The 61,038-nt window shown below is 40.0% G+C and overlaps 1 protein-coding gene, 1 long non-coding RNA gene and 1 pseudogene across 2 annotated transcripts in view; 2 read left to right on the forward strand and 1 right to left on the reverse strand.

Annotated features, from left to right (window-relative positions):
• Positions 1-12,600, forward strand: part of LOC138847108 (uncharacterized) — a 20,606-nt gene extending 8,006 nt beyond the window's left edge. Inside the window, exon 2 of the long non-coding RNA XR_016225739.1 lies at positions 12,165-12,600. This is a non-coding gene — a long non-coding RNA (uncharacterized LOC138847108). The remainder of the gene's footprint in view (positions 1-12,164) is intronic.
• ORYCUNV1R-PS1622 (vomeronasal 1 receptor oryCunV1R-ps1622 pseudogene) lies at positions 37,417-38,319 on the forward strand (annotated as a pseudogene).
• ORYCUNV1R1613 (vomeronasal 1 receptor oryCunV1R1613) lies at positions 44,526-45,434 on the reverse strand. Its single transcript, NM_001167300.1, is given in 1 exon segment — positions 44,526-45,434. A coding segment is annotated over 1 exon segment (909 nt).
• Between the last annotated feature and the right edge of the window lie 15,604 nt (positions 45,435-61,038).

Genomic DNA, 61,038 nt, shown 5'->3' on the forward strand with positions numbered 1-61,038 from the left:
TCAAAGTGAAGGTTCTCTCCTCCCTTCAGAGAAAGGTACCTCCTTCTTTGAAGACCTGTTCTTTCCACTGAGATCTCACTCACAGAGATCTTTTGCCAGAGTGTCTTGGCTTTCCATGCCTGAACTACTCTCATGGGCTTTTCAGCCAGATCTGAATGCCTTTAGGGTTGATTCTGAGGCCAGAGTGCTATTTAGGGCATCTGCCATTCTATGAGTCTGCTGAGTATCTCACTTCCCATGTTGGATCACTCTCCCCTTTATTTATTCTATCGGTTAGTGTTAGCAGGTACTAGACTTGCTTATGTGCTCCCTTTGACTCTTAGTCCTTTCATTATGATCAATTGCGAACTGAAATTGATCACTTGGACTAGTGAGATGGCATTGGTACATGCCACCTTGATGGGATTAAATTGGAGTCCCCTGGTATGTTTCTAACTCTACCATTTGGGGCAAGTCAGCTTGAGCATGTCCCAAATTATATATCTCTTCCCTCTCTTATTCCTACTCTTATGTTTAACAGGGATCACATTTCAGTTAAATTTCAACACTTAAGAATAACTGTGTATTAATTACAGAATTAAATCAGTCATATTAAGTAGAACAGACAAAAAAACTACTAAGAGGGATAATGTATTAAGTTGTTCATTAACAGTCAGGGCTATGCTGATCAAGTCACCGTTTCCCATAGTGTCCCTTTCACTTCAACAAGTTTCCTTTTTGGTGTTCAGTCAGTTGTCACCGATCAGGGAGAACATATGGTATTTGTCCCTTTGGGACTGGCTTATTTCACTCAGCATGATGTGTTCCAGATTCCTCCATTTTGTTGCAAATGACTGGATTTCGTTGTTTCTTACTGCAGTATAGTATTCTAAAGAGTACATATCCCATAATTTCTTTATCCAGTCTACCGTTGATGGGCATTTAGGTTGGTTCCAGGTCTTAGCTATTGTGAATTGAGCTGCAATAAACATTAGGGTGCAGACCGCTTTTTTGTTTGCCAATTTAAATTCCTTTGGGTAAATTCCAAGGAGTGGGATGGCTGGGTCGAACGGTAGGGTTATATTCAGGTTTCTGAGGAATCTCCAGACTGATTTCCATAGTGGCTTGACCAGTTTGCATTCCCACCAACAGTGGGTTAGTGTCCCTTTTTCCCCACATCCTCGCCAGCATCTGTTGTTGGTAGATTTCTGAATGTGAGCCATTCTAACCGGGGTGAGGTGGAACCTCATTGTGGTTTTGATTTGCATTTCTCTGATTGCTAATGACCTTGAACATTTTTTCATGTGCCTGTTGGCCATTTGGATTTCCTCTTTTGAAAAATGTCTATTGAGGTCCTTGGCCCATCTCTTAATTGGGTTGTTGGTTTTGTTTTTGTGGAGTTTCTTGATCTCTTTGTAGATTCTGGTTATTAACCCTTTATCTGTTGCATAGTTTGCAAATATTTTTTCCCATTCTGACGGTTGTCTCTTCACTCTCCTGACTATTTCTTTTGCAGTACAGAAACTTCTCAATTTGATGCAATCCCAATAGTTAATTTTGGCTTTGACTGCCTGTGCCTCCCGGGTCTTTTCCAGAAACTCTTTGCCTGTGCCAATATCTTGAAGGGTTTCTCCAATGTTCTCTAGTAACTTGATGGTGTCAGGTCGTAGATTTAGGTCTTTAATCCATGTTGAGTGGATTTTTGTGTAAGGTGTAAGGTAGGGGTCTTGCTTCTTGATTCTGCACGTGGAAATCCAATTTTCCCAGCACCATTTATTGAATAGACTGTCCTTGCTCAAGGAATTAGTTTTAGATCCTTGATCAAATATAAGTTGGCTGTAGATGTTTGGGTTGATTTCTGGTATTTCAATTCTGTTCCATTGGTCTATCCATCTGTTTCTGTACCAGTACCATGCTGTTTTGATTACAACTGCCCTGTAGTATGTCCTGAAATCTGGTATTGTGATGCCTCCGGCTTTGTTTTTGTTGTACAAGATTGCTTTAGCTATTCGAGGTCTCTTGTGCCTCCATATAAATTTCAGCACCAATTTTTCCAGATCTGAGAAGAAGGTCTTCGGTATCTTGATTGGTATTGCATTGAATCTATAAATTGCTTTTGGGAGAATGGACATTTTGATGATATTGATTCTTCCAATCCATGAGCATGGAAGATTTTTCCATTTCTTGGTATCCTCTTCTATTTCTTTCTTTAAGGTTTTGTAATTTTCATCGTAGAGATCTTTAACGTCCTTGGTTAAGTTTATTCCAAGGTATTTGATTGTTTTTGTAGCTATTGTGAATGGGATTGATCTTAGAAGTTCTTCCTCAGCCATGGCATTGTCTGTGTATACAAAGGCTGTTGATTTTTGTGCATTGATTTTATACCCTGCTACTTTGCCAAACTCTTCTATGAGTTCCAATAGTCTCTTGGTAGAGTTCTTTGGGTCCCCTAAATAAAGAATCATGTCATCTGCAAAGAGGGATAGTTTGAGTTCTTCCTTCCCAATTTGTATCCCTTTAATTTCTTTTTCTTGCCTAATAGCTCTGGCTAGAACCTCCAGAACTATATTGAATAGCAGTGGTGAGAGTGGACATCCCTGTCTGGTCCCAGATCTCAGTGGAAATGCTTCCAACTTTTCCCCATTCAATAGGATGTTGGCTGTGGGTTTTTCATAGATTGCTTTGATTGTATTGAGGAATGTTCCTTCCAAACCCAGTTTGCTTAGAGTTTTCATCATGAACGGGTGTTGTATTTTATCAAATGCTTTCTCGGCATCTATTGAGAGAATCATATGGTTTTTCTTCTGCAGTCTGTTAATGTGGTGTATCACATTGATTGTCTTGCGCACATTAAACCATCCCTGCATACCAGGGATAAATCCCACTTGGTCTGGGTGGATGATCTTTCTGATGTGTTGTTGCATTCTATTGGCGAGAATTTTATTGAGGATTTTTGCATCTATGTTCATCAGGGATATTGGTCTGTAATTCTCTTTCAGTGCTGCATCTTTTCCCGGCTTAGGAATTAAGGTGATGCTGGCTTCATAGAAAGAATTTGGGAGGATTCCCTCTTCTTCAATTGTTCTGAATAGTTTGAGAAGAATTGGAGTTAGTTCTTCTTTAAATGTCTGGTAGAATTCAGCAGTGAATCCATCTGGTCCTGGGCTTTTCTTTGTTGGGAGGGCCTTTATTACTGTTTCAATTTCTGTCTCAGTTATGGGTCTGTTTAGGTTTTCGATGTCTTCCTGGTTCAATTTAGGTAGGTTGCATGTGTCCAGGAATCTATCCATTTCTGATAGGTTTCCCTGTTTGCTGGCATACAAGTCCTTGTAGTAATTTCTGATGATTCTTTTTATTTCTGTGGTGTCTGTTGTTACATTTCCTTTTTCATCTCTGATTTTATTGATTTGGGTCTTTTCTCTTCTTTTTTTAGTTAGTTGGGCCAATAGGGTGTCAATTTTGTTTATTTTTTCAAAAAACCAGCTCCTCGTTTGGCTGATTTTTTGTAATGTTTTTCTTGATTCAATCCTGTTGATTTCTTCTCTGATTTTAATTATTTCTCTTCTCCTACTAGATTTGGGTCTGGTTTGCTGTAGGTTTTCTAGATCCTTGAGGTGAATAGAAAGCTCATCTATTTGGTGCCTTTCCAATTTCTTGATGTAGGCACCTATTGATATAAACTTTCCTCTTAACACTGCTTTTGCTGCGTCCCATAAGTTTTGGTATGTTGTGCTGTTATCCTCATTTACTTCCAGAAAGTTTTTGATTTCTCTTTTGATTTCTTCTATGACCCATTCTTCATTCAGGAGCATGTTGTTCAATCTCCATGTGTTTGCGTATGCTCTAGGGATTCCTGAGTTGTTCATTTCCAACTTCATTCCTTTATGGTCTGAGAAGCTGCATGGTATGATTCTAATTCTTTTGAATTTGCTGAGACTTGCTTTATGGCCTAGTATGTGGTCAATCCTAGAGAAGGTTCCATGTACTGCTGAGAAGAATGTATAATCTTTAGCTGTAGGATTGAAAGTTCTGTATATATCTGTTAGATCCATTTGGGCTATAGTGTCGTTTAAATCTACTGTATCCTTGTTGATCTTCTGTCCTATTGATCTGTCTATTTCTGAGAGTGGAGTATTGAAGTCCCCCAGTACTATTGTATTGGGGTCTAAGTCTCCCTTTAAGTCCGTTAACAACTCTTTTAGATAAACCGGTGCCCTGTAGTTAGGTGCATATACATTGATAATTGTTATATCTTCCTGTTGAATTGATCCCTTAATCATTATGTAGTGTCCCTCTTTGTCTCTCTTAATGGTTTTTGTGGTAAAGTTTATGGTGTCTGATATTAAGATGGCTACGCCTGCTCTTTTTTCATTTCTGTTGGCATGGTATATCTTTTTCCAGCCTTTCACTTTCAGTCTGTATGGATCTTTGTTGGAAAGATGTGTTTCTTGTAAGCAGCAAATAGATGGGTTTTGTTTTTTAACCCAATCAGCCAAACGGTGTCTTTTAACTGGACAGTTCAGGCCATTCACGTTCAATGTGATTAATGATAAGTGGTAACTTTGCCCTGCCATTTGCCAAAGATAAGTTCTAATATATGCTTTGAATTCCCTGTGATCTTTTGCTGTGAGCTTTCCTTCCTTGGTTTCCTTCCTTTACCTTCTTTCATATTGATGACCGTGTTTCTTTGTTTCTGTGTGTAACACATCTTTAAGCATCTTTTGCAGGGCTGGACGAGTGGCAACAAATTCTTTCAATTTCTGTTTGTTATGAAAAGTCTTTATTTCACCTTCATTCACAAATGATAGCTTTGCAGGATATAATATTCTGGGCTGGCAGTTGTTCTCTCTTAGTACCTGGGCTATATCTTGCCATTCCCTCCTAGCTTGTAGAGTTTCTGATGAGAAGTCAGCTGTGAGTCTGATTGGAGATCCTCTGAGAGTAATCTGACGTTTCTCTCTTGCACATTTTAGGATCTTTTCTTTATGTTTCACTGTGGAGAGTTTAATTACAACGTGCCGTGGTGAGGGTCTCTTTTGGTCGTGTTTATTAGGGGTTCTGTGAGCTTCCTGTACTAGGATTTCTCTGTCCTTCTCCAAACCTGGGAAATTTTCTGCTAATATCTCACTAAAAAGGCCTTCTAATCCTTTCTCCCTCTCCATGCCTTCAGGAACTCCTAGAACCCGAATGTTGGGTTTTTTAATAGTATCCTGAAGATTCCCGACAATATGTTTTAGATTCCTAATTTCCTCTTCTTTTCTTTGGTCTGACTGTATCCTTTCCTGTTCTCTGTCTTCTAAGTCCGATATTCTCTCTTCTGCTTCTCCCATTCTGTTTGTAAGGCTCTCTATTGTGTTTTTCATTTGATCTATTGAATTCTTCACTTCAGTCACTATCCCAGTTTCCTGTTGTACTAGTTGTTTCGTTTCATTTTGATTCCTCCTTAATATTTCATTTTCACGAGAGAGATTTTCTATCTTGTCCATTAAGGATTTCTGTAGTTCAAGAATTTGTTTTTGAGAACTTCTTAATGTTCTTATCAATTTTTGAGATCTGCTTCTTGCATTTCTTCTATGTCATCATCCTCATAATCTTGAATTGGGGTGTCTTTTTCATTTGAGGGCTTCATGGTGACTTCCTTGTTTTTATTACCTTGGTTTTTGCGTTTGTTATTTGGCATATTGGAGATATTTGGTTTCTTCACTGTGGTGCTTTTTCTTGTTATACTATGACTCTAGATTAAGTGGACTATCTGTTTTTGATGGAGCCTTAGGGCTTGAGATGGGTGTGGCCTGAGAGCTCTGTTTGGTGTGCCAAAGGTGACACTCCCAGGTTAGGCGTGGTAAACCTTTCTCTCTCTCTCTCTCTTTTTTTTTTTTTTTGATTCAACAGGGAAGTTATTCTGCACAGCTGAACAAAGTTGGAGGTAGTTAGCAGGCAAATGATATACCCACAGGAGCCAGAGATCAGAAGCTCTTTCCCAAGGACCACACAGGGAATCTGTTCGGCCCTTAGAGTGGGCTCAAATTCTCCTTCAGTTTCCCACTGGGTTGCCAAAGTTACGGAATTGTAGCGTCTCTGGAGAGTGCTCACGTGAATTCCGTGAGTTCTCTCCCCCACCGTCTCTTTTTTCACAGTCTCAGTTCAGTAGCACCATAAATTTACTAAGTCCTAATCTCCTGTTAATTCGCCCCACCCAGAGTCAGGTTTTACTGCTAGGCTCAGGGCCGGTGCAGACCTGAGGTCGCTCTGCTTATGACGTATGTCCAAGATGGCACCTGCTCTTTGTCTTGCTCGCCCTTGAGAGGTGAGCGGAGAGAGAGAAACCCGTGTCCATACCAGTCACCTTTTTTTTTTTCCCTCTCTCTCTCTTCCAGTTAGCTTGGTGAAGTCCCCCCCGCCCCGGGGGTCGTTCCCTCTAGTCTCCTCTCTCCGCTTGCCTGCCGGTGTCTCGGGTTATTGAGGTTCGGCTCACCTCGCGTTCCAGCGCTGGTGTGTTGAGTCTGCCGCTGATGTCCCGAACTGTGGGCTCCCACGCTCTCCACGCAGGTCTGCTCCCCTTCCAGCGCCGATGTGTGGACTCGGAGCCCTGGACTTCCCAAGTCTCCCCACTGTTGCACTCCCCTTCGAGCACTTGCGCGCAGCCCCTGCAGCTTGCGCAGCTCAGTCCCCCGGCTCGGCTTCCGCGGCTCCGTCCCGGGGCTCGGTCCTGCGGTTCGGCTTTCGCGCGTGGTGGGCGACCTTGTTCTCCCAGTAGGTCCTCCGATTCACGCCCACTGGATCCAGAAGAGTTTTGTCTGCAATATTTTCCTGGTTCTTTTTTCTGAGGCTACCGTAACTCCCCTTTTATTAAACTAAATTTTCCCGGACTATCGGTGCGCGCCCTCACTATTCCGCCATCTTGGCTCCGCCCTTGGCTAATTCTTACAATTAGTGGATACTTTAGACTAAAATGAGAAAAAAGGTTTAAGTTGCAAGAGGTGTATAAAAGTCATAAAAGTCTATAAAACAGAGAATTTTGGGATTTAAAAGTCTATCAATCTATTTTTCTTGATATAAAGTTAAAATCCTCTGTTAAAGCAATAAGATTTTAAAAATACATAGACTTATGTAGATATTTGAAAATAGTATTTTTGTATCCTATTGAGGTAATCTTCGTATTCTGTCCCATTGCTGGAATTATCAGACACTGTGTATGATATAAGAAATATATATGCATATACCCACACCTATATATGCCGTGGCTCACTAGGCTAATCCTCCGCCTTGCGGCGCCGGCACACCAGGTTCTAGTCCTGGTCGGGGCGCCGGATTCTGTCCCAGTTGCCCCTGTTCCAGGCCAGCTCTCTGCTGTGGCCTGGGAGTGCAGTGGAGGATGGCCCAGGTCCTTGGGCCCTGCACCCCATGGGAGACCAGGAGAAGTACCTGGCTCCTGCCATCGGATCAGCGTGGTGTGCCGGCCGCAGCGCGCTGGCCATGGCAGCCATCGGAGGGTGAACCAGCGGCAAAGGAAGACCTTTCTCTCTGTCTCTCTCTCTCACTGTCCACTCTGCCTGTCAAAAAAAAAGTATAAGAGGTGATTAAAATGTGTAAGCAAATAAAAAGGACTTTTAAAAATAACTAAACAAATTTGGGGTTAAAAAACAAGTAAAATTTATAAAAATGATAAATAAATTTTTTTTCAAAAACTCAAACAAAAGCTGAGTGTTAAAAAGTGTTATTGCTTGCCTAAATATATACTTATATTAAAGTATCTGAGTAATCAGCTTAAAACAATGATTAAATCTGATCTATATTATGTCATGATGTTAAAGAATCCTGTTTAAATCTGATATTTTAAGCTTTGAAATCCTTAACATTCAAAAACTCAAAAGTTTTTCTTTGGAATTTGATAGGTCAGTTGGCCCCTTGGAACTGTCAAAGGATATATTTCTTATCTTGTATGAACACCAACTAATCAAGCTTTTTAGAATATATTGAAAGTAATGTCAAGGTGTAAAATGGTACTAAACTTTTTTTTAAAGATTTATTTATTCATTTGTAAATCAGAGTTATACAGAGAGAGAATGAGAAGCAGAGAGAGAGAGAGAGAGAAGTCTTCCATCCGCTGTTTCACTCCCCAATTGACTGCAATGGCTGGAGCTATACCATTCTGAAGCCAGGAACCAGGAGTTTCCTTTGGGTCTTCCCTGAGGATGCAGGGGCCCAATAACTTGGGCCATATTCTTCTGCTTTCCAAGGCCATGGCAGAGAGCTGGACTGGTAATGGAGCAGCTGGAACTCAGACTGGTACCCATATGGGATACCCAGCACTGTAGGCAGCAGTTTTACCAGCTGTACCACAGTGCCAGCCACAAGGGTACTAAATTTTAAGTCATGCTAATAAAAATGTGCTGAAACAAATATCCACAGTTAGAAATGTCTAATGCTTTTATGTTGTTATCAGTCATAAAGATTATCTTAATAAAAAAGCTAAAAGGCTTAAAAGAGATAAATGTTTTACAAAATTCTGCAAGTTCCTTCTAAAATACTATATGTAGTAAATAGGTACCTTGTTGCAATTATATTCTCTTCATAAGAGGTTTCAAGCCTCCAAAACAAAACCAGACTGCTCATAAAAATTTAAATATTGTTGCTTCTGTATTTAAATATTTCCTCTTATAGGACCCAAATAACTTCTTTCCATGGCTTCTGTTATATTCAGTACTTTGGGACAGCTCTATAAACAGATAAAAACTAAAGTTTAACAATAAAATACAGGTGCCAATTAAAAGGTTATGGGTAGTTTAGGTACTTTTGGTACTATAGGTAGTTAGGTACTTTTGAAGCAAAAGATAATTCTAATCAATAAATGATAATTTTAAAAACAGTTAACTGGGGTTGGCACTGTGGTGCATTAGGCTAATCTTCTGCCTTTGTAGCCAGCATTCCATATGGGCACTGGTTTGAGTTCCGGCTGCTCTGCTTCCAATCCAGCTCTCTGCTACGGCCTGGGAAAGCAACAGAAGATAGCCCAAGTGCTTGGGCCCCTAACCTGTGTAGCAGTGCTAGAAAAATCTCCTGACTCCTGGCTTCAGAGAGGCATAGCTCCAGCTGTTGTGGCCAATTGGAGAGTAAACCAGTGGATGGAAGAATCTCTCTCTCTCTCTCTCTCTCTCTCTCTCCCTCCTTCTCTCTCGCTGTAACTTGGACTTTCAAATAAATAAATAAAGAAATTTTTGAAAATTTTAAAAAGTTAAAAAACTATTAATAAAACTGCTCTATTTCAGTATTATAATGTATATCATACATACATGTGTGCAGGTTGCATGTCTATGTAAAAAACTTATTAAAAACAGTTTGATTGGCTTGTGGAGCCAATATAAAGATAGGTGGTGAGCCAACTAATAGTTGTTTTACACTATGTTCTGTCATTAAAGAGACCCAAGGGGGCCAGTCCACCCCAAATATTACTAGGTTTCCATTTGGAAAGCCAAGAGATTGGGTAAACAGCCATCATGACAAAAGCCAGCCTCTAAAAAATTCTGTTAAGAGCTGCGTAAGTGGAACTGCCCTGGGGTGGAAGGGCTCTCATATTAGAACCACAAACCCTGTTGGCTCCAAGCGGGAAAAGTCCTTTACTCTGCCCAGCTTCCAAGATAACCACTGCTGCTGAGGGGAAGGCCTAGACTTAGTACAGACAGGACTGTGATCTTCCGCTTGGATATGCCACCTGTCCTGTACTAACCTCCTGTTCAAGCCAGCTCTTCTTCCAGGCAGGCTAGACAATGAGAGTCAACAAGGTGTCTTCTATAAAGACGTTCACACTTTCCTTAGATGTTTCTTCCAGTATCCCATGTGAAGAGTAGATAGGTCTAAGCTTCACCTATACCTGGCCAGGCCTACATGCCTCTCTCAGTGAGAAAACTTCTTGTGGTTTAAATAACACATTTCCTAGATATTCTAATAATGATCCCATCTTTTTGTTTTAGATCCTGTTGCATTTAATTTGTTTGTTAGATCTGTTTCTTCCAGACTCACAGAGCCACAAAAGGGAGGAAAAAGGCCTGTATTGTTAAAGGGCCATCAAACACTAAAACAAGGCCTTACAAATAAGAGACTGTTGCTTTGTCCACACCTACTACAGTCAAGGTGGTTAAGATCACTCCCTGAATCCACCACAGCAGAGAGAAGCTGGTGGCCTGAAACTGGAGTGCAGCTCAGCATCTGAACAAGTGAGCCAGCCCTGAATAGATCACCAGAGATGGTGACTACAGAGGATCTCCAGAGGACTTGCTTCAGTCACTCTGAATGCTGACAGATTTACACATGGCCAAAGCTTGAGGAATCAGCTACATGATACAATAATTGTGCTGATTCTTCCTATATTTTTTGCCTCTATATATTTAAAATTTTGTCTAAGCAACTATTGTATACAAATAGATAATGAGAACAATATCATTAAAAAATCCCTGGTCAAATAAAAAAGGTCATTCATGTTCTGATCCAGACCTACAAAATTTAAAACCCTAGAGACTTGTTTGGAAGATGGTTTTGAACTTTCAGGTGATGTAAATCTCTCATAGGTGCTGTGATTATAGTGTTGAGGGCTTGTCTGACTTTTCCTTGTCGTACGCCCTTGTTTAAGAAAACTGTCTCTAGCTTCATAAAGAACCTGGTCAAAAACAAACAAAACAAAAACAGCTAGACATGTCATAATTCTATAAAAACGTAAGTCCTTGGACCAGGGTGATGCTGTCTGACCCAAAAGGATTCTGAGCATCAAAGGGAGGAATGTGGCAGAAGCATTTGTCTGTTAATTAAGCTTGTTTCTAACTGACAGGATTAAAGTCGGTAGAAGTCTTCTCAAGATCAGAAGCAGAAAAAGCGAGGCATCTGTCCTGGGATTGAAATGTAGTTATCATCTCCTTAGCTATGAATGCTTCAACTTCAGTCCTTCTCTACTTATATGTAACCATCTCAGGTTCTGCTCAATAGTACAAAGCAATGATGCTAACACTTGCCAGACAGCTTACAATTCAATGTGTGTATAAAACAAAAATTTCAGTAACTATGTTGGCATGCATGCACAGTATTGTATCAATCCTGTGTGGGCCATGTAACATTCAAATATCCAATGAAATGTATGTAGGTAACCATATAAGGTATACAAAGAAGCTAAAACCATATATAAGGGAACAACCTTTCTTTGGTCAGGGCTTAGCATTTTGGATGAGAAATTCCATCTGGGCCTTATGCTGGTATAATGAAAGATTTCTTCCTGTAAAGAGGCCTTGGTGTCTAATCTCAGTACACTGATCCTGCTACAACACCACTGTCTGCATCCCAGTCTCTTAAGGATACCCACTGACAGCTCTATGTCAGATAATAAAGGGACGATTTCCCTGTGCCCCTGCTGTCACAGCCCCTGTTACTCATGTTTTGAACTCCTCAGTTCCTCAGCTTTGTCACCTTTGAAGCAAGGATCCTATTCATTTCTGAGGACAGTGTGAGAAAGAGGAAACTGAGCTCATGGGGGAAAGATCCTGCAGGTGTTTACACATCCTTGGCACTCAACCTTCTCACTACTCACATGAAAAGTTTTCTTGCATAAAGTCATGATAATCTTTCCACTGATGGACATTCAATAAATGTTGGTATAATATCTCACACTGAGAGACTGGAAATCTCTACTTTAAAAGATAAGGCAAAGTTCCTCTCTTTATCAACAATTTATATCCTAACACATAAAGTAAAATTAACTGCGAGAATGTGCGCAGCAATTAACTCAGAGATACATCTGTGATGTGCTGTTATTTTTTGTGAAATAAACACAAAATAAATAGCCACAAAACATGTATTCATCAGGAGCACCAATGTTTTACAGAAGACAAAAAGGGGATGGAACAAAATAAGAGCTCGTGAAAGCAACCACAGACATTCTGGTTTCCAGGAGAACAATTTAAAAGTGGAAGAGAAATCTGAGCCATCCTAAATATGCTGTGGCTGTTCTACACTTTGAGTCCAGCTCAAATGTTCACTTTTTTTTTTTTTTGCATGATTTCCCCACTCCATGTTGTCTCTCTATTTTACCTTCCTTAGAATTTCTGCTAATAAGTTTTGAGGTCCTCTCCATATGTCAGTGCTTTCTTTGTGCAAGACCACATGATCCTCCTAGGTGTGTACAATGTTTTTCTCATTCACAGGCAGAACCTGGTGCTGCAGATAGAAGCATGAGTGCCCTCTCTGGTGGTCCTGACCATGACAGACATGAAGGAGCTTTATGGGCATGGGAAATGTCAGGGAATTACGAAGGAAAAGCTGCACTCTAAGCTGCCCTGCAAGGGGAAATGGCCTAACCACAGACTGTTGTCACAACTATGTAACCCTTCTACTAGGACTACAGGGCCTAGGAGTGTGGCATTGCTATGACTACAAGACCCTGGGAGGGCGGCGCAGGGGTGGGGTTGCCCTTCAAAAACTGTATATAAGTGGACCCTCAGACGCTGTAAAGTATAGGTTGCTCAGCCTCTCTCCCCGGTCCATAGTGCCTTGTGCCCACAGGGATTCGTGCCTTGTGCCTGCAGGAGTTTGGCTGAGCAGTCTCTCCCTCTAGATGCCATAATAAAGGTGTGTACCTGAGTCTTCTCAGTCTCCTTTGTTGAACCCGTCATTGGCTTCTTGACAAGTTGCTGATGATCAGAAAGCTGATAGTTGGCTCCAGAACAGGGACAGACTGAAGCAGTGGAAGGAGATGTGCCCTTGAGAAGACTACAGAAGGGTGAGTAGCAGTGGTTGAAAAAGACCACAATGGGTGGGACGTCCCAGTCTAAAGAGTATAGGAAGGCACTAGAGTGTACAGGAAAGGTAAAAGTCTTTCCAGGACAAACGCAGAAAGGAAAAAGAGTAAAATGCTATATACCAGGTAATGTAACATGGGCTTGTAAACTGGCAGCAGCTTGTACAGAACGTGACTTCTCTAGTCTTAGGACAGTAGAAGACATAGAGAAGATGTTAAAGGACTTCCTTCTAAAGGGAGAAGGTAATCTTGGAAAGGATTGTAAGTGTGCAGCCGAGACCCTTAAGGTGCTTGTCTGCTGTGGGAAAGAGCTATGCCCCAGGAACACTGAGGAAGCCTGTGGTCTATATAACATGATTGCAGACTTTCAAGACAGACCCTTCATGGAATGAGCCTTTGCCCACTACGACTGAAGAAAGGATGAAAGAGCAGGCAGCCTACCCTGTAGTAGTGCAAGCTGTAAACATAGAATATGAACTACTGGGTCCTAGCGCAATTTCAGCTTGAGTAAAGCAGGTACAGGAACATGGCTTAACAGGAACCCCTGTCATTGATTATTTTGGGGTAGTCTCAGTAAATCTTACTGATAAGATAAATATGCTTCTAAATGTGATACCAGGGGCAGCATCAGGGAAGCAATTAATTCTGGAAAAGATAAGGGAAAAGGCAGTGCAGTGGGATGAACAACACCCACCCCCGCCAGCTGGCGCAGCAGGACCAGCACCATTAACATCTATCCAAATAAGAGGAATAGGCATGACACCACAGGAAGCAGCTGACCCTGTATTTAATAATGCCTGAGCCCTATATAGTCAGTGGATAATGGAGGCAATGCAAGAAACCCAGGGTAGTTAGCGGGGCTCCAAAAGCAGTCAGCATAAGGCAAGGACCGAAAGAACCTTATTCTAATTTTATTGACAGTGCTCAAATACTGGGGCCCCTGCCACCCACATTTGAGACCAGGATGGAATTCCATGCTCCTGGGTTTTACCTGGATCACCAGAGCTGTTGTGGTCATTTGGGGAGTACACCAGTGGATGAACAATTTCCCTCTGTCTCTTCACCTCTCACTGTAATTCTACCTTTCAAATAAATAAATAAATAATTTTTTTGACAGGCAGAGTGGACAGTGAGAGAGAGAGACAGAGAGAAAGGTCTTCCTTTGCCATTGGTTCACCCTCCAATGGCCGGCGTGGCCGGCGCACTGTGGCTGGCGCACCGCGCTGATCCAATGGCAGGAGCCAGGTACTTATCCTGGTCTCCCATGGGGTGCACTCCCTGGGCCCAACAGAGAGCTGGACTGGAAGAGGGGCAACCGGGACAGAATCCGGTGCCCCGACCGGGACTAGAACCCGGTGTGCCGGCGCCGCAAGTCGGAGGATTAGCCTAGTGAGCTGCGGCGCCGGCTCAAATAAATAAATAATTAAAAAATGAAAGTTGACCTCCCTGATAACAACCCATTATGATACCATCCCTGAGTCTAGCATCATTTCTCAAAGATATGCATGAGTATGGAAATCAAGTCCTACTGAGAAGTAAAAGTAGAAACTGGATTGTCCTAGGAGTGGAGAGCTGATGAGAGGCAAAGAAAGCAGCCCCAGTGTCTCCCAGCCTCTGCAAAACCAGCAGAGTTCAGGTAGGGATGTCCCCAGAACATGGTAGGTGTCCTAGAGAGGACCTGAGAGGATACATCTCCTGGAGGACTGGAATGGGAGAGATGTCCCATTCATTTGAATGAGGAGCACTTGCCACCTATTTCAGAGTCCCCAGCTCCAGCTAGGGAGCTGACCATGGCCAGAGGGCCACCCCTCTGCCAGATCACTTTATCAGCCTGGCTCTGTGCTCTTCCCCCTGGATGGTGTCCTTCAGGCCTTCTCCTACCTAGAACTGGAGACACAGGGGCCTGGGTCTCTCACATTTGTGGCAAGCGCCTAACCACCTGGGCCATCTTTTGATGCCTTCGCATGCCATTGTAGTGGAGCTGGATTAAAAGAGGCGCAGCTGGGACACAAACCAGTTCCCAAATTGAATGCATCTATGTGGAAAAGGCAACTAGCATTCTCTTCTGACATCTTGGTAGACAAAGTGTATCTCCCAGACTGAAGCAGCTGTTGTGCTGCATATACAACCACTCCAAATTGCCTTTATGAATATAGGCTTTTGGGACCCTCTGCCTGCAGCACGGACATCCCATATGGGTGCTGGTTCTAGTCCCAGTTGCTCCTCTTCCCATCCAGGTCTCTGCTATGGCCAGGGAAAGCAGTGGAAGATGGCCCAAGTCCTTGTGCCCCTGCACCCACACGGGAGACCCAGAGGAGGCTCCTGGCTCCTGGCTTTAGATCGGTGTAGCTCTGGCCATTGTGGCCATTTGGGGAGTGAACCAGCGGACAGAAGACCTTTCTCTCTGTCTCTCCCTCTCACTGTCTGTAACTCTACCTCTTAAATAAATAAATAAATAAATAAAGGCTTTTTTTCTTTTATTTGTTGGGAACACTACCCAGTCATTCTCACTGCTATGTTTGGGAGGGAACTTTTGCATGGACATCACAAGTAACTAATTGTATTGCTGTAATATTAATTAGTTATTTGAAAAGCTGTAGCAGATTTCTTTTTTTTTTTTTTTTGACAGGCAGAGTGGACAGTGAGAGAGAGAGAGAGACAGAGAGAAAGGTCTTCCTTCCGTTGGTTCACCCTCCAATGGCTGCTGCAGCCGGCGCACTGCGTCGATCTGAAGCCAGGAGCCTGGTGCTTCTCCTGGTTTCCCATGTGGGTGCAGGGCCCAAGGACCTGGGCCATCCTCCACTGCACTCCTGGGCCACAGCAGAGAGCTGGACTGGAAGAGGGGCAACCGGGACAGAATCCAGTGCCCCGACCAGGAGTAGAACCTGGTGTGCCAGCACTGCAGGCAGAGGATTAGCCTATTGAGCTGCAGCACCGGCCACAGATTTATTTTTTCAACATGCCCATATGGTTTTTATGTATGCTAAATATATTTGAGTGATTGACATGAGACTGAGAAAAGTGAAAAGATGATTGTCAAATGATTAGTTCTTACAGTGTATAAACTTTATAAAGTTATTAGGAAATAGGAGTAATAATTTGATATTAATGGTTGAAACAAAGTTCTTACATCAATGCTCTTGAGGTCTTGGTGGACTAATGTTAGTCCCTGATTGTGCATCAACATTAAATGGCCCTAAAATTATCCCCTCTATTTAGTGTAGTTTGAAAGAATTGCAAGCCCAGAAGGGAAAAAAATTACAATAAGAAAGTAGACATCAAACATCCAGGAGCAGAAGTCTGTGTATAAACAGAATGAAGATCCAGGAGTGATCTGGGTGTCTCACCCTCATCCCTGCCTGAGGGCTCAGTGTCAAATGCAAATATCTGTGTTAGATGTCCCTATAGGAAGATGAGACATTCATGGCACTCCTTGACAGTAAGATCACCATGCACTACGACCACAGATCTGTTGATAAATTTCTATCTGTGGCTATATCTTGACTGTGAAAGATGAAAATGAAATATTTTATGGGATTAGAGTGAAAATTTCAATGGTTGTTGAAATGTTTTAATGGAATTTATGGTAAGTTATTTCATTTCTCTTAGATAAATGTGTTATGGAAATGGATTTGAAGCCTAACAGCTTTACTACTTAGTTTGTTAAAGAGAGCATGTATTCAGCCTTTGACCAGTATTGAGTGGACATATTAAATGGGAACCTGTAGAATTTCCTCAGGGCAATGGCTGCTAATTTGTATTTTTGAAAGCTCTGTTTGATGTAGCCTGTTAAGCCACCACTTGGGATAGAACTCTCATCAGACTGCTTGTTCAAGACCCAGCTACTCCAATTTAGATGAAGCTTGCTGTTGGTGCACTCTAGAAAGCAGCAGAGGATGGTTCAAGTGCTTGGGCCCCTGACACACATGAGGGAGACCTGGATGGAGTTTCCAGCTCCTGCTTTTGGCTTGGCCTACACTGGTGCTATGGGCATTTGAGTAGGAAATAAGCTGGTAGAAGATTCCTCTCTCTCTCTCTTTCTTTCTCCCCCCACCCTCTCCTCCTCCCTCCCTCTCTGTCACATTGCCTTTAATGTAGCATAAAATTAACAGTTTTAGCTCTTCTGGTTCTTTCCCTCTTGCCAGGAGAAGGCTAGCTGTAGCCCTGTGTCCCCAGGGCGTGTGGCCTTCGGGCCACCTGCCCTAGGCTTCCTGGCCTAGATGCTCCTCCACGTGGCTGGTTCCTGATGCTCGGTATGAACCCAGATTTACCCCTTTCTCTCTCTTAGATAAAGCTCTCACTCTTCTATGCATCTTTCTCACTAAATAAAGGCTCAAAATGTAAAAAAATAATTAACAATTTCAGAAAGTTAGTCTGGGGCCAGCACCATGGCTCACTAGGCTAATCCTCCGCCTGTGGTGCCAGCACCCTGGATTCTAGTCCCGGTCGGGACACCGGATTCTGTCCTGGTTGCTCCTCTTCCAGTCCAGCTCTCTGCTGTGGCCCGGGAAGGCAGTGCAGGATGGCCCAAGTGCTTGGGCCCTGCACCCGCATGGGAGACCAGGAGGAAGCACCTGGCTCCTGGCTTCGGATCGGCACAGCACACTGGCTGTAGCAGCCATTTGGGGGGTGAACCAATGGAAGGAAGACCTTTCTCTCTGTCTCTCTCTCTCACTAACTCTGCCTGGAAAAAAAAAAGGAAGTTAGTCTGAATTGATGATACAATTGCTGAATTGGAATTTTTTCCACAGTGAATCTAGCTAAAGAAAATAAATATACAAAATGATAGAAATGCAAAAATAGCTATAGGCAAATGAAGACAAGAATTACAGCAAATAAACATACCTTGGCAGGCACCATGGTTCACTAGGCTAATCCTCTGCCTGTGGAGCTGGTACCCCGGGGTTCTAGTCCCGGTTGGGGTGCCGGATTCTGTCCCAGTTGCTCCTCTTCCAGTCCAGCTCTCTGCTGTGGCCTGGGAAGGCAGTGCAGGATGGCCCAGGTCCTTGAGTCCTGCACCTGCATGGGAGGCCAGGAGGAAGCACCTGGCTCCTGGCTTCAGATTGGCGCAGCGTGCTAGCCGTAACACGCCAGCCATAGCGGCCACTTGGGGGATGAACCAATGGAAAAAGGAAAACGTTTCTCTCTGTCTCTCTCTCTCACTGTCTAACTCTGCCTGTCAAAAAAAAATAATAATAAACATACCTCATTGTTTTGTAAGAATGTATTTGAAAAGAGAGCAAACAATGATTCACACATGTCTTGGTGAATATTTTCTGAGCAGTACATGTCACCATAAGCCACGTGGTGTAATTGAGCAGAGGATTAGTGCAAGCATTCTAATTTCCACCACACCATTAATTAAACTGCTCATCTCCACTCATCCTCACATTCACCTATCTTGTTTCAAAATAGCATTCTTTGGGCTAGTGATGATGTTAGCTAGCTATTGCCTTTATTTCAAAGTAGCAAATATTTAAGAGTTTGGTATTACATAGTTCTAGTGAGAGAACAGCAGCTGGTCCAGTGAATCTTTTCATTAGATGGTATGTAAGTATAGGTAATATTACTAATGCTAATTTAAATTATATGAAAATGAACATATGCATTTTAAATATAAAATGTAAAACTCAGCTTTATATCAATATAATTCCAACTATTTAAAAGAAAAACCAAATTGGCTCGTAAACTTCCATGATTTTCATACCTGTAGAATCAACTACCTGATGGTCGAAAATATTCCAAAAATATTGTGCCCATACTGAAAATATACATCTTGGTTTTCTTTTTAGTATTCCCTACAAAATATAGTACAAAATATTTACAAAGTGTTACATTGTACTAGCTATAAAAGTAGTTATTATTATAGTTAACATAAGGATTTTTGAAACATACTTTATAATAATGTTTCTGTACTGTATGAAGAACTGGAATACAGAAACTCATAGGTTCCAAATGCATAGAAAGGGTAAGGAAGTGTGTTACTGGTTGCCGAGGGGAGGGTGGTTACTGGAGAGAGTTTGGTGGATTCTATCCCCAGCTTATTATGGAAATAAACAGTCTGCAAAGAAGCGGAAGCTTTATTTTCTTATCTATATGCAAGCCAGAGTAGAAGTCAGAAATGAGCAGTGACAGAGTGTCCTGAGTGGAACACTGGTTTTCAGGAAGTGTATCTGGGTTTTAAGATACTGCTGATTTCTTATGAGATCCTGCTGTGGGGGCGCCTATTGGATGGGAGTATCACATAGTGTATGCTCATTGGCTCAGGGCCCATGGTGATAGTGGGGGTCTTTTGGTGACAGCCTGAATGGCAGTTGCTAAGAGATAGCTTCCTCTTTGGTAGACCCAACTCCCCTGCTGCTAGTTCTGAGTGGAATATTGTGACTAGCCCGAAGATGATGTCAAAACCACAGGCTCCTACACAGAATAAGATGTTAACAGTGGGGAGAGATGCAAACAGGTCTCAGAGCAAAATTCCCAGTCACGGCATGCAGCCTGATTACACAAGACATTCATAAAATCTGAGGGGCCCACAGATAAAACAGCCTCAGCTCCCTCCCCCCTTTTTTAATCCTACTGTAGGGACCCAGTGCACTAATCTTTTTCTGGCTACTTCCTGCTTACAAGGGATCATTGTCTTAGGAGCCCCTTGGGGTATGAAAGGTCAAGGATGGTGGTTGTGGCCATCCAGGTGGCTTTGGTAGAAGGTAACCTCCCTTTGCAGTTTCATCTGGAGTCTATTCTGTGACAGACACATTTTACAAGGCAGTTAGAAAAATGGGCCAAATATTAGCTTTAGGAGAACAGCCACCAGGGGACCCAACAGGTGGAACTGATTGGGGCCAGAACCAGTTTCTTAGCTCCTAGATACAGATGATGATGACATAACCAACACTATTATAGGTTATTGCTTTTTACTATTGTCTACACATACATTATAAGAGTAGGTTATTTTCCCAGGCAATATCATGCCTGGACTCATGAGAGGACTCTAAGCATAGGAGAAGGAGGAAGAAGCTAAGAAATATAATTAATATAATTAGCCCCAATGGGATAGAATGACATCATGAACTGGAACACCTGGGGGCTGAGCCCTCATTTGAGATACTTATCACTCAGATGTCTTCCTGAGGATGTGTTTTAAGTCCTCCAGGGGTTCACAGGTGTAGCTGGGTTCTGGAAGCTCTACTCTACTTGGATTGAAGTTTCAGTCTGAGGTCTTATACTTCTCACCAGCAGTCAGCCCCCTTTTGGACTTCTGGAATTGGTATGTTTTACGGATGCACACCCTCCAATGATAACCCCATTTACACTAGCCAGTTGGTAGTGGGCTTTAGTCCATCTTGGGCATCCAGCTTTAGGGAGTATTGTCTTTGGGGTAAATGTAGGCATCTTTAAGGTGGGTGACTATGGGTTTAGCTGAAAGAGTCCAACTCACTGTTTTACATCTGTTCACACTGCAGGATCACAGTCTACCTCAGTTAAAGGAAAACAGCCGTGAGCATTAGGGGTAAACACTTAGACAACATGTGCCTTAACCAGAATATCCCTCCCCAAAAGAGAGGATGGAGTCTCAGGGATTATCAGGAAGGAAGTCACACCAAGAACAAGCCAGAGGCTGCTTAAAGTACTGTTCAAGATCCTGGTCTGAAACACCCCAAATGGCTAACTTTTTTGTGGGCATAGGCCCAGGAGAAAAGGGCAAAGCTGAAATTTTAGCACTGATGTTGAGCAGAAACCTGACCCCTTGTGAGCTCACCATCAGGAAGGCCCAGGGCTCCTCAGTGTGAACACAAGTCATGAGAGCCTGGATAGGAGATCCTGGAGCCCATCACTGGGAAGTCTGATCCGGTGGCCATTGCTCCATTCAGAACTTGGGGCACAAGGCTTTCCAGTGTTCTCACTAACAGATCAGAGGTGGTCTTCTCCCAGGGCACTCTTTTTTTATAATTCTTTTTTTTTCATTTAGTAAATATAAATTTCCAAAGTACAGTTTATGGATTACAATGGCTTCCCCCCGCCAAAATTTCCCTCCCACTCGCACCCCTCTCATCTCCCGCTCCCTCTCCCATTCCATTCACATCAAGATTCATTTTCAATTATCTTTATATACAGAAGATTGATTTAGTATATATTAAGTAAAGATTTCATCAGTTTGCACCCACACAGAAACACAAAGTGTGAAATACTGTTTCAGTACTAGTTATAGCATTACTTCACATTGGACAACACATTAAGGACAGATCCCACATGAGAAGTAAGTACACAGTGACTCCTATTGTTGACTTAACAATTTGACACTCTTGTTTATGGCGTCAGTAATCTCCCTAGGCTCTAGTCATGAGTTGCCAAGGTTATGGAAGCCTTTTGAGTTTGCCAACTTCGATCTTATTCTGACAGGGTCATAGTCAAAGTGGAAGTTCTCTCCTCCCTTCAGAGAAAGGTACCTCCTTCTTTGATGACCCTGTTCTTTCCACTGGGATCTCACTCACAGAGATCTTTCATTTAGGCCTTCTTTTTTTTTCCAGAGTGTCTCGGCTTTCCATGCCTAAAGTACTCTCATGAGCTCTTCAGCCATATCCGAATGCCTTATGGGCTGATTCTGAGGCCAGAGTGCTATTTAGGACATCTGTCCCAGGGCACTCTTAAAGTGCTCCCTCTTCCCACAATTGAAGCAAGTTCTCAGCTTTTCGTTTTCGTTTTCTTTTTTTTTTCTTTTTTTTTTTTTTTTTTTTTTTTTTTTTTTTTTTTTTTTTGACAGGCAGAGTTAGTGAGAGAGAGACAGAAAGAAAGGTCTTCTTTCTGTTGGTTCACCCCCCAAGTGGCCGCTATGGCTGGTTCATGGTGGTCAGCGTGCTGCATCAATCCAAAGCCAGGAGCCAGGTGCTTCCTCCTGGCCTCCCATGCAGGTGCAGGGCCCAAGGACATGGGCCATCCTGCACTGCCTTCCCAGGCCACAGCAGAGAGCTGGACTGGAAGAGAAGCAACCGGGACAGAATCCGGTGCCCCGATCGGGACTAGAACCCGAGGTGCCGGCACCACAGGTGGAGGATTAGCCTAGTGAGCCATGGCGCCAGCTAGCTTTTCTTTTTCTCCTAAGATGGTGTCCCTCATTGCAGCCGGGATTTCCCCTATGGTGCTTGTTTTTCTGCTCTTCCCTCTCCAGGAGTCTGTTATACTAGATGGTATTAGCCACCTGAATTATTGGTCCAAGGTAGACATATCTGTGACTGCTATTAGCTCTTGGAGTTCTTTTCTTATAAATGAGGTGGACTGAGCTAGAATTTTGTTCCTGAGGACAGCCTCCCCTTCCACCATTCTTGGTTCTAAGTCAGTAAAGTGTATTATCGCCCCCTTGAGTCTTATTTGGAAGGTCATTGGCTGCTCAGATTTCCCTTGCTGTCCAGCCACTGGTTGTCCATAGTTTAAAGGTTTGTCTTTGGTCTTTTTTTATGCCCTTTTGCTCATTTTTCATATCCTCTGTGTCCCAATCAGGAATTTTAAGAGGAACTGCCTCAGCTCTGGCTATGCTCTGGGCAGCATAATCTACTTCCTGAGGCACAGTTAACAAACTCTCCTTCGTTTGCCTTCTCTCACTCTAGGGAAGTCTTAACATCCATTTATTCCAGTTGATACATTGATCTAGGTTGAACAAATGTTTGCTCATATTGCTCTGGCATCTGGGTCCACTCTTTAGGACTGAGAATTCATCAGAGTGATCAGGAGACAGAAGAGGGTGTCTGCTTAAGGAAGTCATCTCTCTCCCATGACAGCCCAGTAAAAAGAACCTGAACACAGCCAGGACTGGGAGACAAAAAACACACCAGCCCCTGAATGGTTCTCAACTGGTTTTTGAATTGTTTGCAATAGTGGATATTGCGAGGGTACACTCGCTGTCCCAATAACGGATCTGTACAAGTGTGTGGATTGTCATCCTTACTCTTGCCTCAGTTCATCTGCTCCTCTCCTCTCTGATTTCAGGGCTGGGACCTTGATAGAAGGATCTATATCGCCTATATTGCTGATACCCCAGCTCTCAAAACAGTCTAATTCCCAAAATGTTCTCTGTGACCGGGGACCCAAGACAGTGATTAGCACCAAAACTTCTAAGAGGAGGTCTAGAAGTCAGAGCCATTGTAGCTATCAGGCATTATGCAGGGCTGTAAATTCCAGGCAACTCCAAAGTGTGGATGACTGGTTGGGAAACATAATGTTTAAAAGAGTCCAAAGCCACTCAGGGATCTGCTTCTTTGCCCAGAAATGATCTACCCAATGGCAGGTGTATCACATGAGGCATGGGATGCAAGAAAGAAAAGAGTTTGCTGAAGACCAATTGTCTCAATGGATATTCAATTTTTTTTGATGGGCATGACAAATATCTAAAGACTTGTTAAGAAGGAATCCTAATTCTGGTGGGTGCAAAATCTCCTTTTGCTCATGACTACACACTATCTAGTTTTCTGAGTTTACCTCTGTGCACAATATTAGCCTAGGTCTAGGCTATGCCCCACTTGTGGAACAGCACAGCATGACAAGGGAGCTCTCCAAGAGAGCAGCCAAGTCCTTGTGTTGCAGCCTGGCCTCAGAAAGCCAATGCGAATTTGGGGTAGGGGTGCGTATCTCCAGGCTCTCAAACAACTTCTCTTCCTAGTTGCCCTTCCCCCTTTACAAACTCTTTGGAGTTTCTGCATAGCTAAGCTATGTCTGTGGGACTCTGTATTCTCAAAGAGCTGTGAGGGGCTGGATGATCAATGGACACTCTCACAGATCTGGTCCTGTTAGAGGGAAGGAATACAAATCTTAATTATGTCTTCTATTGAACGCCATGTTGGGCAACAAAGATGTCACCAGTCACAGAAGCGAGGATGGTTATTGGAGCGAGTTTCATGAATTCTTTTCCTTGGCTTAGTATAGTAATAAGAAGCCAGAAAACAATTTGCAAACACAAACTATATTTTTGTTTTGCAAAGATAAATCAAGTGTCTCGTCTGAGACAGAGACATAGTTCCTGCGCAGGACACTGGTTTTCAGGAAGTGCACCATAGTTTTAAGGTTTTGCTGATTTCTTATGAGGTCTTCATAATGTATGCTTATTGGCTCAAGGCCCATGGTGATGGTGATAGTGGTTTTTTTTTTTTTTTTGGTGACAGTCTGAGTGGGAGTTACTAGGAGCTAGCTTCCTCTTTGGTGGACCCAGCTCCCCTTTTGATAGTTCTGGGTGGAAGATTGTGACTACCTTGAAGATGTCATCAAAACCACAGGCTCATACCCAGAACAGGAAGGTAGAGTGGGGAGAGGTGCAAGCAGGTCTCAGCAAACCTCTGAGTCACAGCATACAGCCTGATAGCACAAGACATTCAACCAAAGCATGAGTGAACCACAGAAATTCAGCCTGCACCTCCAACATGAACAGCCTCAACACAGCCACTCAGTCACCAGAGATTCCTGTTAGCTTCTTCTTCTTGGTCTTGATATTGTTCCTGGTCTGCTAGGAGAGGTCCTCCAGCAACATCAAAGGGATATAGCTACAGGACAGTGTAGCAGACATGAGTCCAAGAAAAGCCTCAAATCAAGGCCCCCTCCCAAGGCCTACCCAGCATCTGGAGTCCTGGGGTCTCAGTGGTCTCTATGCAGCAGGATCTGCTGCTAACCATGGAGACAGAGATGCTACTCTCCACAGATGGACACCATGGTGATTCTCCCCTCACACTTCCATCATGGGCTTTGCCCAATTCCTACCCAACCTTCACCTCTGGTTCTCACTGAACCACTCCATGGATGAAAACACAAACCTAAATTACTCCTAATTTAAAAAAATTGTATTTCCTTGCTTCCACTTGTGGTACATGGATCCTTTGAAGAACTTTGACCTCCTGGGGCCAGTGGGACAGTCTACTGACTGGACTGTAGCAATTGGAATGCTGTAAGAGATTTGTGGGGAGGGGCAGGAGATTGAACATTGGATCTTTTCTCAAAAATAACCTTTTTTTATATTTTATTTTATTTTATGAACATAAATTTCCAAAGTATAGCTTATGGATTACAATAGCTCCCCCCATAACTTCCCTCCCACCCACAACGCTCCCCTCTCCCACTCCCTCTCCCCTTCCATTCCACACAGAAACACAAAGTGTAAAATACTGTTTGAGTACTAGTTATAGCATTAATTAAACACCTAAGAGTAATTGTGTTTTAATTACAGAGTTCAACCAATAGTTTTAAGTAGAACATAAAAAATACTAAAAGGGTAAAGTATTAAGTTCTTTTTTTCTTTTTCTTTTTTTGTTTGTTATATAGTTATTTTTTATTTAATAAATGTGAATTTACAAAGTGCAACTGGTGTATTGTTGTGGCTTCCCCCCCAACCTCCCTCCCTCCCGCGACCCTCCCCTCTCCCACTCCCTCTCCCATCCCGCCCTTCATCAAGTTTCATTTTCAATTACCTTCATATACTGAAGATCAATTTAGTATATACTAAGCAAGGATTTCAACAGGCTGCACTCACACAACCGCACAAGGTATAGGGTATTGTTCGATTAGTGTTGTTTTTAGGTTTCATAGTAAAACACATTAAGGACAGAGATCCTACGTGGGGAGCATGTACCCAGTGACTCCCATTGTTGATTTAACAATTGGCACTCTTATTTATTGAATAATTTCTTTACAGCAAAGGAAACAGTCAGGAAAGTGAAGAGGCAACCAACAGAATGGGAGATGTTATTCGCAAACTACACAACAGATAAAGGATTAACAACTAGAATCTATAAAATGATCAAAAACACCACAAAATCAAAACAAACAACCCAATAAAAAAATGGGCCAAGGACCTTAACAGACATTTTTCAAAAGAGGAAATCCAAATTTATTGATTTCCAAAGCATCCTTTTTTTATTTGACAGGTAGAGTTATAGACAGTGAGAGAGAGAGAGACAGAGAAAAAGGTCTTCCTTCCATTGGTTCACCCCCCAAATGGCCATTATGGCCTGCACGCTGTGCCAATCCAAAGCCAGGAGCCAGGTGCTTCCTCCTGGTCTCCCATGCAGGTGCAGGGCCCAGGCACTTGGGCCATCTTCACTGCCTTCCCGGGCCACAGCAGAGAGCTGGACTGGAAGAGGAGCAACCGGGACTAGTATCCGGTGCCCCAACGAGGACTAGAACCCAGGGTGCCAGCACCGCAGACAGAGGATTAGCCAACTGAGCCGAGGTGCCAGCCTCAAAATTTCATTTTAAACATTTAAACATCCTATTTAGTGAGTAGTATTTTCCTTTTTTATTTTTTAATTAGCAAATGAAAATTATAAATGTTCATAGTGTGCAATGTGATGTTAATGTATATGTACATTTTGAACATATGAAATAATGACATATTTTCATAAACTTCATTGTAGTTGAAGAACAAAAATTTTTAAATTTGATAAAGTGCACTTTAATGATCACTAACACTTATTCTGTGGCTTCTCCTAAGGTTTTTTGTTTATACAATTATTTGTAAGTGTCTGATCTGTATTGTGACTTCCTTTTGTCATGTGTGATAAGTGTTAAGCGTCTAATATCATTCTTTTGCGATTGGATATCTTCTTTTTTTCCACAATCATTTGTTGTAAAGACTTCTTAACACACTAAAATATTTCTTAGTTTGCCAAAATAAATTTACCATAAATGTATCTATTGAATATTAAATCCTATCCTATTTGTTCACATGAAATCAGTCAATGCCAATAATTCATGTTTTATAGGTGTTATTTTGTAATAAAATTTATATCACTGTATTTAAATCACAAGGTGTTATTATGTCCTTTAAGGTTAATTTTGGGCTTTTTATTTTCTTTGTATACCCATTAGAGTTTAGAAGAAGTAGTTCAAGTTCAAAACTAAATATGCAATTTGAAAGGGTTTTATTGAATTTTTGTGGGGTGTTGTACCCTTAACAATAGTAAATATTGCTCTCCTGAAATATCAGAGGGCTTTCAATTTATTTATTTATTGTTTGATTTCTTCTATCATGTTTAAAATAGCTTCAATCTAAATTCTTAAAAAGTTTTTGCGAAGTTTATTTATTATATTTTAATGCTTCTATGAATGTAATTGTTTCCTTATTTAAATTTCATATTGTTAGTTACTGGTATACAAAAGTAGAATTTAATTCCTTGTGTTCAATTGATATTTTATGATTCTGATGAATTATTACATTAATTGAGTTTTTAGTATATTCTTTAATATATGCCTTGTGAAATTACAACCACTTATTCTTTCTTGTCAGAAGAATTTTGTTTCATTTTCTTGAGTAATTTATCCAGTTCATATCTCAGTATACTACCTACTAGATTGGTAAAAGTGAAAATTATATTTGAGTTCCTTAACTTTTATATTAAGCCTTCAGTCATTCACTATTAAATATGATGTGGGGTGTAGATTTTCATGGAAGATTTCAGGAGATTGCACAAGTTTCCTTCCTTTTGTAGTTTCTTGGAGCATTATCACTAATAGCTATTGGGTTTTTCAGATGGTTTTCTTTGACTATTAAACTTATCATTTGCTCCTTAATTTAAGTAACTATGTGTTTTAACTCAATCGGTTCTATAATTTTCTTTCTTTCTTTCTTTCTTTCTTTCTTTCTTTCTTTCTTTCTTTCTTTCTTTCTTTTGACAGGCAGAGTTAGACAGGGAGAGAGAGAGAGAGAGAGAGAGAGAGAGAGAAAGGTCTTCCTTCCGTTGGTTCACACCCCAAAATGGCCACCACGGCCGGTGTGCTGCACTGATCTGAAGCCAGGAGCCAGGTGCTTCCTCCTGGTCTCCCATGCGGGTGCAGGGCCCAAGCACTTGGGCCATCCTCCACTACCCTCCCAGGCCACAGCAGAGAGCTGGACAGGAAGAGGAGCAACTGGGACAGAAACGGTGCCCCAACTGGGACTAGAACCCGGGGTGCCGGCACCGCAGGCGGAAGATTAGCCAAGTGAGTCGTGGCGCCGGCCTATAATATCCTTTCTACATGAAATTTGGGGGGAAACACTTGATCAGTATGATATATAATGATTTTTATATTTATGGGATGAAGCTTGTCAGTGTTTTGAATATTCTTGTGTCTGTGTTCATGTGGGATATTGGTCCATATTCTTGACTTGTAATGCCTTTCAAAAAATATTTATTTGAAAGGCAAGTTAGAGAGAGAGGGAGGGAAAAAGGGAGAGAGGGAGGGAGGAAGGGAGAGAGGGAGAGAGAGACAGAGAGAGACAGAGAGACAGAGAGAGAGAAAGGAATCTTCATCATCTGGTTCACTCCCCCAAATAGTTGCATTGTTCTGTGCTGGGACAGCAAGCCAAAGTAGAGTCTGGATTTCCATTGGTGTCTACCATGTTGGTTGCATGAATCCAGGTACTTGGGACATCATTCATTACTTTCTGGGTACATGTGCAAGAAGCTGGATCAGAATTCAAGCAGCTAGAATTTGAACCAGCACTCTGATATGGGATGCTAGCATCACAAGCAGCAGCTCTCTGTTATGGCCTGGGAAAGCAGTGGAAGTTGGTCCATGTCCTAGGGCCCCTGCACCTGCACAGGAGACCTGGAAGAAGCTCCTGACTTCAGATTGGCGCAGCTCCAGGTGTTGTGACCAACTAGGAAGTGAACCATCAGATGGAAGACCTCTCTCTCTCTTTCCCTCTCTGCCTCTGTGTGTAACTCTTTCAAATAAATAAAAACTCTTTAAAGTGGCTATTAATTATTCATTAATTGTTGTTAAAATTTAACAGTTAAAATGTGATTTTGGACAACACACTAAGGACAGATCCCACATGAGAAGTAAGTACACAGTGACTCCTATTGTTGACTTAACAATTTGACACTCCTGTTTATGGCATCAGTAATCCCCTTAGGCTCCAGTTATGAGCTGCCAAGGCCATGGAAGCCTTTTGAGTTCACCGACTCTGATCATATTTAGACAAGGTCATAGTCAAAGTGGAAGTTCTCTCCTCCCTTCAGAGAAAGGTACCTCCTTCTTTGATGACCCGTTCTTTCCACTGTGATCTCACTCACAGAGATCTTTCATGTAGGTCATTTTTTTTCTGCCAGAGTGTCTTGGCTTTCTATGCCTAAAGTACTCTCATGAGCTCTTCAGCCAGATCTGAATGCCTTAAGGGCTGATTCATTTTAATGTATTCAGTGGGGGACATTACCTATGTATCATAAGCTATAGCAATGTCTAAGTGTTTGCAAAAGATGCAACAATCTTTCATTATTCTCCAAAGTTAACATCCTCAAAAAATATATAGATAGTCAAACCTCAGAAAGGTTTACTTTTATAGAATTAAAAAGTAATTACTTTCCTTATTATAAAAACAATCCTATTGGTGTTCTATTGCATAGTAGGGTAATAATAGTTACAATAACTTTCTGTACTTTTCTAAATAGCTAGGAGAAAGACTTCTGAATGTTCACACTACAAAGAATCCCTGAATATATGAAGTGATAGATGCTAGTTGTCCTTTATTATCATTTAATTGTATGTATTTAAAAATATTACATTGTACCCCATAAATATGTACAATGATAGTTTGTCAATAAATAAAAATAAATTATTAATTAATTTAAAAAGAAACAAGAAAAGCCTTATTGCTGGGGTTGGCACTGTAGCATAGAGATAAAACCACCACCATATCAAAGTAAACAATTTTGTGCACAGTAAATGAAACAATGCACAGAGTGAAAAAGAGACTTATTGAATGGGCAGAAGTGTTTCCAACCAATACATCTGGTAAGTGGATAACAAAGGATATATAAGGAATGACTAAATCTCAGTAGTATAAAGCCTAATTAGCCAATTTAATAATAAATAAAGGGCTTAAATAGACCATTTCTCTTAAGAAAACATGCAATTACTAAATAGGTATATTAAAATATGCTCAATATCACTAGCAATCATGAAAACATTCAAAACTACAATGAGACACAACCATACACCTATGAGGATGGTCATGGTCATTGTGATAAGGGACCTATCAAAGTGTTAGCTTCCTTAGACACTGTTGGTAGGAATGTATAATGGTGAAGATTCTATGGGAAGTAATTTGGAGGTTACATAAAAATAATAGTAGAGTCACGCAATCTCACTTTTAGATATTTGTCTAAAACAGGACCTGGAAAAGATATTTGATGCTCCCATGCTTGCTAAGTTTCATTCATGATAGTTAAGAGATGGATACAACACAAACATCTATTGACAAAAAAAGGGAAAATACATACAATGAGATATTATTTATCCTTAAGAATGAAGGAAGTATGGCTCATGCACTAATATGTTTGATTCTTTTTAAAAATAAATCAATTTCTTTGAAAATCAGTGTTGAGAAAGAGAGAGAGGAAGAAAGAGAGAGAGAGAGAGAGGGAAAGAGAGGCTTATAAATAGGAAAGGAGGAAGCCAACTCCGTAGAGATGATTTCAGATGATCCGATTCTGTACATAGAAATATCTAGACTACGTTAAGAGACTTTTACAGCAGATAAACAAATAGAGTAAAGTTACAGAATAAATGTTCAACATGTAAAAACAAGTAGCATTTTTATATACCAATAATAAATTTGCTATTAAAGAAATCACTGGGGCTGGCATTGTGGAGTAGTGTGTAAAGTCACCATTTGGGGCCGGCGCCGCGGCTCACTAGGCTAATCCTCCGCCTTGCGGCGCCGGCATATCGGGATCTAGTCCCAGTCGGGGCGCCAGATTCTGTCCTGGTTGCTCCTTTTCCAGGCCAGCTCTCTGCTGTGGCCAGGGAGTGCAGTGGAGGATGGCCCAAGTACCTGAGCCCTGCAGCCCATGGGAGACCAGGAGAAGCACCTGGCTCCTGCCATCGGATCAGCGCGGTGCGCTGGCTGCGGCGGCCATTGGAGGGTAAACCAACGGCAAAGGAAGACCTTTCTCTCTGTCTCTTTCTCTCACTGTCCACTCTGCCTGTCAAAAAAAAAAGTCACCATTTGAAAAACTGGCATTCCTTAATGGCGTGTGTTCAAGTACCAGCTGTTCCACTTCTGATCCTGCTCTTTGCTAATATTTCTGGAAAATGAACAAAACTGGCCCATGTGCTTGGGCCCCTGCACCCTTGTGGAAGCTCTGCATGAATCTCCTGGCTCCAGGCTTTAGTCTGGCCCATCCCCAGTTTCTGTAGGCATTTGGTCAGTGAACCATCAGATGGAAGATTCTTTCTCTCTCTCTCTCTCTCTCTCTCTACCCCCCATCTGTCTTTCCATCTCTTTCAAACTCCATCTTTAAAATAAAATAAATATTTTTAAAAAGAAATCATAAATGCAATATCACTCATAGTAGCTACCAATAAGAACCAAATTGTCTATCAGCAAATTTAACCAAGGGTGTGATAGACCTCTACAAGAAATATCAAAATGTGCATAAAACAAATTTCAAGAAAAAATAGCAAGTGTTCCCCTGCTTTAGAACTGGAAAAATATGTATCATATACAATGTTAATACTGTTGTACAATTATTTATAGACTCAAATCTCTATCAAATTGCCAATGGAATTATTTCCATAACTAGAAAAAATCCCAAAAATTCATACCTCAACACAAAAACCCTGATAGACAAAGTAAACTTGGGAAAAAAGAAAAATATTTATAGGAATTGAGATGCCTTAATTCAATATACACACAAACACATACAGATTTTATGACTAAAACAGCATGTTTCTGGCATAAAAACAAACACATAATAATGAGACATGCTAGAGAGTGCATGAATGAATCCACACGTCTGTATCCAAATGATCCTTGACAGTGGTGTCAAAGCACACACTGGGAAAAGAACAGCCTCCTCAATACATTGTGATGCGATAGCTGGATCTCTATATACATAACCTTGAATGAAACTTGAACCTTAACAACTCACTTCATACAAAAACCTAGTAGAAATGAATTGAAAACCTGAATATTTGACCCAACACTATGAAATAACTAGAAGAAAACTTGAGAAAAGTGTTCAATACAAAGTAAGAAGCTTTCCTACAGCAAAGGAAATAATTAAGATTAACGAAGCAATCTATAATATGGAAGAAAATTTTATACGCTATTAACATAACAAAATATTAGTATCCATTATATATAAATAATTCAGAAATATGACTTTTGTTTACTTTAGTGGTTAAGACATCCATTTTCCTCACCATAGTGCCTGGGTTTGGTTCCTAGGTATGGCTCCTGATTCCAGCTTTCTACCATGCACAGCATGGGAGGCAATGGAGGTAACTCAAGTAATCGAGTTTTTACCTCCCACATGGCAGGGCTAGTACATGTTCCTGGCTGTTGGCTCAAGCCTTGGACCAGTTCTAGCTGCTGTGGGCATCTGGAGAGTCAAGAAGTGGATTGAGATTCTCTATATTTCTGTGTCAGTCTAACTCTGGCTTCATCAGGTGCTGAAATAATACTAAAAATTTTAAATGATTGAATATCAAAAAATACACCCAGATAATCCAATCAGATTGAGAAAAAATATGGAGAAAACACTTCTTTAAAAAATTCATGGGGAATTCTTAATAGCACTAAGTCTCGAAGGAAGTGAAAATCCAATCCCCAACATGTCTTTTCACTTAAGTTAGAGTCTTGATTTTCAACAGATAGAAAAGTAACAAATGTGCGTGAGTGTACAGAGAAGTAGAAACTTGTACACAATTAGTGGGAATGTAAATGAGCACACCCACTATGGTACCAGCACTGTTCAAGGTCACTCCCTACTGAGGACTTGTCCTAGTGTGGCCCCACGATTGAATCTCCCCTCAGAGCAGGCAGGGCCCACAAGAGTCTTAGTGGCTTCTCCCACCTCTCCAGAGCTGCTGCTCCTATCCACCCCCCAAGCTCCAAAGCAGAAAATGGGGCAAATTTCTATATATGTTGGCAGTTTTATTATGTCTTTGTCATTAAAACTTGACTTCTAAACAGATACTGTCCAACACCCTGTTTCCATTCCTGAAGATTAAACTGCTGCTCTAATACACCACTCTGCACCCCCGCACATTTCATCCTCTGTCATTTGCACCTCATTTATTGGGTTGTTATGTGTGCATTCTAAAAACAATGTAAAATATAGGAAGGTGGATAAATCCTAATTTTATAAACATCAAAGCAATTAGAAGACCCTTGGTACTCAAATCCTACTATATTATGAAAAATATCTTACATATTGTGTGTGTGCTTATCACTGCCTTGCATGTTCTTTAGCACCAGAAAAGATGTAATATTTTAATATAGTGATTGGAGGTCTTCAATGTGAGCCCATGGTATTCATATTGAAACAGTTATGGGTAAAATCTCTGTGTTCAGTTGCTTCTCCAGCACAAGGCTCCTAGAGATGGTCTAGGACATCAGCATTAACAGGGGGAATTGTTAAAGAAACATTTCATGGGCTCCTCTGGAAAACTATATGATCATGATTTCTTAGAGCAGGAGACTGAATGCCATACAATTTATGTGCACAATGAAGCTGGGTGAGATGAAGTGTTGAGTTAAATGTATCTTAGCCTAGAGTTCCAATGAGAGTCACATGGCCAATTTTACAAACATGTGCTCTCTGTCCCATGTATTCTGTCTAATGGTTTGGGGGGGAGCAGAAAAGATTTTTTTTTTTGACATGCAGAGTGGACAGTGCAAGAAAGAGACAGAGAGAAAGGTCTTCCTTTGCCGTTGGTTCACCCTCCAATGGCCGCCACGGCCGGCGTGCTGCGGCCAGTGCACCGCGCTGATCCAATGGCAGGAGCCAGGTGCTTATCCTGGTCTCCCATGGGGTGCAGGGCCCAAGCACTTGGGCCATCCTCCACTGCACTTTCCTGGCCACAGCAGAGAGCTGGCCTGGAAGAGGGGCAACCGGGACAGAATCCGGAGCCCCGACTGGGACTAGAACCCCGTGTGCTGGTGCCGCAAGGAAGAGGATTAGCCTATTGAGCCACGGCACCGGCGAATTGTGTCTTTAAATGACGATAGCTAATGGAGATTCAGTTAAAATAGACACAAGTGCTGTAGAGATTTTTTACAGAGCCCTGTTGACTCTGTGGTTGTTAATGTGTTGTGTGTTCCAGTATTGTTAATGGAATAGATTTTAAATGTCCTCACCAGAAAGAAGTAAATAGATAGGATGCAAATATTAATTATCATGTTTGAATCATCATTTGATATTACTTGTATCTTAGTATCATGCTGTACCACATAAGTAAACCTGCTTCTTATTTATAAATTAAAGTGTAAAAATGAAATGAAATGAAAGACAGTAAGAACAGAATTAATAAATCTAATTTTTGAAACTAAATTAAGAAAAATGATAATTGTTCATTCCTTGCTGATGAGCACAAAATGCCTCAAGAAACTTGATCTGTAGATAACCTTAATTTCTCTATGTAGACAGTGAAGAAGGTTTAGTCTATCTTAGTAGCCTGAATTCATTTTCTGATCCAGGGGACTGCAGTACAGGATGAGCAGGTTCTCCAGTCCCTTCCCTCCCCCCGCTTTTTTTTTTTTTTTTTGACAGGCAGAGTGGACAGTGAGAGAGAGAGACAGAGAGAAAGGTCTTCCTTTTGCCGTTGGTTCACCCTCCAATGGCAGCCGCGGCCGGCATGCTGTGGCCGGCGCACCATGCTGATCCAATGGCAGGAGCCAGGTGCTTATCCTGGTCTCCCATGGGGTGCAGGGCCCAAGCACTTGGGCCATCCTCCTCTGCACTCCCTGGCCACAGCAGAGAGCTGGCCTGGAAGAGGGGCAACTGGAACAGAATCCGGCACCCCGATCGGGACTAGAACCTGGTGTGCCGGCGCCGCAGGCGGAGGATTAGCCTATTGAGCCACAGCACCAGCCCTCCAGTCCCTTCTAAACCCATTCCTTACACTGCTGATCTGAATATCGCCTTCTCTTATTATAACATACTGGGGTGCAGTGGTGAAACTACTTTTTTATATAAATGGAGTTATATTTTATGCATCTCCTGCAAAATTCTCAAAATATCTTTGTGCTGTGGATGACCAGTCATAGGTTTTACACAGCTGTTCATAAAATATAGTCAAGTTAATGAAAGAAATATTGTTGATTTGTGGAATTTAACAATAAACACAAGGTACACTTTGCAATGAAGATTACATATTATTTTATCTAAGTCAAGAAAAGTACAACAATCTGCATAGAAATGACACCCTTCCTAAAATAATTATTCCATGAATATTAGATATCAGACTAAAAAAGCTATTTTTCCCTAAAATGTTGAATCATTTTATCTAAAAATAGCCTGTTGAATGCTATAAAATCCTTCTTTCTTTCCTCGCACTGCTCTTTGTTTCTAATCTCAGCCCACAGACTTTGTGGTCAATCTTTTGTTCTTGGTACAGTCACTGGTGTTATTTCCCCCACCATAATCCACAGCTATGTATTTTGGGGCTCACAATATTGAGAAAAAAGAGAAAACCGATACAATGACAGTGAGCTTGATCTGCATTACCTGTCTTCTGAGAGTTTCATAGGCTTCACCCTCAGCCCTGGAACAAACTGTTATTCACATCTCACAGCAAAGATTACAATGCGCCTCAGGTTTATATATTTTTTAACAAATCAATTGGAATGTGCATGCATTTACACAGTGACAAACCTGTTATTGACCTCTATGAATTTCACCACTATATTTTCTTTCTCCTATTATTTGCACCAAATTATTACAGACACTTTTGTGGATTTTATGTTAGATTTCCAAATTCAGCAAATTTAAATACTGAGCACCTAATTAACTTTAATTCCAGTTAAACTATAAATGATTTTCAGTAAAATATTTGGTAAGCGTCAATTTTCTTTTGATAGCATGAAGTTAGAATATATTTTTGTTAAAAATCATCTAAAATTTGTATTTAATGGATATTCTGTATTTTATCTTGTAACCTCTGCTCTTAGGAACAACAATTATTTGCAATCCAGCAGCAACACCAATGCCTTCAGAGTCTTGCTACAATAGTGTGTTACCATCCTGTAAGTGAGCACTTAACATTTCATGGTAGGCATGCATCAGAGAGAGTGAACTGTATATATCTTGAGTTCAGGGAGCAAACACGAAAATTACCATCTGTGATATTTTATCCACTACTGCTTATTGTCCTTTTTTATTCACAATGCATGGATTACAATAATAAAATAATTGAGGTATAGATTCATAAAGTAATTAATACATACACTAATGATCTGTGCTATACAAATTTTTCTAACATTGAAGTGGGACCTTTAAAATCTGGATATCATTGTGACTGTTACTTTAAGCACCATGACTCTGGTGCTTCTTCTGGGTTCAGCCAGAGAGTAAATCCAAGTGTGCCAAAGTTGTAGAGCTTGGTGGTGGCAGCAACATATGGGTTCACTTCGTCAGCTCAGATGAACATGTCCTTTTGGTAGATGCAGCTTTTAGTGAAAGATTAGCAAACAAAATCAATTCCTGGTTTCTCCATTTTTAAAAATTTTTAATAATTGTTTATATAAAAGGAACAGATGTCATGTATTTCATATATACTGTTTAAGAACATAATGATATTTCCCACTGTCCCTCCTTCCCCTCTTTGCTCCTACTCTCATGCCATCTTTCTTTCTTGTTTTCCTTTTAGTTTTTGCAATGATATGATTTAAATTTAAATTATAACAACAAGCTTATGTATATGCTCATTATCATCTATAGATGTTTATATAAGAGACAAGAACAAAAACTCCTAACATTTCTGTATTAAGTTACACATTTATGTTGATGAAACTACAGTGCTGTAAGTATCCTTGAAATATTATCACATCCTAATCAACCTCAGAAAAGGGAGAGAATGTTGGAGTTGGCTGGTTTTCTCATCAACATGCAGCTAAATTGTTCTAATTCTTTGCCATATATTAAAGGTCCCCTCTGAAATTTATGTTGAAATTTAACTGTCATTTTAGGAACTGATTTGGCTATGAGGGCTCCACCTTCACGAGTGTGACTGATGCCTCATAAAAGAACACTTTGGTCCCCCCTTGCTCTCTGGCCCCTTCTCCATGAGACAATGTAACAAGAAGACCCCCATCGGATGGAAGTTTCTCATAATTGAACATCATGCTCTCAAGAATTGTGAGAAAAAGCATATTTAAAGTTTTATGTATTCTGTTACAGCAATATGAAATGGACTAGCACACTCTGGAGTAAAATCTAATATTATCATTTTTTCTATATACAAAGCAATAGCATCCTAAATAATGGAAAAATTCTAACATTGGATATATCTTAAATAAGACTTCAATAAAATTAGGCTAATTTTTGAGGATCTAAGATATTCTCAAAGAACGGGTGAGTGTACCTGTATTAAGTAAATTGGCAGTAAACTGTCACCATCTGATGATTATTTTGAAACCCATATATATCACCACATGAATTTATGTGTTTTCTACACAATAATGGAAAGCTGGACTTTGACAGCACAACCTGTGAAATGAAGGCAGTTCACATAGGGATTTCTGGGATGGAAACTAAGAGATATTCAATACCATTCTGCAGATAGGAAGTTAGAATGGAAATGTCTGTTAAATAGAATAATGCTTGCTGGTGATGAGGGATCATTTGTTATTGCTTTGTTTGTTTTTCAGACATACATGTGTTTCCTCCATGATATAAAGATGATCAGTTTCTACTTATATTGCTGTGAATAAATATCTTCTTTTTCAAACTGGCATTGAAATGACAGCCAACACATTCCTCCTCCTCTTTCACATCTTCACACTCCTGCTAGATCACAGGCCTAAGCCCACTTACCTGACCACCTGTCACCTGGCCTTTGTCCACATTGCATTGCTCATCACTGTGTTATTTTTGTTCTCTCCAGACCTGTTTGAATCACTCAATTTTTGCAATGACTTCAAATGTAAGACTTTGTTCTACATCAGTAGGGTGACGAGGGGCCTCTCCATCTGCACCACCTGCCTCCTGAGCATCATCCAGGCCATCACCATGAGCCCCCGAGCCTCCTGGTTGGCACAGTTAAAATAAAATCCACACTTTCATTTTTTTTATTTCTTCTTCTTTATTTGGTTTCTCTATGTTTCAGTACTAGCATGATCTTCCACACAGTGGCAGCTTCCAATGTGACCCAGATCAGTCTGATGGTTCTCACTAAGTATTGTTCATTTTTCCCCCATAAGCCACTGCATCATGGGTTTAATGTTTGCTTTGACAACATCCAGGGACATTTTTCTTATAGGAGTTATGCTGTTATCAAGTGTGTACATGGTCATCCTATTGCTCAGGCATCAGAGGAGGTCCCAGCACCTTCATAGCTCCAGCTTCTCCCCAAGATTCTCCACAGAGAAAAGGGCCACCCAGACCATCCTACTGATGGTGGGTTTCTTTGTGGTCGTGTACTGGGTGGACTTCATCATCTCCTCCTCCTCAATGATACTGTGGACATATGACTCAGTTATCTTAGGTGTCCAGAGTGTTGTGGTCAATGCCTATGCTGCTGTCAGTCCATTGGTGCTTATCAGTTCTGATAAGAGGATACTCAATATGCTGCACAACATTCTGTGGAAAAGATTTTGATTTTCAGAAGTTAATGATACAAGTGATTCCCTTGCATTGGGTGTGTGGTGTGGCAGTTAAGGCAGGGCTTGGGATGCCCACATCCTGTATTGGAACTCTTGAGCTTGAAGCTTGTCCCTGTTTCTAATCCAGGTTATTGTAAATGCACTGAGCAGTACAGCAGATGCTTTCTAAAGTACTTATTCCTGCCACATGGTAGTACCAGATGGAGATCTACAATTCTGGTGTTGGCTTGGCCTTCACATGTTCCTATGTGATCATTTAGGTATTAAACAAGCAGATGTATGATCCTTCCTTCCTTCCTTCCTTCCTTCCTTCCTTCCTTCCTTCATCCCTTCCTTCCTTCCTTCCTTCCTCTCTCTCTTCTATCTGCCTTTCAAGTGAGTTAAAAATAAAAAAATTTTTGAAATGGTTGTATGCAATTGAAATTTCTGACACAAGTTATTCTGGTAGAATGGGTTCCTATATTACTAATTAAATTGTACAGAATTATACTTTTCTTACATCCAAATACAAGAAATCTATATTTTTCCAAAATTGTATTCCTTTAATACAAAATCCACCATAATGGAAGATTTAATTATATATTTCAAATATTTAGTTTATATGATTGTTTTCCAAATATTGCTACTCAACTTTATCTATTATTTCTCATTCTTGTTTTTATTTCAAATTTTATTTGACATGTATTTATATGCATAATTCAAATATCTAATATCTGTGAAACTTCATTTTCATGGCTTATTTCTCTGTATGTTCCATTATTTCCATTTTGGTTCTCATATTTGCTCTGCTTTGTTACTTGGAAAAACTCTAGTAGCACGTCTAGTAGTTCCTCTGCCTCACAAAAGAATAATATATATAAATATATATATATACAAATATATTTTAAAAAGAACAGATTTTTCCAATTCTGATGCTTGAAAATTAGATTAATTGAATCACTTTTTTATTTTTGATATTCACTTGCTTTAAAAGTTTGACATGATCCATACAACAATAGTCACACACTATTTAAGTGAAAGTTTCATACATTTTGATGTTATGAATGGGTTCTATAATTATGATCAAATTAAAGAGAAACTTTTGAGAAATGAAATTTGTATTTCAGAACCAAGAATGACTTGTGACTTGGCAGCACTCAGGGTCAAGAAATGTTCACAGAGCTGACTCAGCCGTGTGGTATTTACAAATGGTACATGGAAACACAGTACTGAACTAGCTCATTAGGCTAAGGGTGAACAGCCACCTCATTCTTACATCCTGAGAATGGCTGACGTGTAGCTTTAGTGATTGCCTGAAATAAACTCACCATCAAGAATGAAATCCATGGCTAGCGCTATGGCTCACTTGGCTAATCCTCCGCCTGTGGCGCCGGCACCCCAGGTTCTAGTCCTGGTTGGGGAACCAGGTACTAGTCCTGGTTGCTCTTCTTCCAGTCCAGCTCTCTGCTGTGGCCTGGGAGGATAAAGGAGGATGGTCCCAGTGCTTGGGTTCCTGCACCCGCGTGGGAAACCGTGAGGAAGTATCCAACTCCCGGCTTCGGATCGGTGCAGCACCGGCCTTAGCGGCCATTAGGGGAGTGAACCAACGAAAGGAAGACCTTTCTCTCTGTCTCTCTGTCTACAACTCTCTCTCTCTGTCTCTCTCTTTCAGTGTCTAACTCTGCCTGGCAAAAAAAAAATGAATTCCAAAATTGGGTTTTTACTTTTTTTAAGAGCTAAGTGAGGTTGAAGTGTGAAGGTCTAGAGACAGCCTTGGCAAATTTTTAAGGTAAGGTTATATTTTCCTTAATCTAATAAAAACTCCATGGTACTTGCCTCTATGTGTGCAGCAGGCCCCTTGAGGCTCCAGGGAGTTTCACTAATCCCCATTCCACCAGAGGACCAACATTAATCTATACTCAGTGCCCAGAGATTAGCCATTTTTGTTTTTTTGGTTATCAAAACCATGTAGTGCCCATTGTTTTATGTTTACTTTCTTTCTGTAATATTAATGTTTTTGAGATCTGTTCTCTTTGTAACATATCACCATTTAAGTAATTTTGATTATTAAAGAGTTTTCCATAATAAAGACATATCACATTTTTTCCAGTCACTGGTAAATATTTGGATTATTTTCACATTTAGCTCTTGATAAGCGCTGCAGTGAGCCTTTATGCAGATAGATGTTTTCATGTATTTTGGGTATGTAAGTAGGATTTTAATTACTGGATCATATGCTAATTTTCCTTTTAAATTTTTATTTATTTATTTGAAAGGCATAAAAGGAAAGAAACAGAAACAAAGGCATACAGAGAAAGTTCACATACCCTGGTTTATTCCCCAAATACCTAAAATAGTCATGACTGGGCCAGGTTGAAACAGTATCTGGAAACTCAACCCAGTTCTCCCAACTGGGTGGCAGGAATCAACCAATTGAACCATCTTTTTCTGCCTCTCAGGAGTGCACTAGCAGGAAGCCAGGATTAAGAACAGATACAGAACTATAAACTAGATACTCCAATATGAGGTGCAGGTGTCTCAAATTAGTACCTTAGCTGCTATACCAAATGCCACCCCCCCATGTGATAATTCTATTGTGACAATTTGAAAAGCTGCCAGGTTACTTTTACAGTGGCTGTACTATTTTATTACTCTCTATCAGCAACATTCAATGATTCCATATTCTCCATATCCTTGAATTGTTTTTCACTGCTGTTTAGAACCATTGTACAAGCAAGTGAAGTGTTATTTTTCACATTTTTATTTGCTATTTTATTGCTTTATTTACTGTTCTCAAATTACCACTGGTGTTGAGAATATTTCATATAGTTATTGAAAATTTATGTATGCTTGTCATACATGTCAATTCAAATGTCAATTCAAATCTGTACTAATTTCAAATTCCTGGTCTTTTATGTGGTAGAGTTCATTATGAAATCAGCATCACTTCTTAAAAATTTCTTTCTAAGATATGAATTCATTTTGTTGCTATTTCTGATGCTATCATATTCTTTTTAAAAGAGATTTATTTATTATTTGAAAGGTAGAGTGACATCATTAGGAAGAGGAATTGGAGGAGAAGGAGCGAGAGGAGAGTGAGAGGAAAAAAGAGAAAGAAACTTTCCAACTTCAGGTGTTCTCCCTAATTACCTGCAATAGTTGGAGATGGGCCAGGCCAAGGTCAGGAGGTGGAGGTCCACCTGTGTCTCCTGTGTTGTTGACAGGAACCAAACTAATTGTAACATACATAGTATTTTTCTTGCATAGCCAAAACTGGCTTCTGGCTAAAGCCAGCCCCCCCCCAAGCTGTTGTGGGCACTTGAATGAACCAGGAGATGGAATATACACTCGCTCTGTGTCCCTGTCTCTCTCTCTCCCTCCCTCTTTCTCTCTCTCCCTCTCTATCATTGTCTTAGTCACTTTAACATTCAGCTAAATAATAAATAAGCTTAGGAAATGTTTGTAACATTTTATAAATATATGAAGATTCATTGAAAAGAAGATGAAGTAGTATACTTAGAATTATAATAAGCATCATCAAAACTATCACAAATCAATTTTTGGTATACAATAAGGATAAAAAACATAATGAAAGTTAAATAATTTTATTGGGAAAATCAGCAGGTTAGTAAGATATGAACATAGACAACATTTTAACCAGTAAACAGAGTGAATGCCATTTACAAATGGTAAGAAGAAATTTTGAAAATTTCAATGTTTTAGGGTCCAATAATGTTGTGAAAATATTAGCTTCTACTAATGCAGACTCTGGAAGGCAGCAGTGGTTCAGGTAGTTGGGTTTCTGTTACCTAATGGGAGTTCTGGACTGAGTTTATAGTTATTGGTTTTGACCCCAGTTCAACCCTGCCTATTATGGGCATTGGGGAGTGAACCAAGGGATGGGAACTCTCTCTCTCTCTCTCTCTATGTCTATAGAAACATGCCGTTCAAGTAAATAAATAAAATTTTTAAAAGGAAAAACAAAAGAAAATATTAATCTACAAATCCTATATTTTCTCAACCATGAAGTGACAGGTAGAACTACTAATTAAAATGTGACCAAGATGTCATTCAGAGAAATTTATGTTTTATTTAAATCATCTTATTTAACAGTTGTATCAAATGAAACATCCAAATAAATTATTTTTGAGGAATCAGAAAAGTGGTAAGTAAGTATTGTGATGATTACCTGAAAAAATGAATTCAGGTAACTAACTCGGCTAGTAACTTCTAAAAAAGTTATCTTTTATGACAAAAATATTAATTATGGCAATATTCTCATATTAATCACTATTATATTTGGATTTCCATAAATTTGTATAAAATATAAATTTACCTATACAACATTAAAAATAAGACAAATTGATAAATCATTATTAATATATTTGTATATTATACTTTCATGAAATGTTCCAAATTGAGAAACCTGGTATTACTTTTTAGACTTTTTGTCTGCCACAAACAATTTTTGTAAAATGTTATACTCCTGTGCATTTGGTGTATGCATGCATGTGATAAAATATATGCCACATGTTCTCAAAACACTTCTAATATAATAACTAAATGTACTCAAGAAGTTGCAAACATCCTTAAAAGGTCCAACAGAGTCAAAAGGAAAATTGGAGAATTTCCCAATATCAAACAAAACTCATCAGAAAGCCAGAGGAAAAATCAAACTGAGAGACAAGTGCTACCCTAGGGACACTGCCTGGACATTTAACTTTCTCTGTGACCAACTGGAGTAAACAAGAAAATACAAAAACTGGAGACTTTTCAAGGATCAAAGCACACCAAATATGAGAACCAAATTGGAAGTAAAGGTGCAAACACAGAAATAAGCCACAAGAATGAAGGTCCCCAGAAATTATATATCAGAATTATGTTTCAAATATTTAAATAATTAAACAGAAAATGAAAAAAATGAACTAGTATGAGATGAGAAATAATAAGATGAGGGAACCCAAAATTTGATAGCCATATGTAGAAAAGAACCAAATGAAATGTAAATATTTGAAAAAATGGAATAAAGTAAGCAAAAATAAAACACAGAATTTAGAGATTAAGCTCAGGTGATGAGAGTAACGAACTGGAAGATAAGCTGCAAATTATATCACAGGGTGACATTGCATTAGAACATATAAATTTAGTTATGTGACAACTGGAATGAGAATGAAAAAACACATTTACTTTTATTTTTAGATTTATGAATTTTATACAATTATGAAATATATTAACCCAGTAAAATAATTATAAATACCAAATACATCAACCAAACATAAGGCATTGATTTCAGCACATCATTGTATTTAAAAAAAAAAGAGATAAATAAATAGAAGCATTCAAACACATATAAATGTTAAACTGCATGACCAGGTCGAAGTACAATTGGAGAATAGAGAAAAAGAAATACAACCTAAAAAGTGATAGAAGAATCTACACAGCCTTTTTATAATCCAGAAAAGAGAGATACCAAAATTATCATTGCTGACAGAAATGGATAGCCATGTAACATTTGAATACTTACCTATTTTTAATTAAAAAAGTAAAATAAAAATATTTTCCAAAGGAAGACATGAAATATTTGATTGCCATCACTTTAAGAAGAAAGAGAAGTTTTCCTGTCCGATTTTCTGAAATCAGAATGAAAAACAAGAAACTTTTGTAAACATATGGGAATCTGAAATAATGCTGGATGTTGAATTAAAGAAATTTAAATTCTGGACAAAATGGTTCTCAAAGCATTTAGATATAAGAAAAGTATAATTCTATACAATTGAATTAATCAGGTAGAAACTTGAGGTACTAGAATAATTTATATGTTCTCAAATACAGCTATTGCAAGACAGTTATTTTTAAATTATTTATTTGTTTTTACTTAATGTTAGAAAAAAGAGAGATGATAAATAGATAGACAGATAGATGATAAGTAGATAGTTAAAAATATATTTGCTTGTTCATTGTTGCTGTGCACAGCCAGGGTTAGGCCAGCCCAAAGCCAAGATCCTAGAACTCCAGATGTCACTCCCATGTGGGCGACAGGAACCCAAGTACTTGAGCAAACACATGCTGCCAATTACACTGTGCACTAACAATAAGCTGGATCAGAAACAAAGGCAGAATTCAAACCTAGGCACTCCAATATGGGATGCGGGCATTCCAAGTGGTACCTTAACTGCTGAACAACATGTCCACTGAAAGACAACCATTTTTGTCATCAATCTGTTAAAACCAAAAGGTTTTCCATGACATATTGTGCAAAAAATTGAGTATCCTCTTATCAGAACTGATAAGCACCAATGGACTGACAGTGGCATAGACATTGACCACAACACACTGGACACCCACGATAACTGAGTCATATGTCCACAGTATCAAGGAGGAGGATGAGATGATGAAGTCCACCCAGTACATGACCACAAAGAAACTCACCAGCAGCAGGATGGTCTGGGTGGCCCTTTTCTCTGGGGAGGATCTTGGGGAGAGGCTGGTGCTGTGAAGGTGCTGGGACCTCCTCTGATGCCTGAGTAAGAGGATCACCATGTATGCACTTGAGAGCAGCATGACACCCACCAGGAAGACGTCCCTGGATGTTGTCAGGGTGAACATCAATCCCATGATGCCAGGCATTATGGGGGAAAATGAGCAGTATTGAGTGAGAGCCATCAGATTGGTCTGGGTCTCATTGGAAGATGCCACAGTGTGGAAGAGTGTGGTAGTGCTGAAAGACAAGCAGACTAACCATATGAAGAAAAATAAGTAGAAGATGAAATGTGTGCATTTATATTTAAACTGTGCCAACTGGGAGGTGTGGGGGCTCATGGTGATGGCCTGAATGATGCTCATGAGGCAGGTGGTAAAGATGGACAGGCCCTTCATCACTCTGTTGATGTAGAACAAAGCCTTACACTTGAAGTCATTCCATACATTCAATGACTCAAACAGGTCTGGAGAGAGCAAAAACAGCACAGTAGTAAGCAAAGCAATGTGGACTAAGGCCAGGTGACAGGTGGTCAGGTCAGTGGGCTTAGGCCGACGATCCAGCAGGATTGTGGAGATGTGAGAGAGGAAGAGGAAGGTGTTGGCTGAGATTCCAATGCCAGCTTGATAAAGAATGCATTTATAAACAGCCATGTAAACAGAAATTGAGCTCATCTTAATATCAGTGAAGAAACACATGCAAGTCTGAAAAGTAAACAAACAAGAACGGTACATCTCATATCATCAGATGGCATTATTCTGCCTACTAGAAATTTGCTTTCTAACTCCCTATCTTCACAATGAAATTTGATCTCTGTAGTTACAGTTTCCATCACAGAAATTTATTTTGTGAACTCTATTCTATTCATGAGAATATTGTCAAAATCCAGCTTTCAAGCTTCAAGTGGAAAACATCATAAATCCTTCACTTTCTTGCTACACATGTGATTGCACAATAGTTTCCCATGCATTGAGAAATTTTTGGATCCTCAGTAGAAAGCATAATTCCCTTCAAATTTTATTTAACATAGATTCAATGTTAAAATAGTTCCATTATTTAGCATGCTATTACCTCAGATAGAAGCATAAGTATCCTCCCTAATTTTTTTTAATCTAGAGTGTCTTATTCTACTTATGGTGCTATAATATCATTTCTAAATTTTTACAGATTATATTTGAAAGACTGTTACAGAAGCATAGGCAAAGAGAGAGAGAGAAAGACTTTCCATCTGTTGGTTTACTCTGCAAAGATCTGCAACAGCTGGAGCTGGACCAATCCGAAGCTAGGAGCCAGGAGCTTCTTCTAGGTCTCCTTTCGTGGGTGCAGGGGCACAAGAACTGTTTTTTTTTTAACTTTTATTTAATGAATGTAAATTTCCAAAGTACGACTTATGGATTACAATGGCTTCCCCCCCATAACGTCCCTCCCACCCACAACCCTCCCATTTCCCACTCCCTCTCCCCTTCCATTCACATCAAGATTCATTTTCAATTATCTTAATATACAGAAGATCAGCTTAGTATACATTAAGTAAGGATTTCAACGGTTTGCTCCCACACAGAAACATAAAGTGAAAAATAATAGATGATTTTTTTAAATGATGATGAAATCAGATCAGACCTATTGTCATGTTTAATCCCAGTGAGAGTCAAGTTGGGAATTGATAATTTCTTTTTTTTTTTTTACAGAAGATCAGTTTAGTATGCATTAAGTACAAATTTCAACAGTTTGCACCCCCATAGAAACACAAAGTGAAATATATTGTTTGAGTACTTGTTATAGCATTAAATCTCAATGTACAGCACATTAAGGACAGAGATCCTACATGAGGAGTAAGTGCACAGTGACTCCTGTTGTTGACTTTACCAATTGACACTCCTGTCTATGGCATCAGTAATCTCCCTATGCTCCAGTCATGAGTTTCCAAGGCTATGGAAGCCCTCTGAGTTCTCCGACTCTTATCTTGTTTAGACAAGGTCATAGTCAAAGTGGAGGTTCTCTCCTCCCTTCAGAGAAAGGTACCTCCTTCTTTGAAGACCTGTTCTTTCCACTGGGATCTCACTCACAGAGATCTTTTTGCCAGAGTGTCTTGGCTTTCCATGCCTGAAATACTCTCATGGGCTTTTCAGCCAGATCCGAATGCCTTTAGGGCTGATTCTGAGGCCAGAGTGCTATTTAGGACATCTGCCATTCTATGAGTCTGCTGAGTATCTCACTTCCCATGTTGGATCACTCTCACAGGGGCACAAGAACTTAAACCATCTTTTACTGCTTTCCTAGGCCATAGCAGAGAGCTGGATTGCAAGCGGAACAGCCTTAACTCAAATTAAGACTCAAAAAGGATGCCGATACTGCAGGTGGTGACTTTACCCACTTTTTCAAATACAACACAGTGCCAGCCTCCATGTACAAATTTTTAAATGAGAGAAATTTTTCTCACTGTCCAAGATTGAGGAATGTTATGTGATGAGTGCCTTATTTATTCATAATCCCACAGTACAAGGGGAAGGATCAAGAGAGTAAGGGGGCTAATGTGCCTTTTTATAATGGCACTAATCACAGCCAAGAAGTTAGAGCTGTCACAGCCTAATCACTTCCTACAATTTTGATTAAATTTTAACATGAATTTCAGAGAAAACATCTAAGCTATAGCAAAAGATTGTAACATTTTAGCTGTATATTGATGAGAAAAAAAACCAGAAAATTACCACATTTTCCTCCCTTTTCCAAGGCTGATAAGTATATAATTATATTATCAAGACCACTTACTCTAGTCCCATCAATAAAAATATGTAAGTTAATACAGAATTGTTGGGAGCTTTCATTCTTGACTCCTAGTTAGACATTTGCATCTGAGTTTGATACATTTATAATGCTAATTAAAATGCGTGTGTGTAAAATGGAGAAACCATGAGTTGATTACATATTATTCTTTCACAAAGCTTCATCTACTAAAGAATTATTATTATTATTATTTGAAGTTATTATTATTATTAACATCTGAACTGAAGTGAAGTGACTGGTGAAGCCAAACAATATATTGCTGCCATCAAAAATCTCAACACCTTCAGCAGTCTTGGTTTTTCTCTCAGATTGGACCCAGGAGAAGCACCAGAACCATATTGGCGTAACGGCATTAACACAGCATTTCCAAATTTTAAGTCTGTTTCGAGTACTAATGGAAAATAAACAATAGAACAGAGATCATTAATGTGTGCATAATTAATTTTTGAATATATTTTCTTAGTTAATTTTAATTAAGAAAATTATTAGTATATTTATCAATGTAATTCATGTATTGAGTCATATAGATGAGATGACATAAATTGTCAGATAAAATATTGCAGACATAATTTTAGTATTTGTTGTTTTGAATCAAAGATATATCTGGTTTACTGTCTTTGATGTATGGCTGTCAGCAAATGCAACTTTCACCTGTTGGAAGGCAACACACTACTTCAGTGAGGTTCTGAGAAGGTTGCTGGTGATTCTGGATTGCAGAGAAGCATGGTTTTCTGAGTAGAGGTTATTAGACAAAATACAACATACTCACTAAATATAAATATCATGTAAATAGATAATTCTTTGAGAAAGGCATATTCTAATTTTACACTGTTGCAATAAAGAGTCAAATATTATATATTCTTAATAAAAAGTCATTCAATCTTTATCAGAATTTAAATTTAATTAAAAGGAAACCCTTTGTTTTAATTTTCTGACTTTACATACTTATCCTGGAAATCAACATGTAGTTTAGAATAACATGAGGGAAAGGGAATAGAAGGAAAAGACAGATTAAATCCATAGATATCAAATGCAGACAGAGTAGGTGTAAAGGAAAGTGGATTCCAAGTTATTCATAAAATGTACACGTGTGAATACACATCATAACCTGTACTATGAGAAGTGCCCACCAGTTTGTCCTGGGGTGAGGGTGAAGCCTGTGAAAACTCTCAGAAGACAGATAATGCAGGTCAGGTTCATTGTCATTACACTGGTTTTCACTTTATTCTCAATATTTTAGGTCTCAAAGTATAGATATAGTGGTGAGTTATGGTGGGGAAAATAACCCCATTAAGTGTACCAGGAACAAAAAACTACCATAAAGTCTGTGGTCTTAGAGCAGAAGAAAAGAGGAGTACAAAGGAAAAAAGAAGCCTACAATAACCCAAGGGCTATTTCAGATACAAGATTGTCATTTCAGAGAGAACACTGTTAAGATCTTCAATCTTACACTAGTATCTAATACTCAGAGAATTATTACTTTAGGAAGGATATCCTAAATTACAGACTTTTGTACTTTTTTTGACTGGATAAAATTTTATAATGTACATTCAAAAATAGTGCTTTGTGCTTTATGGCCAAATTACACAAATCAACAACATTTTTTTCTCATCAATTGGACCATATTCTGTGGCTAGCGCTGTGAAACAAATGTCTGGTCATCCATGGCACAAAGAAACTCTGAGAATTTTAGAGGAGATGCACAAAGTCTAACACACCCTTTCCCCTAATACTGCTGCCTCTCTCTGCATCAAAATCAGTAGAGGGTGAGAGTTACAGCAGCAGTGTCAGGTAGGGATCAGGGAGGGAGAGGAGAACCTGCTCTCTCTGCTGCAGGTGCCATGGTTTGGCCTCGCGGAAGGTCCTTCTCTTAATTGCTCACCTGCCAAACTGCATAAAGCCTGCAGCACTGGATTATCATCAGGATCTATGTCTGGAAACCAAGGCTGTTTACAGACTGTGTTGCTTGAGGCATTTGGCATTTGTGAGCAAGAAATGTACAATCATCATCACTATTTTGTTTTCTTTTGTTATTATCATATCATAATAAGATTTACGGTCTGTAATTTAATTTAATTTGTTGTTTTTGTGAAAACAGTAAGCATGTTTGTGGGGCACAATGTGATGTTAAGATACAAGTACACAAGGCAGGCGCCATGGTGCAGTAAGTAAATCCTCCGCCTGTGGTGCCAGCATCCCATACGGGTGGCAGTTCTAGTCCCTGCTGCTCCTCTTCCAATCCAGCTCTCTTCTGTGGCCTGGGATAACAGTAGAAGATGGCCCAAGTGCTTGGTCCCCTACATTCACATAGGAGACCAGTAAGAAGCACCTGGCTCCTAGTTTCAGATCGGCTCAGCTCTGATGCTTGCGGCATATTTGGGGAGTTAACTAGCAGATGGAAGACCTTTCTCTCTGTCTCGCCCTCTCACTGTATGTAACTCTATCTCTCAAAAAAATAAAGAAAATCTTTTTAAAAAGATACAAGTATACATCACTGAATGATTCAGCCATGTTAATTAACATATTCATCGCCTCATATACAATTTCTTCTTTGTGATGAGAATATTTGAATCTTTTTGTGTCAGCAGTATCGGAATGCATAGTACCACTAACAATAATAGAGTCACTAGGCTTTGCAACAAGTAACTATAGCATTTCCTCTTTTCTAGTTGAATCTCTTTACACTTACCTTTATCTCATTTAAAGTCACATAGACAAGCAGTCCCTGAATTCATAAACTGCCATGGAATTTAATATGAATCAATAAAGACATTAAAATTAACTAGTCAAATCCAAATATGTTTTGAAGATAAAAAAAAAATGAAACTAAGTAAACAGAAAAAGTACTAAATTAGGGGGTTCTTTTACCAAAAGGAAAGCTAAATTCTTGAAATTCTCAAGTTATTTTGTCTGTAATCATAAAACAAATCTCACTCAACTATACACCCAGATAATACATTTGGGTTTAGGTAGAAAACCTAAACAATAACAGAGTGTAATTCAGGAAAATCATATAACTCATGGTGCATGTACTAAGCTGCCATTCATTAAATTTACAAATATGCAATTATGAACAGGTGATGATATTTCTAGACAGTTGTCTAGTAGGCCCTAAACAAAAATCTGACAATTATAATAATAGAGGGAGGGAAAATAACATTTGTGGTGACCTGCTACAATTCAATTACTTTCAAGATTTAAAAAAAGAATGTTTTATGCCATAATAATTCACATTTCAAAATACTTTAAATTTCTTAACAAATTTTTACATTAAAAACAAAAAGAAATAAAACATTGTGAGTTAGATTGTGTCTATTTTACAAAATACAATTTCACACTATGCATGTAGTAAGTGTACCTGTGAAAAAATACTAAAGCGCAAAAAAAAAAAAAAAAGGAATACAATTCCGGTTCAAATACAGAAATGTAATTATAAATGTTGCTTCTTGGATGTATTAATCATATCTTCACAAGATTATGAAATTAATGCTTGTGCCTGCAAATATCTTCTGACTTCAAAAGTGAATTTCTGATTGATTTTCTTTGTTTAAACGTGTATAAAGACCCCAACCCAAGACTATTCGAGGCCGCCCGCCTGTCCTGAGATGGGGGGCCCCGACATGTCGGATCATCAATAAACCTTATCCTTTGTTAATTGCATGAGAAAAAAAAAGTGAATTTCTAATATTCAAAGCTGAAATAAGGAGAACAGTGCTTTCCTCACATGTCATCAGCATCATCTTAAACACCCATAGAACCCACTTTCTTGTGGAGCACTCACCACCACTGACAGGGCTGAGAAGCACACACTCACGCAGCGGGGTCTCTGCAGGGAACTCATGCATGTGTGGTGAGGCTCTCTCTGTGTGGTTATGAAAAAAGGAGGCAGTGAGCTCATCTCCCACCTGATCCACAGTTGTCAGGACAAGCTCTGGCTTTGGGACCAGTACAAACAGAAGACACTACAGGGAGATGTGGAAGATCACAGGGAAGGAACAGCTTAGATCCAAACTTGCTCATGTGTGAACACAATTCCCTAGTCTATAATGGCCCAAAGGGGCTGTATGATCTAAGTCCTTGAAACTACACAGGAGTCTTGAATATCCCCAGCTGAAAACTAAGTCAATGCATAGCATTTATGTTAATGTTTTCTGTCTTGTTTGGGAGAGTCCTGGTGGCTTCCTCATGTGTCCTCCATCAAACATCATGTTGCACATGATAAAAACATAAAATGTAAGCTGTCAATTAAAAAAATTAAAATACACATTTATCTTCCACATAGACTATTAGGATACATGAGGCAGAGAACATGTAATAGTGCTTCTTAAAAATGAACATGAAACCCCTGTTGGAAGCCTGTACTGAGAAACCCTGAGCTCAGCATTTCCTCTCAAATTTCATGTGTTATTCAACCATTTGGTATTCAGGGTTGGCCCTAAGAATTTGTGATCTTGGAGGTTTTCAGTTAAACACATGAACTGGTTTCCATAACAAGTTATCTCATAATGCTGATGTTCCCCTATTCAACCCAATAGTAGTAGCACTGACCTAGAAAATCAAGCAGAGCAGGGTCTTTCAATGCCACTATTTTATTTTTTTAACTGTTTAGTTCAATTGCTTATATATTGCATTATTTCTTTTTTTAATTTTATTTAATGAATATAGATTTCCAAAGTACAGCTTATGGATTATATTGCCTTCCAACCCGCCCCATGACTTCCCTCCCACCCGCAACCCTCCACTTTCCCGCTCTCTCTCCCCTTCCATTCTTATCAAGATTCATTTTCAATTTTATTTATATACAGAGGATCAGTTTAGTATACATTAAGTAAAGATTTCAACAGTTTGCACCCACATAGAAACACAAAGTGAAATATACTGTCTGAGTAATCGTTATAGCATTAAATCACAATGCACAGCACATTAAGGACAGAGATCCTACATGAGGAGTAAGTGCACAGTGACTCCTGTTGTTGACTTTACAAATTGACACTCCTGTTTATGGCATCAGTAATCTCCCTATGCTCCAGTCATGAGTTTCCAAGGCTATGGAAGCCTTTTGAGTTCACCGACTCTTATCTTATTTAGACAGGTCATAGTCAAAGTGGAAGTTCTCTCCTCCCTTCAGAGAAAGGTACCTCCTTCTTTGAAGACCTGTTCTTTCCACTGGGATCTCACTCACAGAGATCTTTCATTTATGTCTTTTTTTTTTTTTTTTGCCAGAGTGTCTTGGCTTTCCATGCCTGTAATACTCTCATGGGCTTTTCAGCCAGATCCGAATGCCTTTAGGGCTGATTCTGAGTCCTGAGTGCTGTTTAGGACATCTGCCATTCTATGAGTCTGCTGAGTATCTTGCTTCCCATGTTGGATCACTCTCCCCTTTATTTATTCTATCGGTTAGTATTAGCATGCACTAGACTTGTTTATGTGCTCCCTTTGACTCTTAGTCCTTTCATTATGATCAATTGTGAACTGAAATTGATCACTTGGACTAGTGAGATGGCATTGGTACATGCCACCTTGATGGGATTGAATTGGAATCTCCTGGTATGTTTCTAACTCTACCATTTGGGGCAAGTCAGCTTGAGCATGTCCCAAATTATACATCTCTTCCCTCTCTTATTCCCACTCTTATATTTAACAGGGATCACATTTCAGTTAAATTTCAACACTTAAGAATAACTGTGTATTAATTACAGAATTAAACCAGTCATATTAAGTAGAGCAGACAAAAAAACTACTAAGAGGGATAATGTATTAAGTTGTTCATTAATGGTCAGGGCTATGCTGATCAAGTCACCGTTTCCCATAGTGTCCATTTCACTTCAACAGGTTTCCTTTTTGGTGTTCAGTCAGTTGTCACCGATCAGGGAGAACATATGCTCTTTGTCCCTTTGCGACAGGCTTATTTCACTCAGCATGATGTGTTCCAGATTCCTCCATTTTGTTGCAAATCACCGGATTTCATTGTTTTTGACTGCTGTATAGTATTCTAAAGAGTACATATCCCATAATTTCTTTATCCAGTCTACCGTTGATGGGCATTTAGGTTGGTTCCAGGTCTTAGCTATTGTGAATTGAGCTGCAATAAACATTAGGGTGCAGACCGCTTTTTTGTTTGCCAATTTAAATTCCTTTGGGTAAATTCCAAGAAGTGGGATGGCTGGGTTGAACGGTAGGGTTATATTCAGGTTTCTGAGGAATTTCCAGACTGACTTCCATAGTGGCTTCACCAGTTTGCATTCCCACCAACAGTGGGTTAGTGTCCCTTTTTCCCCACATCCTCGCCAGCATCTGTTGTTGGTAGATTTCTGTATGTGAGCCATTCTAACCCGGGTGAGATGATACCTCATTGTGGGTTTGATTTGTCAATGCCACTATTTTAACCTGAGGGCCATGGGCTAAGAGGAAAGACATCCAATCACTGCATTAAAATATCACTTTGTTTACTAGTGCTCTAAAGGCTAGAGTAGACAGTGATTTCTGAGTAAGTTTGTTTTTATGAACAGTGGGTTTACATTCACCCACATAATGTTACTGATCATGTGCTGTGTGATCACAAGTGTGTTAAGAAGCAGTATGTTGGGAACTGTGCATAAATTATGTAAATTTTTTCAGTTATACATTAGGAATTAGGTATTAAGGGTCATATATTTTTAATGTTAGGGAAGACTCAGATTTCTAAGTTTGAATATCATTGATCTTCAGAATGCACAGATAAGAGCCAAATATTTAGGGTGTGAAAGACAGAAAAAGGAAGGGTGCACCAGTAGTGCAGAGTGATAATGCACTGCTGAGTTTATACTCGTTCTCTGTAATATTGTAGCAACCATTCAGTCTCCAGGAATGGAAAACAGGATGTCGGATGGAGTGTTTTAGAAGCTATGTTCTAATGAGGATGACATATAAGGTGCCCATGGATTTAGATATTTGTTCCATTTTGGTGTTTTTGGACTTGGGTATATGTGACTAGAAGCTCTGGAGAGGAGTGGGGGGAAGACTGAAGGGAGATTCCTAGCTGGAGCCTCACTGGGACCAGGCCTCAGCAGAGCATAGACCCTAGCAGTGCTAGTGCCCAGGGGAGCCCCCAGCTTCTGATCACTGTATGGCTGGGACATCTCCAGTTCTGTCTTTTTAAAGCGTTCTCAACAGAAACTTGCCTCCTGGTGTTTGCTTGATTTTATAGTTTCAGTCACGTTGCTAATATGAAAATATCAGTGTATATAAAACTACTGAGGGTGATGCTGATTGAGGTCTCTGAGCTGCCCTTGTGTGCTGAGCATGTACGTAGTCAACTTTGTTTCCTCACAGAGACCCTGTGGGTGGGTGCAGATGTGCCTGTGTGTGAGTCTATGTCAAGACACGGTTCCCATGGTAGGAGACACCATCAGCACTGACTTACTGTAGGCAGTGAGACCCGTTGTGGGCCTTTCAGAGATGTAAGTCTCACAGCCAGGAATAGGATGGGGAACCCCTGCACTGTGGAAGTCTTGGGTGCTGTAGGACACTGGGATGCCAAGTTCTGTGAGGAGTAGTCTTCTTGTGGGAAATGGAATCCATTTCATCAAAATGGGCAGAACTGATATCACAATACTGGGCCCTCCATGGGTCATTGTTCTTCTCTGCATATATATGCATCTGTATGCATCACTGTCATCAGTGATTTGTGCTTTTTGACAAATGGACACCTTCAAGTTTTGTAGAGTGCATATCTTCAAGTAGCATGTTTTTTGTACTATAGAAATAGATATTATTTTTTAAATTCTTTAACATGTTGAAATTCAGTTCATTACTGCCATAAAGAAGAATAATAGACTTTTCTATTTTTGTTTTATTTTTATCTAGTATCCTGCAACCTGGCTAAATGAAAATACTAGTGCAGTTGTTGTTGTGTTTGTTGTCTTTTTTATTTTACTGTAAATATGTTGGGATTTTCACATAAAATTGTTATCTCTGGTACAGATATTTTAATCTTCCTTTCTGAACTCTGTAGCAATTGGTCCTTTTTCTGTTATTATTGTAGGACTTCCACTAAAATGTTGAATATAAATGGGTTGGAGAATATTCTACTTTTATTTCAAAGCTCGGTGATAAGGCACTCAGTCTTTCAGGATCAGGGTGCTTTGATTTTTTTAAAGGCACCTTTCATTAGGATAAGAATGTTCCCTTATAGTCCTAGTTTGCTGAGTTTCTGTGATGAATTGATGCTGGATTTTTACATCTGCTTATTTGGCATCTAATGATATATGCCTTTGTAAGTATTCTTTTGCTAAATTGAAAATTGCATGGAATGAATATCTGCAGGTGAAACCCCTCTTATACAACTGGATGACCACTGCTACTTTGTCCCTATTTCAGGATTTTGCTATGAAATCCATAGAAGCTCAATTAGGGCAGGGATTTGTCAAAGTGAATAATCTGCCACTTGTGTTATCTACACTTCATATCAGAGTACCTGATTTAAGTCCTAGCTATTCCACTTCCATCCAATTCCTGCTAATGCTCACTCCAGAGGGCAACAAGTGATGAATCAAGTGCTTGTGTCCCTGTCAAAAATATGGGAAACCTATATTGAGTTTCTGGCTCTTGGCCCCCATCTGGTATATCCTAGGGTATTATATGCATTCAGAGTGTTCAGCAGTGGGTGGAAGATCTCCCTGTGTCAGTACCTCTGTACCTCTGCTTTTCTAATAAAATTAAAACTTTTTAAATTTAAATTAAAGAATCAATCTTTACCATTCAAATCATTTACCGTTATTGTCCCAATGATACAATGGATACTGTTGTGGAGTTTCAAGCTTACCATGACTTCAACAATGTTCATCCCAGTGGGTATTTTTCTCCTGTTTCTGAATGACCAGCCTGCAGCTGTCAGCCCACCCTCCTGGTTGAGCTTCCATGACCTTGTCCTATTCTTAGCTCCTGGTTTTTTAATGCTGCAGAGCAAGTTATCTAAACCTGCCAACAACATAAAATCTGGGTATGGAAATATCACACAATGGCCCCTGATAGGAAAGAAGACTGATGCTGAAAGAGAGCTTGTGCTGTCCCCTTGAGATTAAGAGACCTGCACCAGATGCCTTTCCAACAGGCTACACCAGATGCCCTTCACTGCATTCACACCTTTGTGAAATGCTACTGACAACATCCATCTCCACTAGCGACAGAGCAGAGACCTCAGACTTCCACCTCCACTCCTGCAGAAGCTTAGGACTCAGAGCTGAGGACCAGGCACCTGCCCCACATACAGCTCCTTCCCAGTTATTATTCCCAAGTTGTTTACTGGATTGCTTAGCTCTGGGCTAAGGCAGACTAGGGTAGGCACTGGGATGCCAGCTGGGACAAGGTTGCAAACCTAGGGAGGTCTGTCCTGCCTTCAGTAAGGTGTTTGTGAAAATGGTATCATCCACGGGATAAGATTGAGGGCAGATGACTCATAGCATAATGCCCAGCCTGTCTGGGACTGTGCAGAGCATCACACCCCTTTTTTCCTCAGATACCACATGCACCCCTCCTTAGTGATCCTGCAACAAAGATGAGAAGTCAGGGGCACCTGGGGACTTGGGAAAGCCAAGCAGTCCCTCCATTCTGGGTGTCCTGAACAATTGCAGAATGCTGTGATCAGGGGTACGGCAAAAGAGCAGCATCCAGAACTGTACCTGCTCACAACTGATGGTGATGTCTGCCAGCTCCTTGCCCAGCCAATCTTCAAGACCCACAGCTATTTCAGGATTCAAGACAAAAATCCCAACATAAAGCCCCAGAAAATACAGAAACTGCTTACCCACAGAGCTCCCATCAATGGATCAGAGGGGAGACATCCCCATGGGCCAGTCCGAAGCGGTTAACATGTCTAGAGGACACACACAGAGTGGGAAAAGACTTGGAAAGTCCCTGGCGAAAAACCCCATCCCACAAGAAGGTTGTACGACACTTGGCATCCCAGTGTCCTACAGCACCCAAGACTTCCACAGTGCAGGGGTTCCCCATCCTATTCCTGGCTATGAGACTTACATCTCCGAAAGGCCCACAACGGGTCTCACTGCCTACAGTAAGTCAGTGCTGATGGTGTCTCCTACCATGGGAACCGTGTCTTGACATAGACTCACACACAGGCACATCTGCACCCACCCACAGGGTCTCCGTGAGGAAACAAAGTTGACTACGTACATGCTCAGCACACAAGGGCAGCTCAGAGACCTCAATCAGCATCACCCTCAGTAGTTTTATATACACTGATATTTTCATATTAGCAACGTGACTGAAACTATAAAATCAAGCAAACACCAGGAGGCAAGTTTCTGTTGAGAACGCTTTAAAAAGACAGAACTGGAGATGTCCCAGCCATACAGTGATCAGAAGCTGGGGGCTCCCCTGGGCACTAGCACTGCTAGGGTCTATGCTCTGCTGAGGCCTGGTCCCAGTGAGGCTCCAGCTAGGAATCTCCCTTCAGTCTTCCCCCCACTCCTCTCCAGAGCTTCTAGTCACATATACCCAAGTCCAAAAACACCAAAATGGAACAAATATCTAAATCCATGGGCACCTTATATGTCATCCTCATTAGAACATAGCTTCTAAAACACTCCATCCGACATCCTGTTTTCCATTCCTGGAGACTGAATGGTTGCTACAATATTACAGAGAACGAGTATAAACTCAGCAGTGCATTATCACTCTGCACTACTGGTGCACCCTTCCTTTTTCTGTCTTTCACACCCTAAATATTTGGCTCTTATCTGTGCATTCTGAAGATCAATGATATTCAAACTTAGAAATCTGAGTCTTCCCTAACATTAAAAATATATGACCCTTAATACCCAATTCCTAATGTATAACTGGAAAATTTACATAATTTATGCACAGTTCCCAGTATGCTGCTTCTTAACACACTTGTGATCACACAGCACATAATAAGTTATATTATATGTGTGAATATACATATGCTTTTGATAAAAACAGAAATCGCTGCTTACTCTAGCACTTTTCATTTTTTAATTTTTTCCAACTTTTGTTTAATAAATATAAATTTCCAAAGTACAACTTTTGGAATTTAGTGGCTTCCCCCCCATATCCTCCCTCCCACTGGCAACCATCCCATCTCCCACTCCCTCTCCCATCCCATTCTTCATCAAGATTCATTTTCAATTATCTTTATATACAGAAGATCAATGCACTATATACTAAGTAGAGATTTCAACAGTTGCACCCACAAAGCTACACCAAGTATAAAGTACTGTTTGAGTAGTAGTTTTACTGTTAATTCACATAGTACAACATATTAAGGACAGAGATCCTACATGGAGAGTAGTTGCACAGTGACTCCTGTTGCTGATTTAACAATTGACACTCTTATTTATGATGTCAGTAATTACCTGAGCCTCTTGTCATGAGCAGCCAAGGCTGTGGAAGCCTCTTTGTATTCTAACCTTTAGAGCATCAGCAAAGTGATATTTTTATGCCGTGGTTGGAGGTCTTCCCTGGTAGCCCATGGCCCTCAGGTTAAAATAGTGGCATGGGAAATACCCTGCTCAGCTTGATTCTTTAGCTCAGTGCTACTGATAATGGGTTGAGGAGGGGAAGCATCAGCATTGAGATAACTTGTTATGGAAACCAGTTCATGTGTTTAACTAAAAACCTGCAAGATCACAAATTCTTAGGGCCAACCCTGAATACCAAATGGGTGAATAACACATTGCACTTTGAGAGGAAATGCTGAGCTTAGGGTTTCTCAGTACAGGCTTCCAACAGGAGTTGCATGGTCAGTTTTAAGAAGCACCATTACGGCCGGTGCCATGGCTCATTTGGCTAATCCTCCACCTGTGGCTTCAGCACCCCAGGTTCTAGTCCCCGTTGGGATGCCGGGTACTAGTCCCGGTTGCTCCTCTTCCAGTCCAGCTTTCTGTTGTGGCCCGGGAGGGCAGTAGAGGATGGCCCAAGTGCTTGGATCTCTGCACCCCCATGGGACATGAGAGGAAGCACCGGGCTCCTGGCTTCGGATCAGCACAGCGCTGGGCTTGGCAGCAGCCATTAGGGGAGTGAACCAACGGAAGGAAGATCTTTCTCTCTGTCTCTCTCTCTCTCACTGTTTATAACTCTACCTGTAAAAAAAAAAAAGCACCATTACATGTTCTCTGCCCCATGTATCCTATCTAATAGTCTAGATGGAAGATAAATGTGTATTTTAATTTTTAATTGACAGCTTACATTTTATGTTTTTATCATGTGCAACATGATGTTTGATGAGGACACCATGGTTCTCCCAAACAAGACAGAAAACATTGACATAAATGTTATGGCATTTACTTAATTTTCAGGTGATGTAATTCAAGACTCCTGTGTTGTTGACAAGAGCTTAGATCATACAGCTCCTTTGGGCCATTGTAGTCTAGAGAAACATGTTCACACATGAGCAAGTTTAGATCCCAGTTACTCCTTCCCTGTGATCTTCCACATCTCCCTGTAGTGTCTTCTGTTTGTACTGGTCCCAAAGCCAGAGCTTGTCCTGACAATAATGGGCCAGGTGGGAGATGAGCTCACTGCCTCCTTTTCCTATAACCACATAGAGAGAGCCTCACCACACATGCATGAGTTCCCTGCAGAGACCCCGCTGCGTGAGTGTGTGCTTCTCAGCCCCGTCAGTGGTAAGTGCTCCACAAGAAAGTAGGTTGCATGCGTGTTTTTGGATGATCCCGATGACACTGATGAAAGTACTCTTCTTCTGATTTCAGCCTTGAATATTAGAAATTCACTTTTGAAGTCAGAAGATATTTGCAGGCACAAGAATTAATTTCATAATTGTGAAGGTATAATTAGTATATCCAAGAAGCAACATTTATAATTACATTTCTGTATTTGAGCTGAGACTGTATTTCTTTTTATTGTATTTTAACATTTTTTCCTCATGTTTACTTACTACATGCATAATGTGAAACTTATGTTGTAAAAAACATAATCTAATTCATTTATTTTACTTTTCGTTTTTGAATTTTAAATGTAAAAATTTGTCAAGAAATTTTACATATTTGGAAACTTGAATTATTATTATCATAAAATGTTAAGCTTTTTTAAGCTTGAAACTGATTAAAATTTAGCAGGTCACCACAAATGTCATTTTCCTCCATTATAATAATTGTCAGTACCAGGATTTTTGTATAGGGACTACCAAACAGCTGTCTGGAAATATCACCACCTGTTCAAAATTGTATATTTGTAAAGTTAATGAGTGGTGGCTTAGCTCATTCACCATGAGTTAAATGATTTTCTTGAATTACATTCTTTGTTATCATTTTAGTTTTTCTACCGAAACCCAAATGTATCAATTCTGGGTATATTAAGGTGAGTGAGATTTGTTTTATGATTGCAGACTTAAACAACTTAAGAATTTCAAGAATTTTAGTTTCCTCTTTGTAAAAGAATCCTTTAATTTGGTACTTCTGCTGTTTACTTAGTTTGAATTTTTTTGATCTTCAAAAT

This window comes from Oryctolagus cuniculus, chromosome 19, assembly GCF_051225735.1.
Source record: "Oryctolagus cuniculus isolate XC-2025 breed Fujian yellow rabbit chromosome 19, ASM5122573v1, whole genome shotgun sequence".
NCBI classification, from domain to species: Eukaryota; Metazoa; Chordata; class Mammalia; order Lagomorpha; family Leporidae; genus Oryctolagus; species Oryctolagus cuniculus.